At 47.5% G+C, this 72089-nt stretch overlaps 4 protein-coding genes and 2 pseudogenes across 5 annotated transcripts in view; 4 read left to right on the forward strand and 2 right to left on the reverse strand.

Moving 5' to 3' along the window:
• The first annotated feature begins 3028 nt into the window (after positions 1–3028).
• LOC147016411 (uncharacterized) lies at positions 3029–4518 on the forward strand (annotated as a pseudogene).
• A 1374-nt stretch (positions 4519–5892) lies between these two features.
• Positions 5893–12225, reverse strand: GAPDH (glyceraldehyde-3-phosphate dehydrogenase). Its single transcript, XM_085845046.1, has 11 exons — positions 12055–12225; positions 9580–9679; positions 9173–9279; positions 8874–8964; positions 8670–8785; positions 8482–8563; positions 8139–8290; positions 7963–8041; positions 7564–7647; positions 7383–7480; positions 5893–6217 (listed from the first exon to the last, which is right to left on the reverse strand). Exons 1-11 carry the CDS (start codon positions 12075–12077, stop codon positions 6148–6150), a joined length of 1002 nt encoding a protein of 333 aa, XP_085701172.1. The 5' UTR covers positions 12078–12225; the 3' UTR covers positions 5893–6147.
• Positions 12226–20779: 8554 nt separating this feature from the next.
• Positions 20780–32221, forward strand: LOC147016413 (uncharacterized). Its single transcript, XM_085845051.1, has 5 exons — positions 20780–21347; positions 25522–25611; positions 27051–27088; positions 28572–28644; positions 31296–32221. Exons 1-5 carry the CDS (start codon positions 20991–20993, stop codon positions 31428–31430), a joined length of 693 nt encoding a protein of 230 aa, XP_085701177.1. The 5' UTR covers positions 20780–20990; the 3' UTR covers positions 31431–32221.
• Positions 32222–37223: 5002 nt separating this feature from the next.
• The window catches only part of DRAXIN (dorsal inhibitory axon guidance protein), a 38704-nt gene continuing 3838 nt past the window's right edge, over positions 37224–72089 (forward strand). The window contains exons 1-2 of one of the 2 annotated variants that reach the window (XM_085845050.1): positions 37224–37452; positions 71956–72089. The exon at positions 71956–72089 is cut by the window's right edge and continues 122 nt beyond it. In XM_085845050.1, coding sequence (XP_085701176.1) covers positions 71956–72089 — 134 coding nt within the window. In that variant the 5' untranslated portion in view covers positions 37224–37452. The remainder of the gene's footprint in view (positions 37453–71955) is intronic. The other variant, XM_085845049.1, reaches the window with a different exon arrangement.
• LOC147016415 (uncharacterized) lies at positions 44920–48276 on the forward strand (annotated as a pseudogene).
• MTOR (mechanistic target of rapamycin kinase) overlaps positions 72023–72089 on the reverse strand; it is a 56205-nt gene continuing 56138 nt past the window's right edge. Inside the window, exon 62 of the transcript XR_015049038.1 lies at positions 72023–72089. This exon is cut by the window's right edge and continues 73 nt beyond it. The gene's annotated coding sequence lies outside the window, so the exon portion shown is untranslated.

The following is a 72089-nucleotide window of genomic DNA, read 5'->3' on the forward strand; positions in this document are numbered from 1 at the left end:
TGGCTGACAGACAAGATACCCAAATGGCGCACGAATGAGAGGAGTTACAAACTTGCTGAAAAGAAGAACCAAGGAAGAAGTGATGAAGACTTCAACCAGCCTGGGTGTGGCACCTCTTCCCAGCATTCAAGGTTAACCAGGAGAAACACACCAACATTTGATGCGAAGAATGCATGCCTCATCTGCAACAAACGGTAGATGCGTGGCAAAGAGTCAACATGCAGAGTATCTACAGAAAACAGTCAGCAGAGCATCATTGATAAGGTAAAGCAACTAAAAAGAAAGGACATTCTCTTCAGACTGGTTGGTAAAGGACATGACATGGTGGCCAATGATATTGTTGCGGGGTCGGACGTCGGCTGCGAGCACGACCGCTCGAGGGGGCTGCGGAGTCGGCTCGACCGATTGCCCAGATTTCAGATCGTACTTCTTTGGAAAAGTCCGAAGAGTACGAGTCCCTTTCGGACCGTGAAGCGTCAATATTTCTGCCACGTGGTCCAGGGTTATTTGCCAAATCTTCAAAATACCTCGAGACCACGTGGCGATCTACCGAGTCTTCACACCCTCGACGGCACCCGTACGGAACGAGCTGCTGAGCGCGCTCGACCCGTGTGCGATCGAAAGGTTTAATTGCCGAGATCCGTCCGTCCAAATGTCCCCTTACAGCCGTAACCGCTTTTACTATTTCTCCAACACGCAGCTCGCTCAGCCAATGAAGGAATGGACACGAACGAGCCGAAACATTTAACAAATGTGGTTTATTTATACAATAATGGGGGGAAACTAGGGAAGCACGCAAGAAGCAGAACTAAGCCGAATATGCAAGGTATATACAGCAAAAACACTTATACGATTTACTACTTGGCAGACGGGCCCACGGACACACACCCAAAGATGACCGGACCAAATGGTCTTTATTTAGGCCCATCTCGGACCTGTCCGCCTCGTATGGTCTTCAAGCTGATTCGGTCCGGCGAGAGGCGAGCCGAACACCAGCGGGCGATCCTTACGTTCCTGCGGGGACTGGCGTCGCTCGAGCTCTCGGTCGTGGTGAGGAGGACAAGGACTACGTCGACAAAGACCGGCCAGACAGGCTCCCCAAGACGAGCGCTCCAGTAAGATGAAATGTCCAGGTCGGGAGATGCCCTCCCTTGGCTGTCCAATGTCTTCCTTTCCACCTTGTCTCTCTTCTTGTCCACCGGAGATGCCCTTCTCTGACCAGCTTCTGCCTCCCCTTTTATGCGCCCCCGCCGGCTCGACCCCTCCCCCACTCGTCCCGCGGAGAATCCCGGAGCAGAGGGTTGTCCTTGTTCTCTGCAGAACTGTTGTAACGGTCATTTCTGTTGTCGTAGCTGATTTGTTTTCCAATAAAAATCCTATCGAAAAAAATAAATGACAGCGCATGAACATTTAATTACCCATTAGACAAGGGAAAGGGAGCAATCTATAAAACACATACTTACCACATAACTCATCCAAAGGAACTGTATGTTGTGTGCGATAAGTTTCCAAATTTGTAACAATATATTGTTGCGAATTCGCGCCCGCCGGCGTGCGAGCGGCCACGTAACTCGAATCGCGGCACGTCGCCCACCGGACGGACAATTCTGTCGTGACCCTCTTGGACTAACGCCGGGAACTAGTCACGGGTGGGCCTTTCGGCCTCACCACGATCGTGCCAATCGGCCCCCCGCGAGGGATAGGGTTGTTCGCCAAATTCGACCTACCTAAGTACCCACACGGAGGGTAGACCGGGCGATCGTACCTCGCCGCAGGTCGACTCCGGACACGGGCCACTTAAGCGACCCGTTCCGTACTATCGGGATAACCGAGCGGTGTTATCGTCGGCCTCGACGGTTCCGATTAATTATCGGGCGGATTAAGTCCACTACCAACCCTTTACGTGAAGCAAGATGGAGATTCAATTAAAGAAAAGACGAAGCGAAACGGGAAAAACAGTTCAACATAAGGCACATTTATTCCGCGGCAAACGGAAAGCACACATATACAATTACAACAATTATGCACCAAAAGCAGATGTAACAAAAGAAACACAACAATGCAGATCTACTACCGACTACGCGAGCACACGGCAACACTTACACAGTTTTACTTTACAGACGGCGCAGACAACACATATACTCAAAAGCAAAAGAAAAGGGCCACCCTCAACGACAAGGGGACAGACGGGCCTGTGGGCCGCGAGACCGGGTGGAGCCTACCCGTGTTGTGACGAGCCGCAAATGTGGCGGCGGTGCCCCGACTCCGCGCTCCTCCGCGGGTTTCGTTGGCACTGCTTGGAATGGGGTGGGAACGGGGCCCCCTTTCCGCACTATCTCAGCGCGGGGGGAAAAAGGGGGGGAATTGTTGATGCTCTGGGGAAAGAGGATAGCTGGCTTGCTTGGGTCCCGCGACGAGCGACTCCACTGCGACCTCGACCGCGCTCCCGGCTTCCCCTCTCTGCAGCTCCCCGACAGACTGACTCTCCTCCAGACCCGTCTTGACTGCTGCTGCCACACTTCTCCAACTCGCCTTGACTCTTCTCCAACTCCCTTGACCGAAAAACTCTGCCGCTGCCACACTTCTCCAACTCGCCCGAGCCCAAAACTCACTGAATTCGCCCCGTGCTTTATAGTGGTGTCGGAGATCCCATATGCAAATTTCTGGATCAGAACGAGCTCGGGGGTGGAGCCACGCTCGCCCATTGGATGGAGAAAAAGGGGCGTGAATCTCCCCTGATCCTCGAATTTGCATATATCGATTCTACTCCGACGCGCCTGGAGGCGGAGCCAAACCGCCCCGCGCTTGCCGATTGGACGGATCAGAAGTGGGCGTGTACCATTCCTGATCCGACCTTTCCTCGGAAAAGCCGCACTTTGTACCCGCGGTTCAGCTCGCCCTGTACGAGTCCAGGAAAGCCCGACGCTCGGCGCCCACAAGCGGCGCGGGAACGGACGCAGAAGGAGAGGCGGAGGCGGTGGAGGGTCCAGAGTGCTGGTCCATGGCCACGGTGACGCCTGGAATGGCGGTGATGCGATGTTTACGGGAGCGAGCTGTGAAGGTAAAGGTCGTGGCTGTTGGCGTTGTTGTTGTTGTTGTTGTTGTTGTTGTGAAGCGGCGTTGCGGTTGGTGGTTGTTGTGTGATGGCGGTTGAGACGTGGTTGGTTCAAAATAAAGATAGAACAGAAAAACGGCTATCTTAAAGGGTCGCAGCCCGAATGAATCACATTTATTCCCTCTAAACAACGGGTTTGGGGCTAACTACGCATGTACTTATAGAGATATCTCACCTACGGGACCTGAATGGTGGTTTGCGAATTTCCTCAACCACAACAATATCATACCACAAGTCATGCATGGCTGCATTCAAAGCACATCGTGTCCCCACTGAGAAATCAACAAAACAAAACCTGTATGATGTTGCATTCGAGCGACCTGGAGCTCCCCCTTTTCCATGACGTGTGTGGGTATTTGGTGAAGTCACTGCGGGACCAATACAGGGCCATTTCACGTGAGCTCGGAGTAAAAACAGCAGATTCATACCGATCTATCACCCTCAAATTGAATCTGCAACAGAAATATGGCAAACGAATTTCCATTCTCGACCAAAGCTGTGGATTGGGATTCATTTGCGCGTCAACCATACCCCTTGGTGATGCACTGGAGAAACTGAGGCACCTCGAAGCAGCGCAACATGAGGATGAAAAGCATCGTACACTTCGGCATGCAGAAAAGATACTCTGAGCAGATTGCAAGCAATGCAAAAGACAATGCCAAAATGAAGTCAACGGATTTCTTTTGCAGCTGCTGCCAGACTTATTTCCGATTCCCTCTTCAATTTCACAGCTTTGCTGCTCAGTGAGACATCAACAAAACTGCAGGAATCTGGGAGAGTACTTGTCAACCAGCCAACAATGGAGAAGGCCCTCATCGCATCACAGCAACAGCTGCAACATATTGCTGGTGTACCCACAACATTGGCAATAGCCACGGCCTACCATGTCTTCAACCAGACACGCAGCAAGTCTTTGGAATTGCTGAACAACAGGCTTGGACAGGGTATTAGCTACGAGCGCTTGCAGTGTCAACCGACTGCTCAGAGTGCCAACATCATGCATAAGGTAGAAGATAGGGTGTACATCCCAGAGGGCATGACACATGGAACACACGTCTTCACAATGGACAAAACCAGAGAAACGAACTATTACACATGAAAATAGATAATTGATGACGTTATGGTGATTTAAAAAAAATATGGCACCATCTTGGACACCATTTTGAATTGCAGTTACAGTAGCCTGCTGGAAAGGTTGGCCACCCGGAAGTTGTTGCCAGGGGTCTAAGGAATCCAACCATATACAACAAACTTTTATAGTAGACCGTGCCTGTTTTCGTAAAAAAGGGGTGTTTTCCCGCTGGGTACTGAAGAATAAATCTAAAAGGATTGCAAGTGATCATCCACTCAGCAATTCTTGCTTTCAGATAATAGCAAGTAGAAGCTTGGTCTTGGCTTAATGGGTAAGGTGGCTGCCTTAAGATCTTAGGGTCGAGAGTTTGTGCACCGATCAAGCCTTCAAATAACACCAGATGGGTTTAAATCAGCCTGCTGGAAACAGGGACATGGAATGAGCACCACAGCTGCACACGAAATATAGCAAGGGGGATATTTCTCCCAAAAGTAAACTGGACCACCATGACCCAGGTAGTCACATGATATTCACACCGTTTGGTGACAAGATACATAGAATGACGTTAAAAAAAAATAAAAAATAAACCAATGTCGTGCCAAAAGGTGACCACGTGTGACTCAAGGTCACACTGAGGTGAACAGAGCTATCCACCAGGAGTGACTCCTTGAGGAATATCTGCCGACGAGAGATTCCGATGAGAATCGTTCGAGTAACCATGAAAAATATGCGTTTGCCTCATAACGTCACCAAATGACGTCATGTCTCAAGCTTGACATAGAGAAAGCACTCATCGAGGTGTTCAATTTGAGGTACTACACCATATGGTCCCAAAAACTTGAAAATTTGACCTTGGGGTCAAATATGTTTGACCTGAGGCGCTAACCATGAAGGTCAAGGACAATCGCCACCAAAAATTAATCAGCTGAGCGCCAGACCATGAACTATATTCCCATGAAGTTTGAAGACGATCCGATCAAAATTACTCAAATAAGGATTTCATCTCCTCCCCTGATTGGCGACAAAGTGACCTTTGACCTTCAAAATTTTATTCGCTGAAAGGGACCTCTATAGGCCTCTGATATGCAGTTACAAAAATTTCCAATAACTGTGCTCTGCAGAATTTATACATTAGACAAAAAAAAAAATACAAGCTGACCAACATATCTTGCAAAAACTTTGTTTTGGCAAGATAATAAATCTGAACCCTCCATTGCTCGGCTCACATGGGCAAAAACCCCAGAAAAAAAGAAAGATATTGGGGCCAATTCCTGGTGGAACTTTTTACAAACTTTCACACCTTTGATTTGTGTGGGAAACAGGGAGATTTGCGATGACATTCCAGACCGCTCCAGCTGCCTCCATTTGAAATGCTCTAACCACGACAAGCCAATTACATTAACGACCGTCGTGCATGGTTTAGCATTCCTGAATTATGGTTCACAAGTCAGTTTGAATCAGATTTCATGCTCTTAATGGTAGGTTAAAAGTGCATGTTGAGCCAAACTACAAAACAGCACACAATGTAAACTAGTTGCCAGTTCTGCTTTTCCATGTCAATGCACATGCTGCTTGGATCCTCCAAAAAATAAAAGAATTTAAACAGAAACCCAAGGTGGCCTTGATTGAGCAGGAAAGATTATTTCACAGCTTATCCAATCTTATCCTGCTCTTAAAGAAGAGAAATAAAACAAACTTCCACAAATCCATTTGCCTTCAGGTTTTATTCACAAGTCATACATGGACAAGGTCAGTACATCGGGACACGACAAAATTGGCAAACGAGGAAGAGATGGACAAGGCTTCGCTCACAGCACGGACACAGAGAAAGGTGGGTTGGGGGGGGGGGGGTGGTGCGTCACCAGAGACGGTCGAACATGCAAGCCCATTACAGTAACAGTTTGAGACCACAATCATTTGGGCTGAAGGAAGAACCGGAAGAAGCGACGAGCGGTCGGGTTCACTCTTTGCTCGCCATGTAAAGAACCAAGTCGACCACACGGTTGCTGTAGCCAAATTCGTTGTCGTACCTGGGAAAGGTGAAACAGCAAATGTAAACAATTGAATTCCTTCACAAGTACAAAATTGAAGGGCGAGAATTGGATCCCGAACAAACCAATCTTGATTTTATCTAACTAATGCCTAGTGCGTTGTAACAATCATCCTGTGGTGCACATCAAGGTGCATTGGAATGTAAACCATTGTCTTGACTCGAGTAATGCGAACCCGGTTGGATGTGGTGGTGTACAGATTTAGACCAAACAAACAAACAGAGTGGAGGATTTGATGCTCCAGCGATGAAATTTCCATTTTAGAAAAGCTTTGTCTGGTTTGAGAAACGCCACCCTCACCTCCTCTCTGCAGGTAATGCTGATCACTTGCTAGGCCCGACCATATTTGTCCGAATACGGCATCACAGTTACTCTGCCCTCAGGACAGGACTGCAAATAATTTGTCCAAGTACTGCTAAATGGAAAGTTTTTGACAGGGCCAACAAGGTGACGTGTTCTTCAGTGGCCAAGTATAGAATAAAATTATAACGGTTGTTGGGGTTATTAAAAATAATAATAAAAATTCAGAAGTTGACCACCGTTGATGCAGCGTCTTAACATGTTACGTTAGTTCCTCTCCTGCCTGTCTTACAACATCCCCACAGTAGGTTTCCCATTTGGAACAATTTTCAATCGTTTCATTGCCAGACAGGTGGCTCTGCATGCATATGCACACGTGGGACGAGATTCCAGACAATTGGCCAAATTCAGAACCAAAGAACTGGTAAACTGCAGGTTCATGTTCAAAATATAAAATTTAAATCACAACCAAGTAATCCCATGATCATAGACCGAACAAATTGCCTCACCGCACTTTGCGTGCACACAAAGCAATACATTGCAGACCCACGTTTGAAGAGGTACTTGGTTGGAAGGAGGAGGGTGAAGAAAATAAATGGTAATACTGGCTACCAGTAGGTGGTGATTGTGGTGTGAGCACATCAAGCGTAGACGGACACCCAAATGGCGAGGGTAATAGCAATTCCAAACACCACCAGTCAGTTTGGAAGTCTAATAAACAACAATGAAATATTTGCAATCAAAGCTACAAACTAAATGGCCAAATGGTGTTATATTCAAGGAACTACTAAAGGGAACACAAAGTCAAACCACCCCCCTGACGTTGATCGGTGCAAATCCTCACCATGACACCAACTTCACAAAGTGATCGTTCAGGGCAATCCCTGCGCCAGCGTCGAAGATGCTCGAGTGACAGTCACCATTGAAGTCAGACGAGACCACCTGGTGGAATAGAGGGACGAGGTCAGGTCGACACAGAAGGTCCATTTGGAGATCTATAAACACGAGATCAAGAGGCCACGCACCTGTTCCTCGGTGTATCCCAGAAAGCCCTTCATGGGACCTTCAGCTGCGGCCTTGATTTTGGCTTTGATGGCATCGTACGATCCCTGAGTGGAGGAGAAATGGGTGCGTGTACTCAAGCAGCAAAATATTTATGATAATAATATTTCAATAAAAACAAATCACATGACGTGGGGACGTATCATTTAAAAAAGGAAGCAATGGAGATCAAAACCAAATTGGATTTGAATCACAAACACCTGTGTTAATCACGTGATCAGATTACAAAGCAAGGCTGAACAACCATCTCAGCAAATCACTTTAAGCTTCAAATATATTCCATGCATAAGCTCGAGTTAAGATGGTTTGTGTTTAAGGGTCAGGTGACCTGGCCGCGCTATGCGTGGTCAAGCTCCGCTCACCGGCTTTTCAAGACGGCAGGTCAAATCAACCACAGATACATTGGCAGTCGGTACACGGAACGCCATGCCAGTCAGCTTCCTGGCATTTGGACAGAGGAAGAAACGTTGGTCAAAGTCAAACACAGAGCGACATTGCCACAAAAACCCGAGGGAAGCGGTGGATTGCAGACACCAACCCGTTCAGATCCGGGATGACTTTGCCCACGGCCTTGGCGGCACCAGTCGATGCTGGAATGATGTTCTGGGCGGCACCACGCCCATCTCTCCAAAGCTTACCGCTTGGTCCATCCACGGTCTTCTGGGTGGCAGTGTACGAGTGGACCGTCGTCTGGGAGCAAACACGGATCAAAAGCGTCAGGACCGAGCCTTGTGGGGTTGGCCAGACAGTAACAAACATGTCCCAAATGCGGGCTCAAAGGTTTAGAAACCGTTATCACCAAACACTCACCTTTGACCTGCAACATCAAAAGCAAAAAAAAAAGCAAAGAAAGACAGAAAACATCTCAAAAGTTGTCTTACCATGAGTGCTTCAACAATCCCAAAGTTATCATGGACAACTTTGGCCAGAGGGGCCAGGCAGTTGGTAGTGCAGGAAGCATTGCTGGAACAGGAAAGGGGTGGGGGGGGGGGAAAACAACCAAACAAACGTTAGACTTCATTCACACAATTGAGAATCAAGCAATGCATGCCAGAGGCAGCCTTGTCACCTGACGATGGTGAGTGACGGATCGTATTTCTCATGGTTAACCCCCATCACAAACATGGGTGCGTCGGCAGAAGGAGCAGAGATGACAACACGTTTTGCACCACCCTTCAGGTGAGCCTGCACAAGATGGGCACAACAGGTGAACAATGCTTCAGGGTTCACGGATGCACAAGACACGACGACAGGTGTGTGGAGTGCTACGTACGGATGCCTTTTCCTTTGTGGTAAAAACACCAGTCGACTCGACCACGTACTGTGCACCAGCGCTGCCCCACTTGATGTTGGCAGGGTCACGCCTGCACCCCAGCACAAAAAACAAACATGGGGTCAAACAAACCAAAATAAATAAATAAATAAAACTCGTTTAAGACCAAGTACCTCTCCCATCACACAGGTGTTGAGAACACCAACAACCTCAATCCCCCCCCCCCCATCAACAGAAGACAAATTGATCCTATTTACAGCAAGACAGACAATTGATCTCTGCACACGACCAGCACTCACTCCTGGAAAACTGCGATCTTGTGTCCATCAATGACGATATGGTTTCCTTCTGCTTTCACACTCCCCTTCCATTTTCCATGGGTTGAATCATATTTGAACATGTACTCCTGACACACACAAACAAACAAATTAAGACAAGCTTCCAGGCGAGCCCATCCGAGCATGGGGTGGGGTCAGGGTAATTGGATTTTCAGTTCAAATCCCACAATTTTACGAAACACCTCCTGCATGCAATCTATGTGCAAGGTCCACCATGTACCACGTCAACCTAAAAAAGCAGGATAAACGTTTGTCACGATCAAATTTTGTTTGAGGAAGGCCAGCCAAACGGCACGGCTCCGAACAATAAAAAGGTGCAAAGACGATCAAAATTGCACGATGACGGCACGAGAAGTCAGGCTTCATACCATGTACGTGACGTCGATGAAGGGGTCATTAATGGCCACGACTTCCACCTTTCCATTCAAAATGGCAGCCCTGGTCACCAGACGGCCAATGCGACCAAACCTGCAAGGGAACACAACAGGAAACTCCAGAGCACAACCACAACATCGACCGATCATATACCATGAGAGACTATCGCTGCAAGCCACGGAGACCTTCCATGGAGGCCAGAAGCTTAAACCATCATATTGCAAAGAAGCAATTTTTAATCATTATTATTTTTCCCCCTGAGCTCGTCTTGGAAGAGAGTCACTGGAAGGACTGATCCTTCGATGAGTACAGACCACCAAATAAGGTGCACGTTCAAGGAATCGTTTTACATCAATTTAGACTGAGGACCACCCTGAGAGGTCACAAGAAATGGCAGATTGTGCTGGGAAGCATTCGCCAGAATTCAGAAAAAAAAATAAAAAATAAAAAAAAAAACAACCACAAGCTCTTGGCAAATAGGTAAACACCCTCAATGGATCAATGGAGAGGAAACCTTCACATTTGCTCAAAATTGGAGGAATCAATCCAACAATCACAAAATGTGGCGAGCAAGTCACATACTCAAAAAAAAATCAAAAAAAAAAATCAAAAAAAATCTTGGAGATCAAGTGCACAAGACACCACGATCACATGACAATCTCCATCGGGATTAAGGAACCAATGGCCAAGTCAATGCAGAGAAAGCCGAGCACCGCAGGGAGATCTTGGTCGGAAAGGTTGTGGATGATACGGAAGATAATTGCACACGAGCATGTCCGTTTTTGGGAGGGGGAGCGTCGGGTTACGTCCAACTGTTGACAAAGCAGCATTTTGCTGCAGCAGGGGGGGGGGAGGGGAGGGGTGGGTGTTTCGCAATCTCCTCACGGTGGCAAACCAAAAGGTCAGTGCTATAATGGTCTTCACCACGGCATGCCAAGCATGCACACTCCAATCCTCAGGGTGCTGGCTCGCCGGTCTCCGCTTGGCGACCCATTTAGGGAAGGCGAGTGTACGAGTGGCTCCAATGGACAAACAGCGATCCGAGCACGGTCCGGTCCTTCGTTTAAAAAAAAAAAATAAAATGTTTCGGGCAGGAAGAAATAGCTGGCGTCAAAAAGGTCAAACCTGCTCAGCAACTTCGACACCCACAAGGCATTCCACGAAGACATTCATCCCACCGGGTTGGCTTGGAGGGCAACAATCATTACCAAGGCAACGGATTGCTCCGGGAACCATTACAATGGTAATTAAGCAATCCCAACAAAGGACAATTTCGAGTAAACATTTAAAAGGAGAGTCATGGGTTGGGTGCGTCCCAATGTCAAACCCATTATTCATTCATTCATTCATTCCACAGGCTGGAACACACCACACACCACACACCACAAACACACACCCTTTCCCACATGGCAAGACGGATGCAACATCCGGTTGAAATTTTTCAGTCTTGTGCGGAACGTGAATGACGCATTTAAAATGTCGTGGGAAAGAAGACCCTGGGCAGTCAGGATGGTGGGACGGTTGGTTACACGTCAAAATGGTGGGAAATGGAAATCACGGTGGGTGTGCATACGAGCTCGAACGACAACATCTCCCGTTCGCCATGTACGGTTTCATTTAATTCTAGTACTCAAATAACTCCCCCCCCCTCCCCACCACATCGGTTCCTTACGTATATTGATGAATCTGCTATCGCCGCTACAAAAAACAAAGGGAAGATAAGATTAAAAAAAAAAAAAAAAAAAAAAAAAAAAAAAAAAAAAAAAAAAACTAACGATGGGGGCGGGCGAGAAGAGATTAAAAAAAAAAAAAGGGGACCTACAGTAATTACGTCATCGTGGTCATTACGGATCTGACCGGAAGTCACGTCCGCACGAGGAAATTAAAACTACGGAAAAAACAAAACAAAAAAACAAAAACGCTCATCGCTTTATATTCATTTCGTTAACATTGCAAACACAATATAAAAATAATCAAAAAAAAAATTAAAAAGTCCGCAGTGACGTCATCCGCCCATAACGTGGTAAGATTGCAGATTTTACCCACAACGGTACGTCATCAATTTAAAACGATGAACAGATAAATTCGGAAATGTTCGAACGTCTTCGAGGAGTATAGAATAAAGATCACGAGTGTAAAAACGTCGCATCCTTTGGACTGCAAGGTCATCGAGGTCGTTCGGCGATCAAACGCGTGGTTATGGCGCGAAAAAAAAAAAAAACAAGAACAAGGAAATCGATTGGGGATTCTAAACGTCGTTCAAACCGGGTTTATATATACATCATCTTAGTGGGGAGGGATGGGAGAATAAACAAATGACATTCAACCCAGCATCCCCGACCCTTCATCGTGACCCAATTTCGTGCGCCTCACGTCCGTCCACCCGTCGAGGTTCTGAGTAAACGTGCACCAAGAGCAGCACGTGCGGCACCAGAAAACACACGTGGGACATCGGTAGCGATGCTCACCCGTTGATGCCGATTTTCACCATGGTGAGCACAAATGGAGGACCCGGCACCGAGAAAGCAGACACACGGCTGAGAGCAGAAGCACAAGCAACGTCTTCCTGCGTTTCCGAACCTTATATGAGCACTCTTCAGATGGCCCGCCCCTTTTTCACATGCCCCGCCCCTCTGAGCCTACGTCACGGAATACCACCAGACCACGCCTTCCCACTTGTCCCCGCCCTCTCAATCTTCATGAGGTAATATTATGCTCTTATTTGCAGGACGGTTTGTCCGCCAAAAACATTCTTTAAATCACCGGAAGGAATCAGTTTTACCATTTTATGGATGAAGTCTCTCATAGAATTGTTTGAAAACAATGAGGTGATAACGAGAGCGAATTTGAACACCAGAGATCGCTGGAATGCGAACTATGCATCTACTTATTACGTACGCAACGTGAACAGGGTTGTTTCTTCAGAGAGCGCGAGAGGAGAGGAAGGAAGACAGAGATTCACGCGTTGGGGGTTTACACAAGCACTTGAGTTGTGGAGCCTCGGGTTCGAATCTCGACCGAACGAAAACTGTCATCTGCCAGCACTGGTTGTTGTTGTTGTTGGACCCCAAGATGTCTTTCACGAAGAGCGGCAAGTCATCTCTGGTACCCTGAACAGCCGGTTCGTGAAAGACTTGGTGCACAATCGTTCCCACTTGTAAAATCTCATAACATTCACAATTGTTGCAAATCGGTGACTTTTTAATCCCGAGAACCACAACAAATCGAAAATCAATTTCACCAATCAGCCTCCTGGAGTTCCAAATGGGCGTGGCCCCACCTCGGGTGTGGCGTAGCAAGCTCGGCTGGTCGTCCCCAAATCTCGTACCTTCTGCGGTGTCAGCACGTGCTCGGGTTTCATTAATAAATTTCTATTGATGGCGTTTTGCATCATTCCATGAAAACTCGGGTTACAGATACCGGATGAGTTATTGGAGAAGACTTTGTACGTTATAGAAAAGAACATTATTCAGGGGTTATTATGTGTGAGTGTTTCATTGACCTCAGGCTGAGGTGCATGTGTGGTGTGTGCAAACGAGACAGTCTTGTTGGACTGCGCACTTTGACCCCATGGGCCATGAGGTCAAAGTGCACGTTCCAAGCTGTTTAAATGTTTCCAGTTTTACCCTCGCCGGAGGAGAGGAAATTACGTTTGGGGCCATTTGTCACTTGCAAAATCGAAGATGGTTCAAGTACATTGGATATTTGTCACAGTCCATTTTGTCATTCTGTCTGTTTGTCGCCGACAGGTCACAATTTTAAACGAGTCTTCACGAAACTTCACCAAGTGGTCGAGTTTGTCATGAGGAAGAAGCCTCTTGTTTTTGAAGTCAAAGGTCATCTTGAGGTCGAATTTCTAAAATCGTCATTTTTCATCCGGTCGACTTGAAATTTAAACAACATTTGCATATTGCGTCACTGGATTGGGAAACTATTTTTGAGGTCAAAATGTCAAAGGTCAAACGTCTAAAATTGTCAAATTTTTTTATTTGAAAAATAATCAATTTTCATCCCATCGACTTGAGAGTTAAACAGTAATTTCATAGTGCATCGCTGAATTGAGAAACCAAGTGCTTGAGGTCAAAAGGTCAACTCGAGGTCAAAGTTCGAAAATCATCAATTTTTATCTGTAAAATAGTCAATTTTCATCCGATTGACTTGGGAGTTAAACAGCAATTTTGTAGTGCATCGCTGAATTGGGAAACCAAGTGCTTGAGGTCACAAAAGGTCAACTCGAGGTCAAACTTCGAAAATCATCAATTTTTATCTGTAAAATCGTCAATTTTCATCCGATTGACTTGGGAGTTAAACAGCAATTTTGTAGTGCATCGCTGAATTGGGAAACCAAGTGCTTGAGGTCAAAAGGTCAACTCGAGGTCAAACTTCGAAAATCATCAATTTTTATCTGTAAAATCATCAATTTTCATCCGATGGACTTGGGAGTTAAACAGCAATTTTGTAGTGCATCACTGAATTGGGAAAACAACTAATTTAGGTCAAAAGGTCAACTCAAGGTCAAACTAAAGTCATCAATTTCATTCTGAAAAATAATCAATTTTCATCCGATTTACCTGAGCTTTGATTAAAATTGTCAATTTTTATCTCAATGAAATGGACAATTTCATGTAACCATGGCAACCTTTGGAGTTGGGGGGGAGGGGATTTTGCAAGTGTCATGCTCTCTCTGCACGACATCTTCTTCTTGTTTATTACTTGCAAAATCGAAGATTTTTCAAGTATATTGGTTCGTCAATTTTGTTGTCTGTCGCCTACAGGCCACAATTTCAAACCGATCTTCACGAAACTTCACCACATGGTAGAGTTTGTCATAAGGAAGAAGCCTTTTGTTTTTGAGGTCATAAGGTCAACATTGCCCAAAGGTCAACAACTTTGTTAGGGTTTCTAAGATCCTCAATTTTCATCCAATTGACTTGAAATTTGAAGAGGATTTTTTTTTGTATACCTTGGTCGAGGCTCGTATGAGAGCTAACACACAACTCACAGCAAGGAGGCATGAGACAAGAGGGGCGGGAGTGGAAGGGACAAAACAGTGGGGAACAGACACATTAGGTGAACTGTGGAAGGGAGAGGGATGGGGATGGGACGGGGAACATGGCGAAGAGAAGATGGACATTTCAGGGACTTTCAGGAAGGAAAGCAGGAGAAATGAAGGAAGTGGGCTTAGGTGGATTATCGGGGGTAGAAAAGATCGAGGATTTGGATGGGGGAAGATAAGAGGTGGTGGTGAACAGCTGTTTTGAAAGCCTGGAGGGAAGAATGGGAAAGAATAGAGTGAGGAAGTTTATTCCAAAGGCGGGAAAAAAGAGGAATGAAAGAGTGAAGATGAGCAGTGATTCGTGATTTTGGTAGTTTTACCAGAAGGGGGTTGCTGGCGGACCTTGAGCGCCCTGTGGAAATGTGGTGGGGACAAATCGCAGAGAGAGCAGGGGGGGCAAGGCTGGAGAGGAGTCGGTAGAAGACAGAAAGACCACCGACCAACCTGCGGTGACTGAGTGAGAGGCCCAAAGACTCAGCTTCATTGCGGGAGATGCCGATGATCTTAAATGCCCTGGTTTCGACAGCGTGAAGCCGGGAAAGGTGGGAGGCAGGAGCACCAGCCCAGAGGGGAGAGCAGTACTCCATCAGGCTACGGACAAAAGCTTTGTAAGTGGTCAGGAGCTCAAGAGGGCCGAGGAAGGACTTAGCACGACGGAGGATTCCCAGTCGGCAACTGGATTTTGAGGCGAGGTTGGAAATGTGACTTTCCCAGGAAAGGTCATGGCAGATAGTGAGACCTAGAAGCTTGAAAGAAAAGACTTCTTTCAGAGGATTGTTGAGAAAGTGGATGGGGGGGTTTTGTAAACGGTCCTTTCGAAGAGACATAGTGAGAGTGTGAGATTTGTCTGGATTGAAAGACATGTTCCACGTGTTGGACCAGTTTGTGATTTTATCCAGATCTGCAGTGAGCGAAGAAGCTGCTGCTTGCCGGTCTGAGGGATGACAGATGGTACGGCAGAGGATGGAGTCGTCGGCAAAGAGAAACAGAGGATTTTCCAGAGAGTCCGAGAGATCATTGATGAAAACCAGAAAAAGAACAGGGCCCAGAACGCTACCTTGAGGAACTCCAGCCTGCACAGGAAGAGGGGATGAAAGAACTCCATTTAGGGCCACACGTTGACTGCGACAGGAGAGGAAGTCTGCGAGCCATGAGTGGAGATGGCCTTGAATACCATGGGAAGAGAGTTTGGTGAGTAGGGCAGGGTGCCAGACTGTGTCAAAAGCACGTGATATGTCCAGGGATACAGCTCGGATTTCCTGTCTGGCATTGAGGACCTCCATCCATTGATGGGAGAGCAGAAGCAGCATATCCAGGGTAGAGTGACCTGGTCTGAAACAAAATTGATGATTGGAAATCAAGCCATTGGAGAAGAGGAAGGATTTCATATCTGAGGCGATGATGGATTCCATCACCTTGCTGATGATTGGGAGAAGGCTGATTGGTCTATAGTTACAGGGATCTGTTTTTGCACCTTTTTTATGCAGGGCAGTGATGTTAGCAGATTTCCAAGCAGATGGCAGATGACCTTGGGCAAATGAGAGGGTGAATAGAACAGAGAGAGGGTGAGCAAGAGCAGAAGAGCAGGCTTTGAGGACACGTGGGCTGATGCCATCTGGACCGGTTGCAGAATCTGACTCGAGGTTTGAAAGCAAGCTCTCCACCTTGTCAGGAGAAAAGGATACAGAGTCCAGGGACAGTTGGGTGCGACTGGGTAAAGTGGGTAGAGATAGTGATGGGTTTGGGACACAAGATTTAGCTGCAAACACCGAGTTTAGACATTCAGCTTTATCACGTGTGGAATCAGCAGTGCGGCCATTTGAGGTAAGGGAGGGGATGGAGGGGGAACACACACCAGTAACAGATTTGATTAAACGCCACCAGGATTTTGAGGAGGGAGAGAGGTTTGAGAGTTCAGACTTGAGATGAGAAAGATGTTGTTTTCTGGCTCTCCTGAGGGTAGATACACACTTGTTCCGAGCTTTGTGGAAAGAACTGAGATTGCCCTCAGTTGGGTTTGCTTTCCATGAGGCAAAGGCAAGTTGTTTCAGGACAACTGCCTCACCACAAGCTTCAGTAAACCAAGGGCGGGAGGAAGGGTAAGACAACTGAACACGAGAGGGGATAAATCTGTGCATGAGGGAGAGCAAGTTTCTTTGAAAGAATTCCCAGGATGAGTTGATGTTTGAGAAAGTAGTGATAGGAGACCAGTCTGTAAGTTTGATGGCTGCTCGGAGACCCTGCCAGTCGGCTTGAGTGAAATGCCAGACTCGACGGCGGTGAGGTGGTTCTCTGATAACAGCCAGAGAGATGTCCACTTTGACAAGGACGTGGTCAGAAGAACCAATTGGAGCGAAGGAAGAGCAGCAGATATTGTCAGGGAAATTTGTCAAAATCAGATCCAGAAGAGATGGAGTACCATTGGTTGAGATCCGGGTCGGGAAGTTGACCGATTGAGTCAGTCCCAATGAGTCGCAGAAAGCTTTTGCTGAGGTGCCATGGCAGGTGAGAGAGGTACCCACACCTAGCCAACTGGCGTGATGACAATTGAAGTCACCACATAAGAGGAAGAGAGAGTTTGGATGAGAAGATAGAAGATGGTCCATGTTTTCGGTCCATTTATTTTTCATGTCAATGAATTCAACCAGCGAATTATTTTTGAGGTCAACATGGAGCAACAGGTCACCATAGGCCCAAGGTCAACAACGAAGGTGAGATTTCTAAAATTGTCAATTTTCATCCGATTGACTTGAAATTTGTAGAGAAGTTATACTTCAGGTCACTGAATTCAGCCAGCAAATTCTTTTTGAGGTCAACATGGACCAAAAGGTCCACACAGGCCGAATTTCTAAAATTGTCAATTTTCATCCGAATCACTTGAAATTTGTAGAGGAGTTGCATAGTTGGTCATTGATTTCAAACACCAATTATTTTTGAGGTCAAATTTATTTTTTGGAGTTTGCAAGTATCCTGCTCGGCATGACGTCTTCTTGTTTGTTTGTCTGTTTATTTGTTTGCCCACACAGAACTTTTGTGTTTTTCTCTGTAACCACTTGTTGGATTGAGACAAAACTTTCACCACAGGAGCAACTACTCATGTGGAATGTTTGAATGATAATTATGAAGTCATAGGTCACGTGATGTGACAACCATTTTGGAAAAACGGAAAAACTTTGGAGCTTTGTATCTCTGAAACCATGCCAAGGAAAAAATTGAAACTTGGTATATGGCAAGTACCCCTCATGGGGAATAAGTGATTTTTTTATGATGTCATAGGTGCCTTCGTTATGACATCATAATCTCTAATTGCATATGGAGAACACTACATCTGTTAAGTATGAAAAACTTTGAGGGTCATCTTGGGATAAAATGGTCCACAGGAAAAACAATTGATGACATCATCGGACATGTGATTCCGCAGCCATTGTTTTTTTGTTTTTTTAAACCTTCAAAAATCTTCTTCTTTGAAATGGCTGAACAGATTGAGGTGAAACTTCACATAAATGTTCCCCAAGCTTTGGGATACCATGGTATTCACAAATATTTAATTGATAGTGAAATGGTCTGGCAGCCATGTTGGATTTAGCAAAAATCTTAAATTTTTTTTATTTCTCTTGAACCGCTTCATCGATCGACGTAAAACTTCATAATTATGATCCAGTGTTGATGGTTTTAAATTTGAACCTGATCAGACATGGTCAAGCAGGCAGAATTATTTAATTTATTCATCTGGGTTCTTTTTGATGAAGGTTCACTTGGCTGTGCCTGGATGGGTTTGAGGGGAGAGGAGTAGCAGCTGAAATGTGAATCCCATCCAGGTTCCTCCTGATGACTTCATGTTTGCTTTTTGCTTGTTTGGGTTCCTTCTGATGACTCCAATGCAGGAATGTACCTATTTGATCTTCCCCTTGATTTGAATTTACGATTATCCCATTCTACATTCAATTGAGTAATAATAAACGTCATGGGTTTGGGTCAGGGTCACGGTTAGGTGTCCCATCAGAGCGGGGTTGCATCAAAGCAGGACGTCTTGGTACCAGGTCATCACTGCCAGCAGTTACAAAGTGGCAGTTCTAATTATTTCTTATTAATTACATAACACACCAGTTCACAAACAACACACAAAACTACACAAACCAAGATCTCTGATTGCTCTTTTTTCTTGTTTTTATATTCAAAACGCTCTCCTTGCAAGAGGATGAGAGGAGGGGGTTCACCATTTGAAGAAGGACTAGACCTCAAGACCGAACAATATAAATTACATTTGGATGGAATCACCGGCACCATGAACATGAAGTGACAAATTCCTGTCTGGACTGTGGGTACCAATTCTGGAGTGTGTTCAGTGACAAAGTTTCTTGTAGAGCGCTTGTCAAGCGGCTTAAGCTTTAACGTGCCACTCCATTTGAGACTGTTAGTAAGGAACGGCTGGCTTGGCAAGCGCTAACTAGCTGCTTAGTAACTGAACACACCCCTTGTTATTGGATCCTCCTTGTCAGCGGTCAGTATACCCTGCTTGCTATCCCAGAGTAGGGTTACTGTTTAGGCAGCAGGTTCTGCATTATTAACTAGAACAGCACGCGGTAGAGCGCACACCTCCGCCAGGTGAACAGTTTACATTTTGTATCCCACCGATACGCCGTTTCTGGATTCAGACCTGAACCAAAATCTAATCGGCTTCTTCCTGTCACTCAATGATGAAGAATCACTTTCAAAATAAAAAAAAAATTCTGGTATCCGCATCCAGAAATTCACCAGAATCAAAACAATTGATCCCCGTCACAGACTCAACCCGTCCACCAAGTTTTGTCTGAATCCATCCACAACTTTGTGAGATATTGTGTTCACAGAGAGACAGACAAACCTTCGGTGACGGAAGTACCAAATCGATGAGGTGGGTCACACGATTCCTGTGCTCCGTGATTGTGAATTAAAAGCTTTCTGCCTGGCGTTGGCAATTCACGGTTAAGGTGGTATTGATTTCGAGCCCTCCCACCCCCCTCTCCACGTGGGCTCGTTGAATTAACACCAGGTGGGTTGACAGTCTGTCATCCTTCCGAGGTCGGCAAAATGAGTAGACCTATCACCTTACTGGTAACAGGGAGCGCTGCATCAGAGGAATAGCTGCGCTTCCAGTGTGTGTGTGTGTGTGTGTGTGTGTGTGTGTGTGTAAAAAGTTACTGTTATTGGATCTGAGATTGAGTGCAAATTTACTCCAAAATGAGCTGCTTGCACGTAGTTCCAGCATATGGCTGGGAAACAAGTGATTCCAGGCACCAAGAATAGATATCCGAGCCGAACAGACACTTTAAAAGTCGAATTTAATGGTATTTTGCCTGCCATTTTGGATTTTATCCGCCATATTGGATTTTGACCGCCATTTTGGATTATATCCGCTATTTTGGATTTTGACCGCCATATTGGATTTTATCCGCTATTTTGGATTTTGACCGCCATATTGGATTTTATCCGCCATAATGGATTTTGACCGCCATATTGGATTTGGTCCGCCATATTGGATTTTGACCGCCATTTTGGATTTTATCCGCCATTTTGGATTTTGACCGCCATAATGGATTTTGACCGCCATTTTGGATTTTATCCGCCATTTTGGATTTTATCCGCCATAATGGATTTTGACCGCCATATTGGATTTTGTCCGCCATTTTGGATTTTATCCGCCATTTTGCATTCTGTCCGCCCTATTGGATTTGAGGCGAAATCCAAGGTGGCCCGGCCCATCTGCCAAATTGAAAGTGGATGGTATTTGGGGAACGGAACCGCTGAGATAACTTTACTGGAATACTGTACATAGGAAGAAGGGACCAGCGAAAGAAAAACTACCACATTTTTCTGTTAAAGGTGTACTGTATAAAGTCTACTTTTGTTCCTCCTTCTCCTCTACCCCCCCCCCCCCGCAACTCCGACCTTCACATCTCCACTTCCCTTTTCGTGTCCGATCCCTTCCGTTATAAGAGTAGGTTTTATTCGTTTTTTTCAAATTTTAACGATCTCCGTGACCCACCTCCCTCGTGCGTACGTAATAAGTAGACGGTCCATAAAACGAGTTTGACGACACTGGCCATCTGTTAAAATATCATATTGTTCAAAGGAAGCAAGTTTAAAACGTACAGATTTTGACGTCATCGAGATTCGTCCGTGTTTCCCGCTGGTTGACTCACTGTTGATCGGGTCGCCATGGCGACGTAACGCCGCTCCCAGGAACAGTTCGCAGAAGTGGACCCGTCCTGCACTCCTGCCGACCGGTGTTCCCAGGCTCGGTACTCCGAGTGTGACCTTGCACACTCGTGCGATGCGAACACTCAAAGGTCCACTCGCTCGTGGACCATGACCACGATGCTCCTCATGCTGCTCCTCCTGTTGCCGTTCCGGGTAAACTCGATACCTCGAGCGATCTACCAGGACGGACCTGGAAACGTCCCTCTTCCGAAAACGATGGACGCCGTCGTGGACGTCCAGGTACAAGACACGACCGGCGATGGAGTGTCCCACGATCACGTTGACGACGACCCTGTTCCTGCACACTCGGAATTGCACTCAAGCTCGAATCTCTATCATAAACTCTCCGAGCTACACAGTTTACTGCAACGTCACAGCACGGACAAGGACACGGACACGGACAAGGTCACGGACACGGAGCACAATGCCCCCCCTCATGCGGAAAGGAGAATCGGCGATGGCGAGGTAAAACGTTCGTGTTCATCATCGGTGTGTGTATTAAAAATGGCGTCTCTTTGTACATGACACGGACAGACGGAAACGTTAACTGTAATTGTTATGAGTTGTGCTTGTACCTTTCATGGTGACCATGATGTCATGACGAAGGGGACAGATGAAATGGAAACACGACACCTGGTTACCAAGATGGACAGTCACAACACACGACACCTCCTTACCAAGATGGACAGTCACAACACATGACACCTCCTTACCAAGATGGACAGTCACAACACATGACACCTCCTCTCCAAGATGGAGTCACAACACACGACACCTGGTTACCAAGATGGACAGTCACAACACACGACACCTGGTTACCAAGATGGACAGTCACAACACATGAGACCTGGTTACCAAGATGGACAGTCACAACACGCGACACCTGGTTACCAAGATGGACCATAACAACACACGACACCTCCTTACCAAGATGGACAGTCACAACACATGACACCTCCTCACCAAGATGGACAGTCACAACACACGACACCTCCCCACCAAGATGGACAGTCACAACACACGACACCTGGTTACCAAGATGGACCATAACAACACACGACACCTCCTTACCAAGATGGACAGTCACAACACATGACACCTCCTCACCAAGATGGACAGTCACAACACACGACACCTCCTTACCAAGATGGACCATAACAACACACGACACCTCCTTACCAAGATGGACCATAACAACACACGACACCTCCTTACCAATATGGACAGTCACAACACACGACACCTCCTTACCAAGATGGACAGTCACAACACACGACACCTCCTCTCCAAGATGGACCATAACAACACATGACACCTGGTTACCAAGATGGACCATAACAACACACGACACCTGGTTACCAAGATGGACCATAACAACACACGACACCTCCTTACCAAGATGGACAGTCACAACACACGACACCTCCTTACCAAGATGGACAGTCACAACACACGACACCTCCTCACCAAGATGGACAGTCACAACACACGACACCTCCTCACCAAGATGGACAGTCACAACACACGACACCTCCTCACCAAGATGGACAGTCACAACACACGACACCTGCTTACCAAGATGGACAGTCACAACACACGACACCTTAACAAGATGGACAGTCACAACACCTCCTCACCAAGATGGACAGTCACAACACATGACACCTCCTTACCAAGATGGACAGTCACAACACACACCTCCTTACCAAGATGGACAGTCACAACACACGACACCTGGTTACCAAGATGGACAGTCACAGCACACGACACCTGGTTACCAAGATGGACAGTCACAACACATGAGACCTGGTTACCAAGATGGACAGTCACAACACATGACACCTGGTTACCAAGATGGACAGTCACAACACACAACACCTGGTTACCAAGATGGAGTCACAACACATGACACCTGGTTACCAAGATGGACAGTTACAACACATGACACCTCCTTACCAAGATGGACAGTCACAACACACGACACCTGCTTACCAAGATGGACAGTCACAACACACGACCCCTCCTTACCAAGATGGACCATAACAACACACGACACCTCCTCACCAAGATGGACCATAACAACACACGACACGTCCTTACCAAGATGGACAGTCACAACACATGACACCTCCTCTCCAAGATGGACAGTCACAACACACGACACCTCCTCTCCAAGATGGACAGTCACAACACACGACACCTGGTTACCAAGATGGACAGTCACAACACATGACACCTGGTTACCAAGATGGACCATACCAACACACGACACTTGGTTACCAAGATGGACCATAACAACACACGACACTTGGTCACCAAGATGGACCATAACAACACACGACACTTGGTTACCAAGATGGACCATAACAACACACGACACTTGGTCACCAAGATGGACCATAACAACACACGACACTTGGTTACCAAGATGGACCATAACAACACACGACACCTCCTCACCAAGATGGACCATAATATAACAACACACGACACTTGGTTACCAAGATGGACCATAACAACACATGACACTTGGTTACCAAGATGGACCATAACAACACACGACACCTCCTCACCAAGATGGACCATAACAACGCACAACACTTGGTTTCCAAGATGGACCATAACAACACACGACACTTGGTTACCAAGCTGGACCATAACAACACACGACACTTGGTTACCAAGATGGACCATAACAACACACGACACTTGGTTACCAAGATGGACCATAAGAACACACGACACCTCCTCACCAAGATGGACCATAACAACACACAACACTTGGTTACCAAGATGGACCATAACAACACACGACACTTGGTTACCAAGATGGACCATAAGAACACACGACACCTCCTCACCAAGATGGACCATAACAACACACAACACTTGGTTACCAAGATGGACCATAACAACACACGACACTTGGTTACCAAGATGGACCATAACAACACACGACACTTGGTTACCAAGATGGACCATAACAACACACGACACTTGGTTACCAAGATGGACCATAACAACACACAACACTTGGTTACCAAGATGGACCATAACAACACACGACACTTGGTTACCAAGATGGACCATAACAACACACGACACTTGGTTACCAAGATGGACCATAACAACACACGACACTTGGTTACCAAGATGGACCATAACAACACACGACACTTGGTTACCAAGATGGACCATAACAACACACAACACTTGGTTACCAAGATGGACCATAACAACACGCGACACCTGGTTACCAAGATGGACCATAACAACACACAACCAGGGGTCTTGGTGAACCTTCATAGATAATCGAAAACAACTTCATGTCCATCTCCATGATACACGTACACGGGGTCAGGGGGTCACGTGCACGGTTCAAACTTTTTACCTGTACGTGAAGAACAATGCAGGTGGTTTACTGACCCCCGCTGGAGACAGGGGGATTACTTGCTACAACACATATTTGGGTAAATGTGTACCAGGTGGGGTAAATGTGTACCACGTGGGGTAAATGTGTACCGCGTGGGGTAAATGTGTACTACGTGGGGTAAATGTGTACCGCGTGGGGTAAATGTGTACCAGGTGGGGTAAATGTGTACCACGTGGGGTAAATGTGTACCGTGTGGGATAAATGTGTACCGCGTGGGGTAAATGTGTACCAGGTGGGGTAAATGTGTACCACGTGGGGTAAATGTGTACCACGTGGGGTAAATGTGTACCGCGTGGGGTAAATGTGTACCGCGTGGGGTAAATGTGTACCAGGTGGGGTAAATGTGTACTACGTGGGGTAAATGTGTACCGCATGGTGTAAATGTGTACCAGGTGGGGTAAATGTGTACCGCGTGGGGTAAATGTGTACCAGGTGGGGTAAATGTGTACAAGGTGGGGTAAATGTGTACCACGTGGGGTAAATGTGTACCGCGTGGGGTAAATGTGTACCGCGTGGGGTAAATGTGTACCAGGTGGGGTAAATCCCCCCACCCCCTCTTTTGATAGATCCTTGCAGGTTTGCAGTTTTGTCACACCATCTCATATCGCTTCTTCTTCTTATTTCAGTTGAAACACATGCCAGTGAGTATCATCAATTGTGGGGGATGCAGCTGTGCCGCTGATGCAGTGTCCCCTGTCGGTTAGAACAACTTGTGATTCGTTGAGGGTGCCGGAGATAGCTTGACTTCTCCAAGGACACCGTGGGATCTTTAACGTCCATCAAGGAATGTCGGTGGACAGGACGCCCAGTTCAACGTCCATCCGAAGGACGGCATACACATTGATAAACAACCATACCAGTGAAACACCAGGATGGCAGTTTATAGCTGGGTCTGGATTCGAACCCAGGCTACACAGCTTCGAAGCGAGTGTGAGTACCTCTAAAGCATTATACCAGTCCAAACGGTTATGAAAACCATTCCAGGTTACCATTATCGTTACACGGGTTAACCTTGTGTTATCCTTGGTGACGTCGAAATGGTTCATTTTATAACGATGTTTGTCACGACCTTGTGACCCACTCTGTGGTATTTACTGCATCAGCTGCTGGTTCATAACGATGTCTCTCACACCACTACAACCACCCTGACTTGCTGTGCACACCTGAACCTGGTTCTGACTCCACTCCGTGTTTTCCCCACAACAGAGCTGGTTGAAGGAAGTTCCAAATATCATGATCATCAGCATGATCGTGTTACAAGCGGTCTCCACCTTGGGTTTCTTCTGCTTCGTCTTGGTCAGAACATTGAGCACTCTGCACACCCTCACAAACACATGCTCACACACACCCCCAACACTCAATAAGCACGTGCTCACCCCCCCCCCCCCCATCAACACTTACCAAGCCTGTGCTCACACACACACTCACCAATCCTGGTTTGCATCAGCGGCACACCCGCACCCTCAATCAATGACGCTACCCCAGAGCAGAAAGCTGTGGGATGGCATCATTGACTGAAGTGTGGGTGTGCCACTGATGCAATGCCCTCTGCTGGTTCAGGCAGGAAGTTGTAATTTGTTTAGGGTGCAGGAGATAGCTTGCCTACTCTCTTTGTGAAGGACACCATGGAATCTTTAACGTCCATCAACGAATCCCAGCAGACGGGACTCCCGTTTAACGTCCATCCGAGGGGCGGCACACACACACATTGATTAATTAATCACCGTGCATGTGAAACACCAGGATGGCAGTTTATACCTCAGTCTGGATTTGAACCCAGACTAGATAGCTTGGAGGCGAGTGTGCGTACATCTCGGACTCCAAGCCATCCTGTCAATGTTGATTTCATACACAAAGTTTAGGAGATAGTAATAGATGACATGTTGATATTACGTCGTCATGGCAGGCACAGTAAGTGTGAGAAGGACCAGCAGGTGGTATTTTTTTATACTTTATTTGTGAACTTTGTTGGACAGTGCAATTTTCCATTTTCTGTGGATATTAAACATAATTATTTATTCATTCATTTCATATTTATTTCCAACTTTTCCCCCACCACCTGGTCCAACCACCAGCTTAGAGGAGGGCCTGACATGTGTACTCTATATGTCTGCACTCTAAACCCGATTCAAAATAACTTGGTCGTGTCCGGAGACTGATTTATGAACTAGTTCGAACAGGGACCGAGAGTCGAGCATGGCAAGAGACCATTCAAGGGAAGACGAGCGACAGGATTCGAGCAAGAGTGCACGACTTGTGTACCTTGGCACCGCTTCGGTTCTCCTGTACTTTCTGCGTGCGGAACAAACGTGCTGTGAATGCCCTCAGGTCTATCATGTCTCTTCCCCTTGCGAGCCTTTGCATGCTGTGAATGCCCTCAGGGCTCACAGCCATCACCACATCCGTGTTCTTCAGGCAGCTCTACCTGTTCCTGGTCGGTCATCTGTCGCTGAACTTGCTCTTCTCGCTTCTTGCTCCCACCATTCTCCCAACAAGTCCTGATTACTCTCATTATTGTTTCCTTTTTCATCCCTCTACCCCAATTTGATTTAGCTTCCTTCCCTTGCTGGCCCAAAAAACATTATTTGCGATTACAGTATTTATAATTGTGTCATTTAGTTTCTGTTGTTGAATGCCGAAAATAAATTAATTAGCTCTTGATAACCTAGAGTCTGACATGGTGGTACCTGGGTGTGCGTGAAAAAATATCCTCGTGTCATTACTTTTGTTTTCAGATGTTTTGCTATTTGAAGAGGAAAGAAACAAGATGCAGGTGATGTTGCTGCTGCTGCTGCTGATGATGATGATGATGATGATGATGATGATGATGATGATGATGATGATGATGAGGATGATGATGATGTTGTTGTTACTGTCTGTGGTGACAAATGAAGGTAATATCCTCGACATGCCTCACACATGACCCCACTCTTCCACTCTTAACCATTTCCTCATGAAGATGGCCCTTCGATGGACCAAAGCCCTTTGAGACTCCACCACAGTTTTGGAGGAGGCAGTGCACACAAACCGGTTGTGAAACCCACATCACGATTCTGTATTTTAAACGGACAGCGAGGATTTGGAAAACATATTCACAAAGTGCACAATATTAATAATTTGAGAGGTGGTAGATAAGAGTAATTATGATGACTAGATGCCCTGTAATTATAAATAAACTCGAGAGTTCAGAGAACACCTCACCCAGCACAGTCTTCACAAAAAGGACATGGGCGGAGGGGGTCTTTTAAACTCTTGATTTGCGTTTCCGAATACGATCTACATCAACTACATTCATGAAATTTGAATAACGGGTGCGATGGCAACCACACGAAGCCGATGGGTCAAACGGAACGTTCTGGAGCTGAACCTTCTGCCAACTCTTGTCGGAGAAACTGAAGATTTTGGAACGACCTTTGAGAAAAAGATGCACAAAACAAACAGATCTTTTTGACGAAGTTAACTCTGTGGTTGCATTGATGGGCGCCGCCACTTTGTCTGAATTTTGCTGTTGCTCCACCATCAGAGCGCGTGGCAAATTTGATTGGTTGAGACCGTGTAAGATCTTGTCCAAGTACAACAAACTGGAGGTTTTGGAAGTGCAAACAAGGCAATGTGTGTTCTACTGTGTTCACATATATAATTCACTTGAAATAAAATCCAAGTTTTAAAGGCTGGAGAAAAACAACAACAAATAAACCGCTGAATTGGATGGTTACCATCTTTTACACCACCTTATTTAACAGTGTTCAAAATATAAAACTTTAATGGAAACCAAGTCGTTCCTCGATCAGACTGATGTCTGGAGACAGATAGAGTGAACCAATTGTTTAACCCCACTCTGCACTATGCGTGCGGGGTAATGACAGACAGGACGGGGCCACGCCATTCCGTGTCCCTCAGGTGTATATCCAATAAACATGAGGTCCCAAAGAAACGGCTGCAGGTGCCACGTTCTCCGAGGACTCTGTGCCACCTGCACCCCGGTTTCAATACCGTTCGTCTCGACCAAGATTATTTATCTGACATCGCAGGTGTTGCCGAATGTACGAGCAAACTTGGCAAGGAAATTTACCGACTTTGGTGCTGCCACTGATAGGTTGTGGGACTGCGCACGATCTTTGAGAGGACAGCGCATGCTGCTTGTGTGGTTCAACGATTAAGGAAACTCTGGGTGGTAGCCTTACTGTTTGGAGAAAGCTACAAGTAGCTGTGCCTCTGCTTCATGAACCATAACGTGTTAGGTGTCTCTTTCTCAGGTGCTCCCGAACCTCCGTCGAAGTGGCTGACGACAAATGGAAGAACAGCTCCAGCTCCTCCACCGACTCACCGGTATATGGGCTGCTGTGTCTTTGCTCGGTGCTCAGTGTGTAGCGGGTGATGCAAGTTTGTTTGTTTTTTTGTGTACAGCCTTTGGACCTTCTTGTCTTGGAATAGTTTACTAATGCAACAGAAGGGATCTGGGATATTATTTTAGGTAAAATGATTGTTAATCCAGTTTGAGCAAGCACCTACAGACCGCAACAAGCTGTGGTCAGGATAATAATAAAGAATGCTGGTTCCAGCAATACAAGCAAGAGGGTTTTGCGGCACATAACGGCCGATGAACCGGAGTAACGTGGAAAGTTTTCCACCAGGAAAACAACAAAAGGCACAAAAGAGCTGACATACGTCGGGTGGCTACTCGTCGTTGCATCAAGAGAGGGAGATGTTATAATGGTTTTATCGTACAGTGCTGGTAACGACAATGATACGAGAATTCTGGCAGAATGCATAGGTCACGAAAGTAAATGCGGTGGGGTGGATGAAATAAAAGCAGAAAAAGGAACATTTAAAATCCATACTTAATCAATTGGTGGGATCGATAAGGAAGGAAAGACGAGGAAAACGATATATACAGAAAGGAAAGAGAAGGAAGAAAAAAAATCGAATGTGTGTCATGTATTCAGAAGAGGCGTTTTAAAGGAAGGAAAAATGTTCGTTCAAACGATCTGGTGCTGGAGTTCCAAGTTTGAAAATATTAACGATTCCTCTGAGCTTCCTGGAGCCGTTTGTTCTTTGAAAGAGGGAATTAACACACAACAGCCTTTTGATCTGCAGAGCGTCTGGCTTGGTTAAAATGTCGACAAACTGGTTTGTGAAGATCACTACGAACATTTCGTTACAAAAACTGGTCATCAAGCTGTCAACCTGTCACGCCAATGTAAAGCACGTTGAAGGGAGCGCACACGATCCAATAAATGACATTTGGGGAGATGCAGTCCAAATAGTCCATGATACTGATGGAGTCATTCGGTCTTGAGATTTAAGTTGTAGGGTTGTTAAAGCACGAGTAATACGACGGTTCAGTAAACACATAAAAGTTCTTGGTTGGAGGGTGGATGACAAGGTAACTTTAACTCGAAGATTTATTGAAGAAGTGGCAGGCAGAAGGAAATCCAAATCCATTGGGACCATACTCTGCACAGTGTTGGTGCTGCAAAAGCAGTCTCCAAGGCTATTGGGCACAATCCTGGATGGGTCACCACTCCGGCACAGGATACTCGAATGGCTCAATAACCCCAGCAAGCTGGTACTCATTTTGCCAACCTCAGAAAGATAACAGGCTGAGTCAACCCGACCTGGTATTAATTCAACAGACAAGTGGGATTTGAACTTAGGACCCTAGTACCCCAAGCCTGCCACCCTAACCATTAAGCCAACACCAGGTGTAGAGAAAGAAAATGGATGTTGTTTCTACATCATTCTGCAGAATGTTAAAGAGGAACCCAAATGTTCAGACCACCTCGACGCTAATCTATCCCTCGATACCCTACAAAATAGATATGGTGTCTTTTTCCGATTTATTAAGTCAGTAATTTTGCGATTGAAAGTGGAAATATGATTGTTCACGCTTGGATGTCACGTCACACCTGGGAGTCGACTGCCATATTCATACTGTTTACGGTTTACATTGTGGTATGATTGAACTCAAACGGCGAATAATTTTCGATTTTCACAAATATGCCAAGTCGATGCATCCTTAGCGATTGTAGTAGTACAAACAGAGATGGTTTCATGCTACACCAATGGCTGAAAGACCCTAAGTTTTGCCAGAAATTGGACGAGGTTTGTCGGAAATACCCAAGTGTGGATTGGGCCTAGAAAATGTTAGCTTTTGTGCTCAGAACATGTTACAGAGCACTGTTATGAAACAACAGAGATGGCTAGATCTTGTGGTTCTCTGCCACGATTGAGAGAGGATGCCATCCCCACGTTTAAGTGTAAGAAACAGCCGTCGCTCAAAACTGTAAGACCATCTCTACCCAGCTACCAGTATATGTACACGGGCGATTTGAGTGGTGAATCAAACACCTATGTTGGCCAGACGGTGACCAATCACACCTCTCCTCCATCTCGACAGTAGGGGTATGGACATGACACGACATGGACATGACATGGCATGGCTCGACCACAGACACAAGGGTGAGACACGGCACACAACACGGCACAGACATGACGGTGGGACACAGCATGACACAACATTGACACAACGGTTGGCCAAATAATTTATTGCCCATTTTGTCAGCGGTATCCAAATATGCCCCCCCCCCCCCCGTGTCGTGTCTCATCTGGAGTAATACAACTGATTTATCAATTAATACAACATCCCTTATAAATCATTTAATTGAACGAAAAACAAAAGCTACCAATCTCTAGTCACCATGCAACCAGCGTTTTCATCTTTATTAACACTTCCATTGTCGCCATCTTTGTCAACCGACAGGTATTTCTCAATTCTTTCCCATTTCCGTTGGGATCTTTTCCGGACAAGAAGCCACACTCAATCGAAAGCACAACAGGACATGGTGTTGCCTTTTTAAAAAAAATTCTGTAAAAAATAAGGAAGTTGATAACATAACGTGCAACTCCAAGACTCATTGATACCATGATGCAGCATTAGCATACGAACGAATAAACCTGCAAGTGTTTTGCCTTTTCAGGATCCATTCCCGTTGCTGAGAAAGGTCTACTTTGACCAGATGGACCGTCATGATCATCAGGAAATATTTGGAGATATGTTCAACCAGAACACCTCACAACTGCCAAAGAAATGTGACAAATCGACACAGTATTGATGTTGGACTTTCGGCCTGGACTGAACAGATGATGTTGAATTTGAACAAAGATTCTGTATCTTTCACAAAACTGTCCTCTTCCCCGCCAAGCAAAAATATTCAATATAGATGGGAGCAATCAGGACATTTCACGATGTCCCTGTGAAACGGAATCCGGAGTTGTTTCTTCTGGATAGAAATACATCAACTTTGAGCCATTCATCTGCCCAACTTCCTTCAGTACACTCACAAACTCACATCGAAGTGGAAGTCGAGTCCAAGAGCTCTGGGTATCATCCGTTGTTGTTGAGGACTCCATCCCACTCCATGAGGATTATTGAAGAGAAGCAGCACAAAGTAACTCGTTAAAACATCTGTATTTACTTTATTGGTGGTACATTTGTCGTTACCAGACTCGAGGATGTAATGTTGAACATTTGAACCAAAGTTGAGGAGCCTTGTGCGGTCTGGGAGATATAGTCACAAGTTATACCCTCATCTAGCTCAGTCATTTCAGGAAAGAAAACTTCATTTTGGACCATTGGATAAAGTCACCCATTGACTTTCCTTTTCGGAAGCAGTCGTAGATCGTATAATTTGGAGCACTTCAAGAGGAAGTCCTCAAGCGATTCCAGAACGTCAGCTCTCACACAAACATGAATTGTGCGGTAGAGCAGATTTGAAAGGTAAATCGATCAGTCGTTCAGCCTTAAATCAACCAGAAATTCCAGCTCGACTCCCTTAGATCCTTCCGGAATTGTTGTTGCATGTTCAGATGTGTTTTCCAAATAAATTTCCACAATTTGAGCCTATCATGCGTATTTGTTATTTTACAACCATTGAAGACACCAGGGGTGCCATGAATGTACAGAATTGTACAAGTTACCATTTTTAGATGCTCATGTTTAACTATTTATCCAAGATGTCTCCTTCAAGATTTCACCGTGTTTTCTCCTGGAGGCACCAATTTCAATTGGGTCTTAATGTATCATTTCCCCTACAATACTGCGTACAAGCCTTTCAAAAATCAAAAAACATAAACTGGAGAGGTCACAGAACACATTACCCAACAATGTTTGCAGAAACAAGGACATGGGTGGGGTATATGAGCGGAAAATTTGATCGGTTGTGATGACGTAAAATGACGTAATTGTCACGTAAAATGACGTGATGCTAAACGGAAAGGTTTCTAAAGTGCCAAAAAGGCGATTTGTGTTCTTCATTGTTCAAGTGTATAATTAAATTTAAATAAAATAGAAATTTTAAAGGTTGTAGAAAAAATTCCGGAAGTTTACCGCTGTTGATGCAGTATCTTATACACCAACTCATTTAACACATTACATTAGTTCTTCCTGCCTGTTGTTTGTGTCTTTTATGACGTCATTAAAAACAGTAAGTTACCCGTTTGGAATCATTTCCAATTTTGTTTCACTGCAAGACAGGCAGACAGAGTAAAATTATGGCACTCCTCTCTGCACATGTGCAATCAGGACAAATTCAGAGCCAAAGTACTGTTAAACTACACGTTCGTTTTCCAATTTATATTCCGATTCGTGTTCAAAATATAAAATTAAATTGAAATCAAGTTGTTTCTCGATCATAAACAGACGTTTGTGGACAGGACAGACAGACAGACAGATGTGAACCAACTGCTTAACCCTGCTTTTTGCATTGTGTGTTGTGTGATAAGCTGATAATGAATATGGAGGACAACTCACCAGCTACAGTGCCTTCAGCAAGTATTCACACCCCTCGACTTTTTCACATTTTCTTGTGTTCCAGCCTGAATTTAAAATGGATTAAATTTAATTTTTTTGTCACCAATCTACACAAAATATGCCACAATGACAAAGTGAAAACATGTTTTTAGAAATTGTTACATATTAATTAAAAATGAAAAGCTGAAATGTCTTGCGTCAATAAGTATTCAAACCCCTGAGTGAATACTTCGTAGAAACACCTTTGGCAGCGATTACAGCTTTGAGTTTTCTCGGGTATGTCTGTATCCGCTTTGTACATCTGGATTTGCGGATTTTCTCCCATTCTTCCTTGCAGATTTGCTCAAGCTCTGTCAAGTTATTTGGAGTAGCATCGGCGAACATCAATCTTCAAGTGTTTCCACAGAATATCAATGGGATTCAAGTCGAGACTTTGGATAGGCCCACTCAAGGACTTTCACGTTCTTGTTCTGAAGCCATTTCAGTGTTTCTTTGGCCTGTATGCTTGGGATCATTGTCCTGTTAGAATATAAATCCTCACCGCAGTCTAAGGTCTTTTTCACTCTGAAGCAGGTGCTCCTCAAGGATTTCCCTGTATTTGGCTTCATTAATTGTTCCCTCTATCCTTACAAGTCTCCCAGTCCCTGCCATTGAAAAACATCCCCATAGCCTGATTCTGCCACCACCATGCTTCATGGTAGGGATGGTGTTAGATTGGTGATAAACCGTGCTCGGTTTCCGTCAGAAGTAGCGCTTTGCATTCAGGCCAAAGAGTTCCATTGTCATCTCATTAGACCCCAACATATTTTGCCTCATGCTCTTGGAGCCTTTCATGTGCCTTTTTCTCAGGAGAGGTTTCCGTCTGGCCACTCTCCCATAAAGCCTGATTTGTGAAGTGCTGCAGAGATTGTCGTCCTTCCGGCAGGTTCTCCCATCTCAGCCAAGGAACTCTGTCGTTCTGTCAGAGTTGTCATTGGGTTCTCGGTCACCTCCCTGGCCAAGGTCCTTTGTTCGGCCTGGTTGTTCAGTTTAGTCAGACGGCCAGCTCTTGGAAGAGTCTGGGTAGTTCCATATTCTTTCCATTCCCCAATGATGGAGCTTACTGTGCTCTTGGGAACTTTCAACACTCTAGAAACTGTTTTATACCTTTCCCCTGATCTATTCCTCACAATTCCATCTCAGAGTTCTACGGACAGTTCCTTTTTAAAAAAAATTGTATACCTTGTCGAGGCTCGTATGAGAGCTAACACACAACGCACAGCAAGGGGGGCATGAGACAAGAGGGGCGGGAGTGGGAAGGACAAAACAGTGGGGAACAGACATTAGGAGATCTGTGGAAGGGAGAGGGATGGGGCGGTGAACATGGGGAATACAAGATGGACATTACAGGGACTTTCAAGAAGGAAAGCAGGGAATTTGAAGCAGGTGAATTAACGGGGGTAGAAAAGATCAAGGATTTGGATGGGGGACGATAAGAGGTGGTGGTGAACAGCTGTTTTGAAGGCCTGGAGGGAAGAATGGGATTGAATAGAGTGAGGGAGTTTATTCCAAAGGTGGGAAAAAAAGAGGAATGAAAGAGTGAAGGTGAGCAGTGAATCGTGATTTTGGTCGTTTTACCAGAAGGGGGTTGTTGGCGGACCTTGAGCGCCCTGCGGAAATATGGTGGGGACAAATCGCAGACACAGCAGGGGGGGGGACGAGACCGGAGAGGAGACGGTAGAAGACAGAAAGACCACCGACCTCCCTGTGGTGAGAGAGTGAGAGGCCCAAAGACAGCCTCATTGCGGGAGATGCCAATGATACCAAATGCCTTTGTTTCCACAGTGTTTTCAGATTTGTCCAGATTGGAAGACATGTTCCACGTGTTGGGCCAGTTTGTGATTTTACCCAAACTTGCAGAGAGCGAAGAAGCTGCAGCTTGCCGGTCTGAAGGATGACAGATAGTACGGCAGAGGGTGGAGTCATCAGCAAAGAGATATAGAGGATTTTCCAGAGAGTCAGAGAGATCGTTGATGAAAACCAGAAAAAGAACAGGGCCCAGAACGCTGCCTTGAGGAACTCCAGCCTGGACAGGAAGAGGGGATGAAAGAACTCCATTTAGGGCCACATGTTGACTGTGACAGGAGAGGAAGTCTGCGAGCCATGAGTGGAGATGGCCTCGGATACCATAGGAAGAGAGTTTGGTGAGCAGGGCAGGGTGCCAGACCATGTCAAAAGCACGATATATGTCTTGGGATACGGCTCTGATCTCATGTCAGGCATTGATAACCTCCATCTATTGTTGGGAGAGCAGAAGCAACATATCCAGGGTAGAGTGACCTGCTCTGAAACCAAATTGATGAGCGGAAATCAGGCCATTGGAGAAGAGGAAGGATTTAATGTCTGAAGTGATGATAGATTCCATAACCTTACTGATGATTGGGAGAAGGCTGATTGGTCTGTAGTTGCAGGGATCTGTTTTTGCACCTTTGTTATGCAGGGCAGTAATATTTGCTGATTTCCAAGGAGATGGCAGATGAACTTGAGCAAATGAGAGGGTGAATAGAACAGAGAGAGGGTGAGTAGAACAGAGAGTGTGAGCAAGAGCAGAGGAGCAGGTTTTTTGGACACGTGGGCTGATGCCGTCTGGACTGGTTGCAGAATCTGAGTCGAGGTTTGACAGCAAACTCTCCATCTTGTCAGGAAAAACAGGACACAGAGTCCAGGGACAGTTGGGTGCGACTGGGAAAGGTGGGTACAGAAAGTGATGGGTGGTCCTTGGACTTCATGGTGGAGTTTCTGCTCTGACCTGCACTGTCAACTGTGGGACCTCATATCTGTCACTGTCAACCGCGATGTACAAACATGTGTTTCTTTCTAAATCATGTCCAATCAATTGAATTGGCCACAGGTGGATTCCAATCAAGTTGTAGAGACATCCCAAGGATGATCAAAGGAAATTGGATGCACTTGAGCTCAATTTGGAGTGTCTTAGCAAATGGGTTAAATACTTATTGATACAAGACATTTCAAATTTTCATCTGCACTCGAAGAGAGTGGTTTGTTTGTCTGTCTGTCTGTTTGTGTGTGTTGCCATTTTTTCTGAGAGATGGCTGAACGGATCTTCATCAAACTTTCAGAGATTCCTCAGTGAGAGCTTGGGAGTGTTTTTGGGCAAAAAAAAATTTTCAAACTCTGCTGCACTGTCGTATTTCTCCAACTACCACCATTGAGATTTGGACTTTCACAAAGAGGTGGTCAGATAAGATGAGCATTCCAATAAGCCAGGGAGTGTGGAGGAGGAAGAGGAGACATTCGATGGAAAGTTGCTTACTATCAGATCGAGGAGGAAGGACGCACCATGAGCAGATATCCACTTTGGGAAGTTCACAGATGTGGTCAGTCCAATGGAATCGCAGGTCTTCGCCACAGTGACAAAGCTGGTTGTTGCAATGCCAACTCTTCGTCAAATGGCACGGTGGCAGGTGAAATCGTCGTATATCATAAATGGAGAGTTGAGATTGGCTGCTATTCCTCGTAGTTGGCCCATGCTGCGTCTCCATGGAGAGACGTGTGTACACGGTGTTTTCATAGTGGTGGGTAGTACATCGCACAAACATGAAATGGTTGTGAAGATGAATGCACAGGCACAGGTAGATTCCAGGGGTTCAGAGAGGTTAGACCACAGAACATAGGAAGCGGGGCATGGAGCTCTTGACATCAGCAGCAATCTGACCACCTTTGCGGAAGAGGAAGAAGATGTGAGAAAAGGTAAAAGAAGGTCCGGAAGGTTGCAGTGAAGGGAATGAGGGTGTGGAGGAGAAAGGTTAAACGATCTCGCATTTTTGCATTTGTACTATGGAGATGGGAACAAACCTACATCATGGAAACGGGTGGGTCAGGAAACGCTTCTTTAATGTTACAATTGGGTGATTGCACCAGGTTCGAGTACACGTCCATTGTGTGTTGGTGCTCACTTTACAGGGTTTAGAGAGCGAACCCGTTTCCATGACCGTTATGAGCGGAGAGTGCCTGGGAGGGTAAAAAGGCGAGACAAAGGGGGAGAGTGGGGTGGGGAGATGGAGAGGGGTATCGAACAAAGAGATGAATGAGGGGTGAATGACGAGGTAAATGTTATAGCCGAAGTCAAAAACCAAGGAATCAGAATTCGAAGAGGGTGTAGGAGGATCGAATGGTGAGGATAAAGGATTGAGGATTAAGAGGGGGGAAAAGGAGGAGGGGGAGAGGGGCAACCCCAGATAACAAAGGGATCTCGTTAGAGGGAGGGGCTGCTTTTGGCGAATCTCCCCCCTTGTTCGTCCCACGGTTTCTCGCTAAACCCGAAGGTAAGCGCGTCCTTAATTTGCTCATCCGACAACCGGTTACGTTAACCTATTAACCGTGACATCACGCTAATCTGATGTAACGTGTTCGTTAGCGAGTGTCGAGCGATTTAACGGTTTTTGTACTTTAAACTCCGCACACTGATCGAGGTTTATTCTCCATTAAAGTTCAAACCGGCAATTACATGACACATCCTTTTGTTCCTCTTGTGTGCAGTTCATAACGTACACGTCATTTTATAATGACGTATCAGGATACATATTTTGTTCAATCGCCACTCTTTTGTTTGACGTCAGGTCGATTGTCATTGCCATGGTGTTTTAACAAACGGGATTAAGAAATGAATCATTGTGATGATCTCGGGCGAAAAAATCCCCTCTTTTCAGGCCAAATCGCAATCAAATAATTAGATAAAAGTGAAACATTTCGACGTCAGAAACATTTCGACGACGTTATTTATTTAATTTGTATAAAATGCGACCAATGTGTTTATTTATATAATACGTTTGCAGTTGGTGTTCATATTTGAAATTGTAATTTATTTTTTAAATCTCGACAATACGGTGTCAACATCTCGAAAACGATTTTTAAAAAAAAAAGAACAAACAAAGGATTGGACGATCGCAAAACATATATTATGGAAAACGAATGATTGATTAATTATTATGCATCATTTGGAAATGTCAATTGGTCGGTGTGAAACCCTCAGCTGTCCTCCAAGGAGTGGCTTGGTTGGTCGGTCTTCCTTTTCAATGTCCAACAAAGCATTCTCAGCAAAGTGTATCGACTATGTACGTGTCTGTAATTGTAACCCGTGGTTTGTCTGCACAATTGCTTTGTTCTCTTTGTCAAAGTTAAGTGTCCACCGTTCATACTCTCGCAGCTCTGGGGTGTGTTCAGTTTGCAGGTTTCTTGTTGAGTGCTCGTCAGTTGGCTTAAGCACTCAAGCAAGCACTTGGTAACTGAACACATCCCTGCTCTCCTGTTTGAGTGGTAATTTTTAATCGTCATTGTGACCGTGCGTGTCATTGTTGGCATTTGTCATTTCCAACCACGACTTCGTATTCCACTTCTTGGCACCTGCTTTTGACCTGATTCCGAGAGGTGCATAGCAAGACATTACTGGCTCCGCTCGCAAATTGTGTGTGTGTGTGTGTGTGTGTGTGTTACATATGCACATCTATCAAAACTAATAAATGTCAGTGTGTGTATATGTGTCCTCCATAACTCCAAAACCATGAAACCGAGCAGCCTGAAACTTTGCATGCACACCAAGGGAACTCCAAGGAAGTGCATGAGTGAAAATTGGGTGTTTGGGTTAATTAAAACACCCCTTTTGAAGATAATTAACGGCCTTATTTAATTACATCCTTCATCAGGCGATCCTCAGCCACCTCGCTTTCGATTGGGATATTAAGGTGGATCCTCGGTTACTTTGCTGGGAGGCATGAATGGTGCATAAAAGAGGTCGTCAAAAAGGTTTTTTTGGGGGGGATTTTTTTTTTCGATTTTCTCAGGGGTCTAAATTGTCTTCATCGTTTTAGGTCTAAAAAAAAGCGAAGGGTCTAAAAAGGGTCCAAGGATGTAAAAAGGGCTAAAGGGTATTATAGTCGACGTTAAATATCAACAAATCTACATTTATTATAAATTGCTTCTTCTTCCATTCAAAACACTTAAAAAAAAAAACACTTAAAATTTTTAAAATGCAATTCAGAAAACCCTTGTATCTCCTTCAGAAATGCTACATGTGATTTCCTTCCCCACCGCGATATGTCGCTTTTTATTCAAAAGGATTATTTTTCAGAGCTGTTTGTTGGTCCACCAACCCTCCACCCCCCCTCACCCCCCACACACCCCCTCCACGCACATACAGCTCTGAGATTCTCCTTGTGTTCAACAAGCTATCTTATCTCCTATCCTATGATCTTTATCTCTTTTTGTCAAAGGTGGGAATTTGGAATCAGAAAAAGCATCCACCCCCACCCCACCACTCAAATCTTCATCTCCCCCCTTTCTGCATCTCTCCTCACCCCACTCTCTCAATACTTCACCCTGACCCCACCCCTAAATGCTACCCCCTCACTTCACCCGATTAAACCTTCCCCTGCAACCCACACACACAAACTCTCCCCCACACCCGACACACTCAAACCTTCCACCTCACCCCACCTCCCAAAGACTAACCTTGCCCTGCAAAGCATCCCCCCTCCCAAACCTGAACCCTGCAAAAAGCCTCCTTCCTCCCCCTATCTCTAACTGTGTGGACCTGAAACATGTGAGATCTCCGCTTTACCTGTGTTCTGGCCCAAGTCCTATTCCTGATGTTCATAAATGATCTCTCTGACCCTCTGGAAAATCCTCTTTATCTATTTGCTGATGACTCCACCCTCTGCCGTGACAGCCCTCATCCTTCAGACAGGCAGGCTGCAGCCTCTTCCTTCTTTTCAGACCTTCACAAAATCACAAGCTGATCAAACACTTCTAACATGTCTTTCAATCCCATCAAATCAATATATATATATATATATATATATATATATATATATATATATATATATATATATATATATATATATATATATATATATATATATATCTCTCTCTCCTCTCTCTCCTCTCTCCTCTCTCTCTCTCTCTCTCTCTCTCTCTCTCTCTCTCTCTCTCTCTCTCTCTCTCTCTCTCTCTCTCTCTCTCTCTCTCTCTCTCTCTCTCTCTCCTCTCTCTCTCTCTCTCTCTCTCTCTCTCTCTCTCTCTCTCTCTCTCTCTCTCTCTCTCTCTCTCTCTCTCTCTCTCTCTCTCTCTCTCTCTCTCCTCTCTCCTCTCTCCTCTCTCCTCTCTCCTCTCTCCTCTCTCCTCTCTCTTTCTCTTTCTCTTTCTCTCTCTCTCTCTCTCTCTCCAAAAAGACCGTCCAGCAAACCCTCCCATCTACTTTCTTCACAATTCTCTTGAGGAAGTTCAGCCACTCAAATCATTCAAACTCTTGGGTCTCACTATCGGTCATGATCTTTCGAGGGCAAACCACATTTCAAAGTTGGCCTCCAAAGCCAGCCGCTGACTGGGAATCCTCTGTCGTACAAAGTTCTTCCTTGGCACACCTGAACTCCTATCCACCGACAAGGCTTTCATCCACAGCTTTATGGAGTACTGCTCTCCCCTCAGGGGCTGGCTCCCCTGCCTCACATCTTGCTCAGCTTGACGCTGTGGAAACCAAGGCCTTCAAGATTATTGGAATCTGCCATGATGAAGCTAAGTCTATGGGCCTATCACTTCACCATTGCAGACAGGTCGGTGATCTCTGTCTTCTACCACCTCCTTTCTGGCATTTAGCCTCTGCTCTTTCTGTGCTCCTCTCCTCCAGGTTTCTGCAGGGCATACATGGTCCATCAACCCTCTTCTGGTGAAACAACCAAAATCCAGGATCACTGCTCACATCCACTCATTTATTCCTCTTTATTCCCACCTGTGGAATAAACTTCCACATCCTCTTAAATCTCATTATTTTTCTCCAGGTCTTCAAGACAGCTGTTCACCACCATCTCAGATCATCTCCAATCCAAAACCAGGATGTTTTCTACCTTCGTTAAGCCCTTCTCCACCCCAATACAAATTCTCCACTCCTCCTTCCAAATTTCCTTCCTGAATCCATCTTGTCCACCCCATGCATCCCTCTCCTGCTCCTCATTCCTTCCCACATCCATTGTTTGTCCAAGTCTGCCTCTATCCTGGCCTTCAAATCTGCTGGTGGTGGTTCAGTGATCAAATCCCCCCCCCCGCCAAACCCCCCTTCAACCGTTCCTTTTGTCCTGTTGTGTCGTGATTCGTTCAGTGTACCAATTCTATCTCTTCCACGAGCCTCAACTATGCATACAAAAAATGTCGGAACTGATATTTGTTGTCAGTGCTTATCCACTAAAAAAAAACAACACATACTTAACGGTGCACATGGCACATTGTGGAATAAGTGAGGGCATTGAGGGGAACTGTATAACCGATTAAATATTTTCTAATATAAACAATGACACCTGGATCGAAACCGAAGGTGCCAGCAAGGAGTGCAGCATTGCAAAGCCTCTGTATAGTGCAAGCTCACGGACTAGTCCATGAGCCTTCGTGCAATGACATTTGAGTGGCATTACATGGGATTAAAGGTGATATTTATGGAGTTCTGAAATGCAATCATGGCAAGTCTCCAACATTCCAATTATGTGCAGTCTTCGAAACAGTTGAGTGTGGTGAAGGGTTTTGTTCCCACACAAGCACTGCAAACCCTCAGGTGTTTCATCTTTCTGTGTGTTCTCTTTTTATTGTAATGCAATGTTTGTACCACACCACAGTAACCACCGATGCTTCCACTAACCACGCACTCCTCCGACTAACGACTCTCCCTGCACTAACCACTTATTCTTCACAGTAACCACGAACCACTTATTCCCCACAGTAACCACGAACCACTCATTCCCCACAGTAACCACTGACCCTTCCATTAACCACTCATTCCCCAAAATTATCACTGACCCTTGAACTAACCACTGACCTTTCCACAAACCACTCACTCTACACCATTCACTGATCACTTACTCCCCACAGTAACCAATGACCCTTCAACAAACCACTCACTCTGCACATTAATCACTGACCTTTCCAGTAGGAGCTCCTTGTGAGCTTCGCAAGGCAGCTCACTGGATGACGGGATTGGGGTAAAGCCTTTGGGACCCCCACTCTTTGATGAAAGGAGGAAAACTACGGGGTAACCTTCCAGGGTCAGATTGCGGTAGTATGTGTCGGGGTGGTGCTCAGGTGTCGTCCACGAGACTGAGGTCTCCTTGGGTTAACCTGAGGCAGTCCCTTCGTGGTGAGTGCCTGGAATGTCCTGTCCCGAAGAGTGGATGATCACCTGTCTCTGTTATCATCTGAGCTCAAGCGTTTGAACGTCGGTATTGCAACACTCTCTGAGGTTCGGGGACCGGATAGTGGCGAGATCATGTCGGGTTGTTACACCTACGGATTGGTCTGGTCACTCTGATGGTTACCACGCCCAAGGAGTTGCTGTAGCTGTGTCCAATAAGCTGACTCCAATGATAATTGAGATAACACCGGTCAACGAGCATATTATGAGACTAAGGATTCGTCACTCCTTGGGTGTCGTTTCCCTGGTCTCTGTTTATGCTCCGACTGAGGCGAGTGATCTCACCGTGAAGGATGCATTCTATGTCACACTCAAGTCTGTGGTTGATCACTGCCCCAGGTGAGATACTCTTCTCATCTTGGAGGATTTCAATGCATCGACTGGAACTAAGAGGGATGGTTATGAGACGTGTGTTGGTCCCCATGGGTCTGGAACTATGAACCAGAATAGCACCAAGTTCCTTGACTTTGCAAGAAGTCATGGACTTAGGGTGGCTGATTCATGGCTTCAGCGCCAACAGGCTCATCGCTGGACTTGGTATTACAACACTGGTGGTGTGGCAAAGGATATTGACCACGTCCTCGATGGTCGCTGGAGAATGATCCAGAACTGCAGGGTCCACCAGAATGCTGAGTTCCTCAAGACTGACCACAAGCTTATGGGAGCAACTCTGAAGTTGCAGCTTAAATCTAGGAGAATGGTACCTTCTCAGCCCCAGCTGGATGTTGGCAAGCTCAAGGATGAGAGGGTAGCTGAGGAGTTTGTGAACAGGCTGAGTGTGGATTTGGGGGGGTTTGGGTGCTTTGTAGAATCCTGAATAGTTGTGGAATGTCTTCAAGACCACCATCCTTGATGTTGCCGGTGGATGCTTTGAACTCACCATAGGGTGAAGAAGAATTTTGTCTCTCAAGGGACACTGGATACCATTGACCAGAGTCGCAGGGCCAGGCTTATTGGCAGACAGAGCTGAGCTGTTCAGGGAGTTGAGGCGTAAAACTGTACATGCGTTGAGGGTGGACACAAGGAGGCCAATGTGTGAGGAATCTGTGAGGGGGTAGAGCATCACCTATGGTCAAGTGATTTTCATCCTGCTTTCAGGGAAATTCACGCATTGCGTTCCTCCAAGCCCGTCCCTCGGTGTCCTGCAGTTAGCACAGAGGGTGATGGGCCCTTGACAGAGGAGTTTGAAGTGAATGCCCGCTGGGCTGGTTACTTTGAGTGGCTGTACCAGGCTGAACCACCAGCTGTTGAGTTGGATGTCAGGGGTGTTACTATCCGGATTGCTGACCCTCCAATCAACTGTGGTCCACCTTTGTTTGTTGAAACAGAGTTTGTGGTGAACCCAATGAAATGGGGATAAAGCTTCTGGGATTTGCAGCATCCATGCTGAAGTCATGCCATTGCATGCAGTTCTGTGCTCTGCCCAGAACAAAAGCATCATCCCAACTGACTGGAAGAGGGGCCTTGTTCTCCCTCTCTGTAAAGAGAAGGGTGATTGCCAGGACTGCAACAACTACCAACGGTTGACGCTGCTCTCAGTGCTGGGCAAGGTCTTTGCTTGGATAATTCTTGATAGGATTCGCCACCATCTGCTTGAGCACCAGTGCCCAGAGCAGTCAGGCTTTATACCAAAGAGGTCAACGATTGACCCTATCCTTGCTCCTCGGGTCATCACCGAACACAGACGAGAGTTTCGGCAGGGGCTGCTTGCAGCCTTTGTTGATTTCTGCAAAGTGTTTGATTCAGTGAATCGGGATGCCCTTCGCAGGATTCTTGGTCTTCGTGGGGTGCCACCAAAACTGATTGATCTGATGTCTGAACTATATTTTGGTGCTGAGAGTGCTGTGGAATGTGGTGGTGCCATCTCTGACTTATTTCCAGTTGTTACTGGAGTTTGTCAGGGGTGTGTGCTGCCCCCCCCCACACTTTTCAGCACTTGTATGGACAGGATTCTCGGGAGGATGTCAGAGAGATCAAGCTGCAGTGCATCGTTTGGGAATGTCAAGACCTCTGACTTTGATTTCGCAGATGATGCAGTCATCTTTGTGGAGACTGGATATCTTTTTGGAAGCCTTCGAGGTGCTGAATGAGGAGTTGGAGCCACTGGGATTACAGGTTTCCTTGGTCAAAACTACGATCCAGGCTTTCAATGACATCTTGGATGCTGCTATCAGCTATCTTGCCGAAACCTGTTTGTGGTGAGGATATTGAGGTCACAGAGACTCACTTACCTTGGCAGTGATATTCATGTCTCTGCTGGCTGTAAGCCAGAGGTCAATAGACGTCTGGGTCGGGCCTGGGAGTCATGGATTCACTGGATCATGGGGCGTGACGCTGTGTCGGAGGATGAAAGTCGAGTCCCCAGGTCCTTGGTGCTTCCAATCTTGCGCTACAGATGTGAGAGTTGGACTCTGACCAGGGATCTGAGACGGAGACCTAATTCCTTTGGTACCAGGTCGCTTCAGAGAATCCTTGGCTCTAGCTGGTCGGACTTTGTGTCCAATGAGTGGTTGCTGAGAGAGACTCAAATGAGATTTGTTCTCTGCATAGTCCGTGAGCGTCAGCATGGTCACGTGGCTCGTTTTCCTGATGCTGATCCTGCTCACCAGATTCTCTCAGCAAGGGAGCCTCGTGAGTGGAGGAGGCCAATGGGCCGACCACATGCCTCATGGCTGCAGCAGGTTGATCAGCATCTCAAGAAGATGGGGATGGGCCAGTCATCTGCCTGGGGGATGGCCAGATAGAGGCCCCTGGATTACCGGAGAAAAGTGGACGCAGCAATGTGCTGCTCTGGTGCATACTCTTATACCTGACCTGACCTTCCACTGACCTTTGAACTAACCACGAACTGCCCAGAGTAACCACTGACCCTTCAACTAACCAATCACTCCACATTAATCACTCACTCCCCACAGTACACATTAATCGCTATCCTTCCACGAACCACTCATTCCCCACAGTAACCACTGACCCTTCCACGAACCAAAACATCCAAAATAATACACCCGAGCGGGTTTGACGATCAGCTCGGATACAAAACTTGATGCAACCAAGCGTTAATAAACCTTAGCGACTATGAAAAGTGAAAACAGAATTTAAATTGAACTTAAAATAGCCGCGCAAAGCTGTGTTGAAGTCAGTGGACCTCGTGTTGCCAAATAAACAGGGCCAGACGACAGAGGTAACAAGAAACTAGTTGGTCGAATTAAATCTTCTTAATAATGCCTATGAAACCCATGATGCATTATAGCCGTCCGATGCTTCCTTATAGGCCATTCGACCAATCGGTCATTTTGCACTTGATGACCCTGTAACCTTGACCCTGAGGCGAAAATGCGAAAAAGGGCTCAGACGATCTATAGAGAGCAACTAGTATTATCATCGTGTCAAGTTAGAACTCAACTGGCCGAGACGTCGAGGAGGAGATAGAAAAATTGTTGACGGACAGACGGATCTGAGGACATCGAACGGTTATATTAGGTCAGGGAGCTGACCTAACTAGAAGGGCAATAAGTGGAGCTCATATCTCTGCCGCGCAATGCCTGATCCAGTGGAATATAGAGCCCAATAACTTTTGAGATACTGTATTGTGTTACATATCATTTTTAGCCCCATCTCTAATGTGCATCAGACGCCCTGATGTCAAAATTCTGCATCGGCGGGGTGTTTTCTATGTTCCTATGAATGACACAAATGACACATAAAAATATCAGAACTTTGCGAGGTCATCTACCGGGTCCACGATAAAGTTGATTTTGACGTTGAACCATCCTACATTGCTTTCAACTTATAACATCTTATGACCCCAAAATACTCAGTTGAAAGTTTTTTTTATCCCCCTTTTTAAAAAAATCTTTTTTAAAGATGAAAGAAAGTTTTTATATATTAGAAGGGAATCGGTCGAGCTTCCAGCAAACATTTCCGTTGCGGACACCTAATGCTGAAACATCGATGAAAAACAATGAAGATATAGAATTCCTGAAATCGATGAAAACAGATCGTGTGGCTTCATTTGGTTGTCATGACAAGAAGTTGGCTCATCAGATCCAAAGAAGTGAAGAGCGGAAGCAGAAAGAAGCCAATCGAAAATGCCGTTCTGATGTGGAAATGGAGGATTTTCACTCACGACTTCAGCTGGAGGATAGTGCTAGTGAGGAAGCAGAAGACAATAGCACTGAGCCCACCACATCTGATTCACTCACGCCCAAACGGAGCCACCATAGAACATCCCGCCCTGGGACATCGGCATTCATTCCACACGACATTCTCAAATCTCCGCGTTTGGTATCATTAGCTATGCGAATGAACATGACTCCGACACAGCAAGCATCTTTCACAGCAGCTGTGATTGAGGAATGTGGAGGATACTTGTCCAAAGTTTGTATGTCGTATTCTCGTGCAGATAGGGCCAGAAGATCAATTGGAGGGAAGATTGCTAAATCGGTGAAGGAGTTGTGGATGCCACCCAAGGTAGCATCGCTTCACTGGGACTCAAAGAAAATGAAGTCACTGACAAATCAATACATGACTGAGGAACGAATGGCAGTTCTTGTTGGTGATTCCACAGATGTGAAATTACTGGGCACTCCCCATTATCCAACGGGAAGTGACCGACGTGCTGGTGAGATTATCAGTGAGCATACTATGGAATTGGTGAGTTCCTGGAACTGCACTGAAAATATTGTGAACATGGTGTTTGACACCACATCAAGTAACACTGGTCATGTTAGCGCTGCATGCATCGCCATCCAGAACGACTGAGAAAGAACGCTGTTGTGATCCGCCTATCGACACCATGTAGGCGAGCTCATAAATCGGACACGTTTTTTCTGATCTCAACATTGAGTCATCCAAATCCCCTGATGTAACTGTATTTCAGAGATTTCCCATGACTTTTGACTCTGTACCACATACTAACGATGTGTTATTGTGTACGTTCGATATGGATTCCAATGATGATGAAGCACAAGTCTTCTTCCAGGACTGGAGAGCTGAAACTCTGATCATCGCAGCCTCCAGTATAGAGTATCAGAGGGAGGACTATGAAGAGTTCGCCAAGCTTGTACACGCATATCTGGGCCAGAATGAAGACTATTTCAATTTCCGTCGGCCAGGAGCGATTCACAAGGCCAGATGGATGACAAAAGTCATCTATTCGCTGAAAATGGCGTAACTGGCACAGCAAATAGAGACATTACCGCTTGGTACTGTTATGACATCCTCAAAACGAGTTGAGGATCCCCAAGATACGAGAATTCGTAACGTTCGTGGCGCCGATTTATTTCAAGTGGTGGGCGACCTGTTCTCGCGCTACAGACTCCCCATGGAACGATTTGACCTTTTACAAGGACATACTACGGTATGCTAAAATCAGTGAGCCAATCTCAGACAGCGCTAGAGAAGCCTTCAAATGACATTCATGGTATCTCACTGCAGAAATGGTGCCGTTGGCCTTATTCAGCGAACTTGTCCCTGAGAGTGAACGACGCGGGCTTGCTGACAAGCTAATTGAATTGAAACCAGACGACGATCTGATGCAGAACTTGCCCAAGGAGTGTTTTGGCACTGGATTTGGAAAAACCTACCTTTCCAGCCGATATAAAGATCCAATCAAAACTTGCTGACCTTGTAACCGAGGACTCGTGGTTCATGTTCAGATTACTCGATCTTGACAGCGATTTTCTGTTGGAGGACGTGGATAAGTGGGATGATCTCTTCTCATTCATGACATCTAAATGTAAAGCGAGATCACTCAACGTGACAAATGATGCTGCTGAAAGGGCGGTGAAACTGAGCACGGACTTCCTGCAATCTGCCAGAACGGAAGAGAAATATCAGTGTCCTGCAAGTCATGGAACAAGACAAAAAATGGCTCCCAAATCTTGATAACTGTAGGCATCTGTTTGGCCTGAACATGTGAATTAAACTCGCTTCGGTTTGTCCAATAAGTAGTTTCTTATTGTTTTTTTTGTCTTTGAGGACTTGGTGTTTATGGATATGAATCGATAGGGTTTTTAGTGGGGCCAAGTGGGAGTTTCTCATTTTGTCTCGGAAGTCGATTTAGCACAAAATTCCAGGCCGATGTGGACACAGTAGATGATTTCGGAATTTCGTGAAATTTTACAAAAAAACTTATTCGGCAAATGGAATGAAAAAAATCATACCGCCGATTTCGAGTTCTCATATTTTCGAAAAAGTTGGGCGCCTGATGCGTGCTACTGAACAAGGTTTGTGAAACGACTCCTTTGCTAATACGATAATCAATTTTGGAAATGACAACAATTTAAGGTTTCATTTTTATTAAGTATAAGCAAATATTGTTGTGGAGCCGGGTCTCGGTGGCGAGCACGACCGCGAGGGGGAGCAGTAGAGTCGGCTCCACCGAACACACCGGAATTTAGGTCGTGACCCTCAGATAAGTCCGAAGGTACGGGTCCCTTACAGGACCATGAATTGCCAATAATTAGATCGCGTGGAGTAGGGTTAATTGCCAACTTCAATATACCTAAGTATCCATGCGGCAAAGCTACCGGGGAATTCACACCCTTGACAGGCCTCGAGCGGAACGAGCCGTTACCGTGCTCGAACCGTGTGTAAGGCCGGCAACGGCCGACTCTACTGCTCCATCTAGCGGTCGTGCTCGCAGCCGATACCCAGCCTAATATCACTCGTCATTTCACTGATGGGACAACAAAGATAAGTGAGGGGGGAGAGGGAGAGAGACGGAGGGAGACGGAGGGAGACAGAGGGAGACGGAGAGGGAGAGGGAGAAGGAGAGGGAGACGGAGAGGGAGAGGGAGAGGGAGACGGAGAGACAGAGAGAGACAGAGAGAGACAGAGAGAGACAGAGAGAGACAGAGAGAGAGAGACAGAGAGAGACAGAGAGAGACAGAGAGAGACAGAGAGAGACATAGAGAGACATAGAGAGACATAGAGAGACATAGAGAGAGAGGGAGAAGGAGAGAGAGACAGAGAGAGACAGACAGAGAGAGACAGAGAGAGAGACATAGAGAGAGACAGAGACAGAGACAGAGAGTAGGGAGGGGGAGAGGAAGGAGGGGAGATCAGGAAGAGGGGCTGTTGGGGGGGCGGGGGGCGTTCCCCCACCCACCATCCCAGGTCCCTCCTCCCACCCTTTATCCCCTCTCTTCCACTCCACCCATTCCTCTCCCCCATCCGCCCTTTCCCACAAAGGTACTCGAGGTTGCCCAGGATCTAACGCACATCTATTGGACTGCCACAATTAAGCACATGTTTAGAGACAAACATTTTATTAATCATGCTGCAAAATATTGAACAGAAATATCAACAAAATTGAACATATTATTGTAATGCTTTTGTGTCGACAATATTGAATGTGTTTTCATCAAGGGCCAGATCATGTGAATTGTTTGGTGTTCTAACTCTCAAGTAGCCAACATATAGTTGACCATGTGAAAAAGATATTTAAAATCTGTTTTGTTGTCAGACAGTAAGAATGCATTCTCGAAACAACTATATAGGTATACTGATCAAAATCGCTTGTTAGCTCACCTGGAACATAGTTCCAGGGAGCTTATGGGATGGGGTGTCGTCCGTCCATCAGTCCGTCTGTCAGTCTGTCCGTCCACAAATACTTGCAAATTCTTCTCTGAAACTACTGACACACACAATTTCACTCTGAAACTGAAACTACGCAACTTCTTCTCTGAAACCTTACCACAACGTTCATCACCGTGTATGTATCAATGTTTGTTCATGGCATTAAAACTATAAAATATATTTATAAAAAATAAAAATCAGGCACCAAAGGGGTATGCAGGGGTTACCCCCCCCCACAAAATAGGTATTTGCTTTCTTCTCAGAAACTATACATGCAATTCTGATGAAACTTGACTACAACCTTCATCACCCATGATGTACCAAAGTTTGTTCACAGCTTTTGAAGAAAAAAAAATATATATATATTGTTGTGGTTACCAAATTCGCAAACCACCATTCAGGTCCCTTAGGTGAGATATCTCGGTAAGTACATGTGTAGTTAGGCCCAAACCCGTTGTCTAGTGGGAATACATGTCATTTATGCGTGCTGCGACTCTTCAGGATAGCCGTTTTTCTTTTACTATCTTTAATTTGGACCAACCGCCATTGTTACCACCACCAACCACCGCTTCACCACAACCGCCACGACCTTCACGTCACACCTCGCAACCGTCGCATCGCCACCGTTCTTGCGCCGCCTGTGGGTACCGGTGTTGGACTCGTGCAGGGCGCGCGCCGAACAGCGTGTACAAAATCACGGATTTTGTGCTTCAAAAACGGATCAAAAACGACACACGCCCACTTTTTGCCGTCCAATCGGTGAGCGAGGGGCGAATTGGCCCCGCCCCCAGGGCGTTGGAGGGCGATCGATATATGCAAATTTATGGATCAAAAAGCATTCACGCCCACTTTTTCTCGGGCCAATGGGGAGCGAGGTGAAAGGTCGAAGGGAGGGGGTCATAGATGAGAGGGCGAAGCTACGGGGCTGATAAAAAGCGACCGTGTTCGTCAGAGTAGGGAGGAGGAGAGTCGAGAGGGAACAGAGAGTCAAGACTTCGCGGGCGGTGGAGTTGGCAAGAAGGAGCTGGTCGTCGTGTGCGTTGGAGTCGGAACGGAGGGGACGGAGCTGTGGAGAGGCGGCGAGGGCAGACGAGGGGGTGCTCGCGTCGTGCAGGGAGCTGCACCCCAGGGAGGCCGACAGCGCGACCTGGCCGAGGTGGAGACGCTCGTTGCGGGGCAATAAAAATCCTCTATACCCCGAGCATCAGCAACCCCCTCCTGTTTCCCCCCGCGCTGAGATAGTGCGACCAAGGGGGCCCCTTTCCCACCCCCTACCAGACACTGCCCGCGAGGCCCGCGGAGTTGAGGCACCATCGCCGCTCCGCGTCTCATCACCAGACGGGTAGGCCCGACCCGGTCTCGGCCTCAGGCCCGCCTCATCCTTGAGGGTATTTTTTCCTTGGTTTTGGGTATGTGTTGTCGGCGCCGTCTGTGAAGTAAAATTGTATAAGTGTTGCCGTGTGCTCGGTAGTCGGTATTAGCTCTGCATTGTGTCTTCGCTTTTACATTTGCTTTTTGTGTAAATTGCATTGTGTTTTTCTTTTCTGTGTGCATTTGGTGGAATTGTATATGTGTGCTTCCCGTGTGTCGCGAATAAATGTGCTTTGTGTTGAACTGTTTCCCGCTTCGCTTCGTCATTTCCTTCATTGAATCCTCATCTTGCTTCACGTAAAGGGTTGGTAGTGGGCTGAATACGCCCGATAATTAATCGAACCGTCGAGGTCGACGATAACACCGCTCGGTTATCCCGATAGTACGGAACGGGTCGCTTAAGTGGCCCGTGTCCGAAGTCGACCTGCGGCGAGGTGCGATCGCCCGGTCTACCCTCCGCGTGGGTACTTAGGTAGGTCGAATTTGGCGAGCAACCCTATCCCACGCGGGGGCTGATTGGCTCGATCGCGGTGAGACCGAAAGGTCCACCCGTGACTGGTTCCCGGCGTTAGTCCGAGAGGGTCACGACTGGATTGTCCGTCCGGTGGGCGACGTGCCGCGATTCGAGTTACGTGGCCGTCAGCACGCCGGCGGGCGCGAATCCGCAACACTGGTGTCAGAAGTGGGATACAAATCCATCGCCCTCCTCGCGGCACTGGTATTGGAGAGCGGGACAACAGGCTCTCCTGTCTCCGGCTAAATTCACGGGAATCGGTCCAGGGGTGAGAGAAGCGACCCCCGATTCCCTCCAAATTACGAGCGAGCGAAATTAACACTTCACGAGAAGCAAGATGGCGTCTCAAGGCGAGCGGGAGCCGGGGGTATTAGAAATGTAGATGTGTAGTAGTGTAGAATCCATGGTCCAGGATGGAATCCCCGAGCAGGAAATGTTGATTGTGCAGGAACACGGACTCGCCCAACTGAACCCAGAGCCCGAAATGGGTGCGGCAGCGGCCGCGGTGTATGACACCTCCCCCCCCCTCCACCAAAACCCTTCCCCGATCCCTGCCGAAACGGCTCACCCAAGCGCACCCGACATGGCCCAGCTATTCACCATGCTGGCAAAGATGAATGCGGAAATGATCGAAAAGATGGAAGCGAATATGAAAAACGAAATGAAAGGCATGAACAAACAAATGAACGAAAAGATGGATACAAATACAAATGAAGTGAAAACGACGATGGATGCGAATACACAACAAATGAACAAAAAGATGGATGCAAACGCAAATGAATTTATAAACGAAATGAAAAGCATGGGCAAGCAAATAAAAAAAGAAATGAAAGAACTACGGGGTGAGACGCAGAACATGGGCCAATGCCTGCAGGCGGGCATGAAGGCCGTGACCAGGGAGCTGGGAATGGCGACTCCACGTGTGGGAGCAAACGAGCTGGAAGGGGGTGCAACGGCTGACAGGCCCGCGGTGGAGGCGGGTAAAAAAATAATTCGGGGGGCGTGTTGGGCGAGGGTCGTGACAGAGGAATCGACGGTGACCAAAAGGGAAAAATTAAATGGGGAGACCAAAACGTGTGAGACGAGACACGAGGTGACGACGACAGAAACTTATAAATGTATAGAGACACGGGAGACAGAAAAAATAGAGGAGAGACAACACGATGAAGACGGGGTAAGTGACGCGCACACACACACACACACACACACAGGTAGTGGAGGACGATGGGGTTGAGCTCGCGGAGCGTGTAGAGACCCAATGCGAGCACCTGGATGGCCTCCTCCAGGAACGAGGGGAGGGAGTATGCCCCCTTGAGGCGAGTCACGACCAGGTGAGTTCGGTTGTGCTTTGCGAGGTCGAGGGGAGGAGTGCTGTGGACAGGTGCACTGAGAGCTTGGGGGGTATAGAGGCCCCGGAGACCCTTGTGGGGACACCAATCCCCAGTGTAGTTGTCCCTGTGTGTGTGGTGCAAGGTGTGAGTGCGTCCCCGTGTGTGGAAGCGACCCCGTGTGTGAGTGGTGTGGTGGCGATGGAGCCAGAGTACGTACTTCCCAGCACGGCCAGTGTGGATGAGGCACCGTGGGTGAGTGCCCCCGCGTGTGTGGATGAGGCACCGCGGGTGAGTGCCCCCGCGTGTGTGGATGAGGCACGGAGTGTGAGTGAGGCACCGCGGTTGAGTGCCCCCGCGTGTATGAGTGGGGCACGGTGTGTGGATGAGGCACCGCGGGTGAGTGCCCCCGCGTGTGTGGATGAGGCACGGAGTGTGAGTGAGGCACCGCGGTTGAGTGCCCCCGCGTGTATGAGTGGGGCACGGTGTGTGGATGAGGCACAGCGGTTGAGTGCCCCCGCGTGTGTGAGTAGTATGGTTTGTGTGAGTAGTGAGGCACGCGTGAGTGAACGGCCGTATGCAAGGGAGACCGTGTGTGTGAGAGAGCGGTATGTGAGGGAGATGTCGGTTGGCATGCGGGAGCACGCAGCCGCATCTCCCGGTGTGAATGTGATGGAGTGGACTGTGTGCGTCGAAACACGCAGGTATGCGTGTGTGGAATGGAGACGGAGACGGCGACAGAGGAGAGAAAGCCGAGTAGCGGCTGTAGCTATTTCGGGGACCGTGCCGGGTTCACCCAGCAGTGAGCACGAGGTTCGTGCTGTGCAACGCACGAGACCGCCACGTGCTCGCTTGCGAGAGTGAAGTCCCGGTCCGGAAACGCCAGCGGTGGATTTGCCGATCCCGCGGACGGACAAAGTTTAGGCAGGTAAATGGATTTGGACCGGACGGGTTCTCCACGCGATCGTGTGTGTTAAGCTACAACGGGCAAAGCACATGTGTTCGCGTGGGGAACCCCTCGAGACGTGGGGCTTGTGTTTTTTTTTATGCGCACGGTGACGTCATGGCTGCACGTGTGGTTGGAATCCGGCAGGAGGGGTATCTCTGCCGGATGGTACCGTCCAAGGAGGGACGAGGAACACGTGCAGCTGCATGACGTCACGGGCAGGTGCAAAGTGCGAGAGCTCTGAGTTGCCGCGCAGGTGCTGCGCATGGGAAAAAAAAAAAAAGAAAGAAAAACAAGCCTCACTTTCGGGTGCAAAGGATTCCTGGGCAAGGGGTGGAAGACCCCCTTGGCCTGGGCACAGGATGGAAACTAGTTGGGGGAAGGGTTAGCTTAGTTAGACCGACTTCATGGGGCAGGGGTAAGTCCTCATGGAGTCCGTGGAATGGATTAGTTAGAGGGATTGTAGCCAGATTTAGGTTGGGAAATAAAATGAATTTTTTTTGATTTAGAAGACCGTGACAGACTTGTGGATGTGTAGTGGGGACGTAGCTTAGCTACGTAGGTTAAAAGGAACGTGCTATAGTTTAAGGGACGACGTGGGAGCACGAGTTAGTTAGGGGAGGTAGTTAGGAGGATGGCAGAGTTCAGTGGTGTGTGTGTGTTGAAGAGTTGGTGAGTGAAGTGGAAGCATGTGCTTGGTGAGTGAGTGAGGCCAGCGGGTCTGTGTGTATGGAGTGAATGGGGAATGCATGGTGCGATGAGTGATTGGGGGGAGGAGTGACTCCCGCCCAAGGGACCCCGGGGTCAGTATAAAGTGAGTTAGGGGGTTAGTCAAATTGAAAAATGGAGGTCGTTTTGTTGTTGGTGGGAAAGTAGGCTCGAGACCCATTTGGAGGGGTGCAGGAGCCCTGTTGACGGGCTTGGGAGCGTGGCTGCGAAAGGTGAGTATCGCTGAGTGGGTACCCCGGGCACCAGGCTAGTCGGCCGCGGTAGGCCATGGGCCCATGGGGGGCCGGGATAGAGTAGTGGGCACGGGTGCGCCTGCTTGGTGCGGGGGCCCGGGGCGCCATTAGCCGCGTGGGCAGTGTTGTGGGCACGGGTGACCCTCGGAAAGGGGCCCGGGAGGCCGGCCTGCCACGTGTGCGTTTCAGGGGAGGTGCCATGGGGGGCACTCCCCGGTGTTAGGGAGCTGGTAGGCTCGGAGGCAGTGTAGTGCCCGGGGGTGCCATAGCGGGAGATTCGGCAGAGGGTCGTGCCTGCCAAAGGGAGCCACGTGTCCTAGCCAGGAGACCGTGTGAGGGCACGGAGAGAAAACTGGGGGGGCGAGGCCCGAAATTGTGAGGACACCAACACAGGCGACGGGAATCTGGGTTTATAGAACCAATAGTTTAAGCGAGAGGCGCTTGTTGAAAGCCCCGGGGTAGTTTAACAGTTAAATGGTTAGGGTAGATTAGGAAGTGTACCCCTCCGCACCATCCATCCCCTCGCTCTCGTTGTGGGCCGCTGGACCCACTTTGGTTATAGATCGCCGAACTCTGGAGAGGCCATTCTGAGGCTTCGTTGGGCCTCGACACAGGACGTTAGCTCTCCCTTGTTCCCCTCCGGGAAGGGAACGTAGGGGTTGGGAGTAGGCTAGGTGACAGAATAGGTTAGCCGAACAAGGACGATAAAGGGGGTTAGGGGACGATTTATAGTGGGGAAGTAAAAATAAAAACAACAAAAAATGAGTTGGGGCTAAATTGGGGTTTGACAAATTAAGGGAGTGGGTATGTACAGTGACAGGCAAAGGCGATAGTTGGGAGGGAGACAGGTAGGTAGGTCCGAGCCCGCCTTCCAAGTGGCCAGCACCACCGCACTCCCTCCACCAACCTCCATTGAACGGCAAAGGCTGGCCAACTTCATCGGCTGGCCGTGTTTTGCTTCAAGGCGGAGGCCGGCCAACTTCATCGGCAGCTGTGTTGCTGCAAGGCCTGTGCCGGCCGGATCGGCTGCAGCTGTGGTACTTCAAGGCCTGTGCCGGCCCACTTCATCTGCCGGCTGGCTGTTTTTTTTCAAGGCCTGTGCCGGCCAGTTCATCTGCCGGCTGTGTTTGCCTGCAGCGGCCTTCTTCTGCGGGCTGTGTTTGCCTGCTACCTTTGCCATGCCATGCCCACAGCCCCTGTCCACCAGCCCCGTTCAATTTTGCTTTGCCCCCCCCTGTTCATTTCCATGTGCGCCAGGATCCGCAAGGCAACAGTTTGCAAGCTGCGAGAACTGCCCTGTTGGCAGCTACAACACGGGCCTGTAGTGGCGGCCCGTGCACCGTGTTTGTGTTCATGCATCCATTCGTTGTGTTCATTGCGTGTGCCACTTGAGCTGGCACGGAGACTGCGTTTGTGCAGCCCAAGCACCGTTGTGGTTCACTGAGTTCAGTTCAAAAGGGAAGGCCTTGGACTGCGTGTGAGCAGCCAGCCACGTTCCCTGTCACCTGCATTGTTTGAGCCAGAGACTGCATGCGGGCAGCCTGGCTCCCTGCTAACTGCTTTCTTTTTGCAGAGTTCAATGATCCTGGGCCATGGTTTAGTGTAAAATTTGTAAGTTCAGGTTAAGATGTACTGTAAATATGAGTGCGCCCCCGGCATGTCTGTCTAGCGCCGGCAATTTTATTTAAGTCGTCCGTGTGAGTGAGTTTGTTTAGATAGTTACGCAGCCCTTAGGTTATTTATTTTGGGGACACGAATACCATGAATGTCGCACTCAGGGATCCGTAGGTAAAATGTACTAGGGGAAAACTACACATGATGGCACACGAAAATTTGACGACTCGGGACGAGTCTGTAAAAAGGGGAGGGGGTAGTGTTGTGGTTACCAAATTCGCAAACCACCATTCAGGTCCCTTAGGTGAGATATCTCGGTAAGTACATGTGTAGTTAGGCCCAAACCCGTTGTCTAGTGGGAATACATGTCATTTATGCGTGCTGCGACACTTCAGGATAGCCGTTTTTCTTTTACTATCTTTAATTTGGACCAACCGCCATTGTTACCACCACCAACCACCGCTTCACCACAACCGCCACGACCTTCACGTCACACCTCGCAACCGTCGCATCGCCACCGTTCTTGCGCCGCCTGTGGGTACCGGTGTTGGACTCGTGCAGGGCGCGCGCCGAACAGCGTGTACAAAATCACGGATTTTGTGCTTCAAAAACGGATCAAAAACGACACACGCCCACTTTTTGCCGTCCAATCGGTGAGCGAGGGGCGGGTGGCCTCGCCCCAGGGCGTTGGAGGGCGATCGATATATGCAAATTTATGGATCAAAAAGCATTCACGCCCACTTTTTCTCGGGCCAATGGGGAGCGAGGTGAAAGGTCGAAGGGAGGGGGTCAAAGATGAGAGGGCGAAGCTACGGGGCTGATAAAAAGCGACCGTGTTCGTCAGAGTAGGGAGGAGGAGAGTCGAGAGGGAACAGAGAGTCAAGACTTCGCGGGCGGTGGAGTTGGCAAGAAGGAGCTGGTCGTCGTGTGCGTTGGAGTCGGAACGGAGGGGACGGAGCTGTGGAGAGGCGGCGAGGGCAGACGAGGGGGTGCTCGCGTCGTGCAGGGAGCTGCACCCCAGGGAGGCCGACAGCGCGACCTGGCCGAGGTGGAGACGCTCGTTGCGGGGCAATAAAAATCCTCTATACCCCGAGCATCAGCAACCCCCTCCTGTTTCCCCCCGCGCTGAGATAGTGCGACCAAGGGGGCCCCTTTCCCACCCCCTATCAGACACTGCCCGCGAGGCCCGCGGAGTTGAGGCACCATCACCGCTCCGCGTCTCATCACCAGACGGGTAGGCCCGACCCGGTCTCGGCCTCAGGCCCGCCTCATCCTTGAGGGTATTTTTTCCTTGGTTTTGGGTATGTGTTGTCGGCGCCGTCTGTGAAGTAAAATTGTATAAGTGTTGCCGTGTGCTCGGTAGTCGGTATTAGCTCTGCATTGTGTCTTCGCTTTTACATTTGCTTTTTGTGTAAATTGCATTGTGTTTTTCTTTTCTGTGTGCATTTGGTGGAATTGTATATGTGTGCTTCCCGTGTGTCGCGAATAAATGTGCTTTGTGTTGAACTGTTTCCCGCTTCGCTTCGTCATTTCCTTCATTGAATCCTCATCTTGCTTCACGTAAAGGGTTGGTAGTGGGCTGAATACGCCCGATAATTAATCGAACCGTCGAGGTCGACGATAACACCGCTCGGTTATCCCGATAGTACGGAACGGGTCGCTTAAGTGGCCCGTGTCCGAAGTCGACCTGCGGCGAGGTGCGATCGCCCGGTCTACCCTCCGCGTGGGTACTTAGGTAGGTCGAATTTGGCGAGCAACCCTATCCCACGCGGGGGCTGATTGGCTCGATCGCGGTGAGACCGAAAGGTCCACCCGTGACTGGTTCCCGGCGTTAGTCCGAGAGGGTCACGACTGGATTGTCCGTCCGGTGGGCGACGTGCCGCGATTCGAGTTACGTGGCCGTCAGCACGCCGGCGGGCGCGAATCCGTAACAATATATATATATATATATATATATATATATGTATATATGTATATATTTCAGGCTCTGAGGGGTTCTATGGAGGGAGGGGGTTGCCTCCAACATCAGTATTTGCTTTCTTCTCCAAAACTCACACAATTCTGATGAAACTTGACTCCAACCTTCATCACCCTTGATTTACCAAGGATTACTCATGGCATTAAAAAAGTTGGGGTCTAACGGGGCATACGGGGGGGGGGGTCGCCCCCCTAAATATGTATAGTAATATCCTGATTTACAAACTTTCAATCTTACGATCGAAATTTTTTGATTCCAAAAATTCGATTTACGACCTCAAATCACGACATTACGAACATTTGCCCAAATTCAATCAACTAAGTTTTCAACGACGAATTCAAAACACGACCTTGTGATCTTTTGATCAAAAAATTCGATTGTGTAATTTAAAATAACCACGTATCGCGCTACAAAACGCCACAGGAGCACTCGCTTTCATGCGGGATGATGACGTTAGAGCGTCACTTCCCTCATGCTCTGCTACGTCATCACGTTTGTGCTGAAGTGCAGTGTTATTTAAAGTGCATTTTATTTACTCAAACATTCTTGTGCATTAGATTACTGTATTCATCCATAACTATGGCTCATAAAAAGAAGATAAGTGCTCAAGGAAGTGATACGAGTGGAAATAAAGATAGGAAAGCAGGTATCGTTAGAAAGTAAACGAGAAATTCTTCGGTTTGACGCTAGTTCCTGCCTTACGGATATTGCATGCTACTTTTGCTTTGCGAACACAATGGTGATTACGAAACGCAATGACAAAGAAAAGATCATGGTATGTGCTTAATGTGTGAAACCTTACAGTGCAGTGAAATCCACCAAAACACGTAGCTCTGTCATGGAAAACATGGAGTGCTTGCTCAGTGTTTGGATTGAATGAAAGCCAAACTCAAAAACAATGTTCAAGTTAACCTGATGTTCATTATTAAAGAAAAGGTCAAGAGCCTTTTCAAAGACTTAAAGTGCAGTGATGGTGAAAGTTCCGCCATGGCACTTTTGGCACACATGGCACACTTTTGGTGTTAGTAAAAGGTAGTTTTCACGTTTTAAGAGGCACCATAGCTTGCATTGCTTGAAAGTGACATTAGTGTTACTTATTATTATTACTGTATATTTTAAAATATTTTCTCTATGAATATTGTATTTTGGGGTGGAATTCTTTTTTTGAGGAACACATCCCCCCACTATATCATTATATCTATGGGACAATCACTCCTGATTTACAAGCTTTCGATTGAAGAACTCGTTTTCAGGAACGCATGTTGTTCGTAAACCGAGATATTACTGTATTTGCTTTCTTCTCAGAAACTACACACACAATTTCGATGAAACTTGACCACAACCTTCATCACCCGTGATGTACCAGAGATTGTTCACGGCATAAATTTTTTAAAAAAAATTGGGGTCTAAGGGGTTACTGGTGGGGGGAGGGGAGGTGGCCCCCAAAAATACATATTTGCTTTCTTCTGTGAAACTACATACACAATTTCAATGAAAGTTGACCACAAACTTCATCACCCGTGATGTACCAAAGATTGTTCACATCATTAAAAAAAAAAAAAATATATATATATATACATATATATATATACATATATATATATATATACATATATATATATATATATACATATATATATATATATACATATATATATATATATATATACATATATATATATACATATATATATATATATACATATATATATATATCTCTATATATTACTAAAACTCATCTTGTATGTATGTATGTATGTATATTGCTGAAATACAGCCAAAACGGTACATGATAGCACAAAAATTTTAGGGCCACCTTACTCACTATTCTCCTGTGGTGTGCAGTATCAAGTTTTGTTAAAATCGGACAACGAAATAATCCCCAAAAAATCAATTCCCGATTCAGTCAAGTACTCTTCAGGAAAATTTGATCAATGCAAACAACCTCAGCGGTATAGTTTGCTGAAGCTATCTTATTATTATTTTTTTAAAATTATTTATTTAAAAATCTCAAGCATTTAGTATAGACAAAGAACAATTTATTTTCAAGCATAAAATAAACTGCCATTTTGATGTAATACTTCTGTGTTCATTAATAAATAAAATTGTGTTTACAAGATTACGCACAATAATTTCTTTGACTTTCTTTTCTCCGTTTTTTTTCTCAGTGACTAGCAACATCAAGTTTCATTCAAATCGGGCAACGAAAAAAATTCTTAAAAAAATCAATTCCCGATTCAGTCAAGTACTCTTCGGGATTATTTGATCAATGCAAACAACCTCAGCGGTATAGTACGCTGGACGTATCTTTTTTTTTTTTGAAATGATTTTTTTTATCAACCGCTGTAACAAGGGGAACCTAACGGGTTCATGGGTCATCTAGTATCTATATGTATGTATGTATATATATATATATATACATATATACATATATATATATATATATATATATATATATATATATATATATATATATTGTTGCGGTCTTCGCGCCCGCCGGCGTGCGACGGCCACGTAACTCGAATCGCGGCACGTCGCCCACCGGACGGACAATCCAGTCGTGACCCTCTCGGACTAACGCCGGGAACCAGTCACGGGTGGACCTTTCGGTCTCACCGCGATCGAGCCAATCAGCGCCCGCGTGGGATAGGGTTGCTCGCCAAATTCGAACTACCTAAGTACCCACGCGGAGGGTAGACCGGGCGATCGCACCTCGCCGCAGGTCGACTTCGGACACGGGCCACTTAAGCGACCCGTTCCGTACTATCAGAATAAGTGTTATCGTCGACCTCGACGGTTCGATTAATTATCGGGCGTATTCAGCCCACTACCAACCCTTTACGTGAAGCAAGATGGGGATTCAATGGAGGAAAAGACGAAGCGAAGCGGGAAACAGTTCAACAATAAAGCACATTTATTCTCGGCACACGGGAAGCACACAAATACAATTCCACCAAATGCACACAAAAAAGAAAACACAATTCCATTTACACAAAAAGCAAACATAAAAGTGAAAACACAGTGCAGAGCTAATTCCGACTACCGAGCACACGGCAACACTTATACAATTCTACTTCACAGACGGCGCCGACAACACATACCCAAAACCAAGGAAAAGAAATACCCTCAAGAATGAGGTAGGCCTGGGGCCGAGACCTGGTCGGGCCTACTCGTCTGGTGATGAGACGCGGAGAGGCGATGGCCCCCGCAACCCGCGGGCCTCGTGGACAGTGCCTGGCAGGGGGGTGGGAACGGGCCCCCTTGGTCGCACTATCTCAGCGTGGGGGAAACAGGAGGGGGTTGCTGATGCTCGGGGTATAGAGGATCTTTATTATGTGCGACGAGCGTCTCCACCTCGGCCAGGTCGTGCTGCCGGCCTCCCTCGGGCGCGCAGCTCCTGCACGACGCGAGCACCCTTCGTCCGACTCGCCTTCTCTCCACAGCTCGTCCCCTCCGTTCCGACTCCAACGCACACGACGAGCAGCTCCACCGCCCGCGAAGTCTTGACTCTCTGTTCCGACTCCCTTCGCCTCGTTCCGACTCCTTCGCCTCCGTTCTGCTGACTCTTTCGCTCCGACTTTTCACGACTCCTTTGACTGACGAACACCGTTCTTTATCCCCCCGTAACTTCGCCTTTGACCCCCTCCCTTTGACCTTTCACCTCGCTCCCCATTGGCCCGAGAAAAAGTGGGCGTGAAGGCTTTTGATCCACAAATTTGCATATATCGATAGCCCTGGGGCGGGGCCATCGCCCTCGCTCACCGATTGGACGGCAAAAAGTGGGCGTGTGTCGTTTTGGATCCGTTTTTGAAGCAGAAAATCCGTGATTTTGTACACGCTGTTCAACGTGCGCCCTACACGAGTCCAGCATCGGTGCCCATGAGTGGCGCGAGATGACGGTGATGCGATGGTGGCGAGTTGTGACGGTAAAGGTCATGGCGGTTGTGGTGAAGCGGCGTTGTGGTTGGTGGTTGTTGTTGTGGTTGTGATGGTGGCGATTGGTCCAAAATAAAGATAGTAAAGAAGAAACGGCTATCCTGAAGAGTCGCAGCACGTATAAATGACATGTATTCCCACTAGACAACGGGTTTGGGCCTAACTACACATGCACTTACCGAGATACCTCACCTAAGGGACCTGAATGGTGGTTTGCGAATCTGGTAACCACAACACTACCCCCTCCCCTTTTTACAGACTCGTCCCGAGTCGTCAAATTTTCGTGTGCCATCATGTGTAGTTTTCCCCTAGTACATTTTACCTACGGATCCCTGAGTGCGACATTCATGGTATTCGTGTCCCCAAAATAAATAACCTGAGGGCTGCGTAACTACCTAAACAAACTCACTCACACGGACGACTTAAATAAAATTGCCGGCGCTAGACAGACATGCCGAGGCGCACTCATATTTACAGTACATCTTAACCTTAACTTACAAATTTTACACTAAACCATGGCCCAGTCTCACTGAACTCTGCAAAGAAAAGCAGTTAGCAGGGAGCCAGGCTGCCCGCATGCAGTCTCTGGCTCAAACAATGCAGGTGACAGGGAACGTGGCTGGCTCCTCACACGCAGTCCAAGGCCTTCCCTTGAACTGAACGCAGGTGAACCACAACGGTGCTTGGGCTGCGCAACGCAGTCTCCGTGCCAGCTCAAGTGGCACACGCAATGAGCACAACGAATGAATGCATGAACACAAACACGGTGCACGGGCCGCCACTGCAGGCCCGTGTTGTAGCAACAGCGCAGTTCTCGCAGCTTGCAAACTGTTGCTTTTACGATCCTGGCGCACATGGAAATGAACAGGGGGGGGCAAAGCAAAAATTGAACGGGGCTGGTGAACAGGGGCAGTGGGCATGGCATGGCAAAGGTGAGCAGGCAAACACAGCCCGCAGAAGAAGGCCGCTGCAGGCAAACACAGCCCGCAGATGAACTGGCCGGCACAGGCCTCGCAGAAAAACAGCCAGCAGATGAACTGGCCGGCACAGGCCTTGCAGCACACAGCTGCCGATGAACTTGGCCGGCCTCCGCCCTGAAGCAAAACACGGCCAGCCGATGAAGTTGGCCAGCCTTTGCCGTTCAGTGGAGGTTGGTGGAGGGAGTGCGGTGGTGCTGGCCACTTGGAAGGCGGGCTCGGACCTACATACCTGTCTCCCTCCCAACCTATCGCCTTTGCCTGTCACTGTACATACCCACTCCCTTAATTTGTCAAACCCCAATTTAGCCCCAACTTAATTTTTTCTGTTGTTTTTATGTTTACTCCCCCACTATAAATCGTCCCCTAACCCCTTTATCGTCCTTGTTCGGCTAACCTATCCTGTCACCTAGCCTACTCCCAACCCGGCGTTCCCTTCCCGGAGGGGAATAAGGAGAGCTAGGCGTCCTGTGTCGAGGCCCAACGAAGCCTCAGAATGGCCTCCCCAGAGTTCGGCGATCTAACCCAAAGTGGGTCCAGCGGCCCACAACGAGAGCGAGGGGATGGATGGTGCGGAGGGGTACATCTCTAATCTACCCTATTCATTTAACTGTTAAACTACCCCGGGGCTTTCAACAAGCGCCTCTCGCTTAAACTATTGGTTCTAACAACCCAGATTCCCGTCGCCTGTGTTGGTGTCCTCACAATTTCGGGCCTCACCCCCCCAATTTTCTCTCCGTGCCCTCACACGGTCTCCTGGCTGGGACACGTGGCTCCCTTTGGCAGGCACGACCCTCTGCCGAATCTCCCGCTATGGCACCCCCGGGCACTACACTGCCTCCGAGCCTACCAGCTCCCTAACACCGGGGAGTGCCCCCCATGGCACCTCCCCTGAAACGCACACGTGGCAGGCCGGCCTCCCGGGCCCCTTTCCGAGGGTCACCCGTGCCCACTGCACTGCCCACGCGGCTAATGGCGCCCGGGCCCCCGCACCAAGCAGGCGCACCCGTGTCCACTACTCTATCCCGGCCCCCCCATGGCCCTTGGCCTACCGCGGCCGACTAGCCTGGTGCCCGGGTACCCACTCAGCGATACTCACCTTTCGCAGCCACGCTCCCAAGCCCGTCAACAGGGCTCCTGCACCCTCCAAATGGGTCTCGAGCCTACTTTCCCACTAACAACAAACCACCTCCATTTTTCAATTTGACTAACCCAGCTAACTCACTTTACTCTGACCCCGGGGTCCCTTGGGTGGGAGTCACTCCTCCCCCCAATCACTCATCGCACCATGCATTCCCCATTCACTCCACACACACAGACCCGCTGGCCTCACTCACTCAACAAGTACTCACCTCACAACTCACCAACAACTCTTCAACACACACACCGCTGAACTCTGCCATCCTCCTAACTGCATCCCCTAACTAACTCGTGCTCCCACGTCGTCCCTTAAACTAGTAGCACGTTTCTTTTAACACTACGTAGCTAAGCTACGTCCCCTCTACACATCCAAAGTCTGTCCATGTCTCCAAATAAATCATTTTATTTCCCAACCTAAATCTGGCTACAATCCCTCTAACTAATCCATTCCACGGACTCCATGAGGACTTACCCCTGCCCCATGGAGTCGGTCTAGCTAAGCTAACCCTTCCCCCTAACTAGTTTCCATCCTGTGCCCAGGTAAGGGGGTCTTTCACCCCTTGCCCAGGAATCCTGTACACCCGAAAGTGAGGCTTGCTTCTTTTTTTTTTTCTCTTTACATGCGCAGCACCTGCGCGGCAACTCAGAGCTCGCGCACTTTACACCTGCCCGTGACGTCATGCAGCTGCACGTGTTCCTCGTCCCTCCTTGGACGGTACCATCGGCCGGGATACCCCTCCTGCCGGATTCCAACCACACGTGCAGCCATGACGTCACCGTGCGCATATAAAAAAAAAAACACAAGCCACACGTCTCGAGGGGTTCCCCACGCGAACACATGTGCTTTGCCCGTTGGAGCTTAACACACACGATCGCGTGGAGAACCCGTCCGGTCCAAATCCGATTACCTGCCTAAACTTTGTCCGTCCGCGGGATCGGCAAATCCACCGCGTGCGTTTCCGGACCGGGACTTCACTCTCGCAAGCGAGCACGTGGCGGTCTCGTGCGTTGCACAGCACGAACCGCGTGCTCACTGCTGGGTGAACCCGGCACGGTCCTCGAAACAACTACAGCCGCTACTCGGCTTTCGTTTCTCCCATGTCGCCGTCTCCGTCTCCATTCAACCCACGCACACCTGCGTGTCACGACGCACACAGTCCACTCAATCACATTCACACGGGGAGACGCGGCTGCGTGCTCTCGCATGCCAACCGACATCTCCCTCTCATACCGCTCTCTCACACACACGGTCTCCCTGGCACACAGCGACCTTGCACACGGCCGTTCACTCACGCGTGCCTCACTACTCACACAAACCATACTACTCACACGTGGTGCTCTATTCACTCGCGCGGGGGCACTCACCCGCGGTGCCTCACCCACACACGCGAGGGCACTCAACCGCTGTGCCTCATCCACACACCGTGCCTCACTCATACACGCGGGGGCACTCACCCGCGGTACCTCACTCATACACACGGCGACACTCACACACGCGGTCTCTTCCACACAACGTCCCTCACTCATACACGCGGGGGCACTCACCCGCGGTTCCTCACTCATACACGCGGGGGCACTCACCCGCGGTTCCTCACTCATACTGGCCGTTTCACTCACACACACGGCCTCACTCACACACGGTGCCTCACCCACGCACGGCGTGCTGGGAAGCACGTACTCTGGCTCCATCGCCACCACACCACTCACACACGGGGTCGCTTCCACACACGGGGACGCACTCACACCTTGCACCACACACACAGGGACAACCACACTGGGGATTTGTGTCCCCACAAGGGTCTCCGGGGCCTCTATACCCCCCAAGCTCGCCGTGCACCCGTCCACAGCACCCGTCCTCTCAACCTCGCAAAGCACGACCGAACTCACCTGGTCGTGACTCACCTCAAGGGGGCATACTCCCTCTCCTCGTTCCTGGAGGAGGCCATCCAGGTGCTCGCACCGGGTCCCTACACGCTCCGCGAGCTCACCCCCATTGTCCTCCACTACCTCCGTGTGTGCGTGCGCGTCACTTACCCCGTCTTCCTCGTGTAGTCTCTCCTCTATGGTTCCCTTCCCGGCTACCGTCACTGCCAACTCTTCACCCTTTACCTCCCTTGTCTCCACTATTATTATTTCCTTTGTCACGGCCTTCATGCCCGCCTGCAGGCTTCGGCCCATGTTCTGCGTCTCACCCCGCAGCTCTTTCATTTCTTCTTTCATGTTTGTTTCCATTCCGTTCATTTTTGTATCCATCTTTTCGTTTATTTGTTGTGTATTCGCATCCATCGTCGTTTTCACTTCATTTGTATCCATCTTTTCGTTCATGCCTTTCATTTCGTTCTTCATATTCGCATCCATTTTTTCGATCATTTTCGCATTCATCTTTTCGTTCATTGCCGCCAGCATGGTGAATAGCTGGGCCATGTTGGATGCACTCAGCTGAGCCGTTTCGGCAAGGGTTGGGGAAGGGTCTTGGTGGAGAGGGGGGGGGGAGGTGTCATACACCGCGGCCGCTGCCGCACCCACCTCGGGCCCTGGGTTCAGTTGGGCGAGTCCGTGTTCCTGCACAATCAACATTTCCTGCTCGGGGATTCCATCCTGGACCATGGATTCTACACATTCTACATCCATTTCTAATACCCCCGGCTCCCGCTCGCCTTGAGACGCCATCTTGCTTCTCGTGAAGGGTTAATTTGTTCGCTCGTAATTTGGAGGGAATCGGGGTCGCTTCTCTCACCCCTGGACCGATTCCCGTGAATTTCGCTGGAGACAGGAGAGCCTGTTGTCCCGCTCTCCAATACCAGTGCCGCGAGGAGGGCGATGAATTTGCATCCCACTCCTGACACCAGTGTTGCGGTCTTCGCGCCCGCCGGCGTGCGACGGCCACGTAACTCGAATCGCGGCACGTCGCCCACCGGACGGACAATCCAGTCGTGACCCTCTCGGACTAACGCCGGGAACCAGTCACGGGTGGCGTGGGATAGGGTTGCTCGCCAAATTCGAACTACCTAAGTACCCACGCGGAGGGTAGACCGGGCGATCGCACCTCGCCGCAGGTCGATTCGGACACGGGCCACTTAAGCGACCCGTTCCGTACTATCAGAATAACCGAGCGGTGTTATCGTCGACCTCGACGGTTCGATTAATTATCGGGCGTATTCAGCCCACTACCAACCCTTTACGTGAAGCAAGATGGGGATTCAATGGAGGAAAAGACGAAGCGAAGCGGAAACAGTTCAACAATAAAGCACATTTATTCTCGGCACACGGGAAGCACACAAATACAATTCCACCAAATGCACACAAAAAAGAAAACACAATTCCATTTACACAAAAAAGCAAACATAAAGTGAAAACACAGTGCAGAACTAATTCCGACTACGGAGCACACGGCAACACTTATACAATTCTACTTCACAGACAGCGCCGACAACACATACCCAAAACCAAGGAAAAGAAATACCCTCAAGAATGAGGTAGGCCTGGGGCCGAGACCTGGTCGGGCCTACCCGTCTGGTGATGAGACGCGGAGCGGCGATGGCCCGCAACCCGCGGGCCTCGTGGACAGTGCCTGGCAGGGGTAACGGGGCCCTTGGTCGCACTATCTCAGCGCGGGGGGAAACAGGAGGGGGTTGCTGATGCTCGGGGTATAGAGGATCTTTATTATGTGCGACGAGCGTCTCCACCTCGGCCAGGTCGCGCTGCCGGCCTCCCTCGGGCGCGCGCAGCTCCTTGCACGACGCGAGCACCCTTCGTCCGACTCGCCGCCTCTCCACAGCTCGTCCCTCCGTTCCGACTCCAACGCACACGACGAGCAGCTCCACCGCCCGCGAAGTCTTGACTCTCTGTTCCGACTCCTTCGCCTCGTTCCGACTCCTTCGCCTCCGTTCTGCTGACTCTTTCGCTCCGACTTTTACGACTCCTTTGACTGACGAACACCGTTCTTTTATCCCCCGTAACTTCGCCTTTGACCCCTCCCTTTGACCTTCACCTCGCTCCCCATTGGCCCGAGAAAAAGTGGGCGTGAAGGCTTTTGATCCACAAATTTGCATATATCGATCGCCCTGGGGCGGGGGACCAGGTCGCCCCTCGCTCACCGATTGGACGGCAAAAAGTGGGCGTGTGTCGTTTTGGATCCGTTTTGAAGCAGAAAAATCCGCGATTTTGTACACGCTGTTCAACGAGCGCCCTACACGAGTCCAGCATCGGTGCCCATGAGTGGCGCGAGATGACGGTGATGCGATGGTGGCGAGTTGTGACGGTAAAGGTCATGGCGGTTGTGGTGAAGCGGCGTTGTGGTTGGTGGTTGTTGTTGTGGTTGTGATGGTGGCGATTGGTCCAAAATAAAGATAGTAAAAGAAAAACGGCTATCCTGAAGAGTCGCAGCACGTATAAATGACATGTATTCCCACTAGACAACGGGTTTGGGCCTAACTACACATGCACTTACCGAGATACCTCACCTAAGGGACCTGAATGGTGGTTTGCGAATCTGGTAACCACAACAATATATATATATATATATATATATATATATATATATATATATATATATATATATATATATATATATATATATATATATATATATATATATATATATATACACACACACACAGTAATACCTTGACATACGAATGCACTAACTTACGAGTATTCCGAGTTACGAGCCGTTGCTCGGACGATTTTTTGCTTTGTGTTACGAGTCTAGATCCGAGTTACGAGTGGAGCGAGCTGTTTTTTTATTTTTTTATTTTCCTCCCGCCTTTTCACGCATCTCCCGCCACTCACTCGTTCAGTTCTCTTGATTATCTCGTTGAGTAGGGTCGTACAGTAGTAATCTGCGTTGTGTTTCGCTCTTGTTTTCTCATTGGTGCAGTTATTTTGCCAATTTTTTTGTTGTAACTCAACCATGAGTCCTAAAAAAGTAACTGCAAAGGACAGTGCTAAGAAGAAACGAATGATGTCGCTTGAAATGAAGCGTGAATTCATTGCAAAACATGAACGTGGAGTGCGTGTTGTCAAGTTGGCGAGGGAGTTTGAGCGTAGTACTTCAACGATATGTACTATTCTCAAGCAGAAGGATTCGTTGAAGGGTATCACGCCAGCCAAGGGCGTTACGATTATTTGGAAGCTGCAGTAACAGCTAATTGTAGCAATTAAGTGTAACGCCAAAGGGAATAAAAAAAAAGTTAAAAAAAAAATTGCAGCAATTAAGTTTAGCGATAAAGTGAATTAAAAAAAAAAAAATTTGGGGGGGGGGGCTGGAACTGATTCATGGTATTTTAATTAATTTCAATTGGGAAAATTGTTTTGATATACGAGCAAACCAAGTTACGAGCTCGGTCACAGAACGAATTAAACTCGTATGTCAAGGTATTACTGTATATTCTGTATATCCACAACACCATTTTTATAGCCTTTTCCCTGAGTATGAGTCAGCTTTTTGTGGGTTCCAATCATGGTACCCTTTCTTGTGGAAATGTTTTTTTATGGCCGGGTGCCCTTCCTGACACCAACTCTTTAGTTGCCTTTGACACGCAGAGATAATTACCAGTATAATGGTGCTCATTTCGCCAACCTTTGGAAGGATGACAGGCTGAGTCAACCCCCCTGATATTAATTCAGTGGCCAGCGGGGCTCGAACTCAGGACCCCGAGACACCACTCTAACCACGAAGCCAACACCAGGCTCTGTATATCTATAATGTATCCATCTATCTCAGGGTCGAAGGGATTTACCGGGCTGGGCGGGGGGTGGGGGGGAGTGGTTGCCCCCCAAAAGGTATTTGCGAGAACACTCGTTCATTGGTACATTTTGCTGATTCCGTCCCACGTTGACTTCCTCCTCAGTATCATTATTCTACCAGGTGAGCGCCCAGGGGTATCACCCCCATGCTTATTTTTAAATTGTCGCATGGTGGCTATTTCACCAAGTTAGCTCAGGCGATAACCTTTTTTCTCGAGTTCTTTCATCTTTCTCTACAAACTCTTCTTTCACCCTTGAGAGTTATGCTGTTCAATGAACAGTAAAATTACCTTTAAAAGCTATGTATAGGTTGTGTTTGTACTATTTTCAGTTTTGAATAAGAGGTCACAAGACTGCTTCACCTGTCTTATCGATTGTTATAAGTTATTTTTCACATCTGATACCATATTTGATGATCAGAGCTCACCATCTCACCAATTATATTAAATAAGTATCCGTCATGATTAACTTTGGGAGCTCAGAGGAGTTATGTCACAAACACAGGAGGAAATCCCACCCATTGCAACGCTGAATATGGAGAAGGTGGGAGCATAGCATTCCTTAAATAAATATGCTTAGTTATATGAATTGATCATTTAACTTTTTCAGATTTCACTCCAGATTTCGACACTTATTCAGTCCATGAGATCCAATCCTGAAATCCGAAATCGTATTTTGATTATCTATCTCTATATTACTAAAACTCTCATCTTGTATGTATGTATGTTCCCAAAATACAGCCAAAACAGTACACGATAGCGCAAAAAATTTACGGCCACCTTACTCACCATTCTCCTGTGGTGTGCAGTATCAAGTTTCATTCAAATCGGACAATGAAAAAAATTATTAAAAAATCAATTCCCGATTCAGTCAAGTACTCTTAAGGAGAATTTCATCAATGCAAACAACTTCAGCGGAATAGTTCACTGGAGCTATCTTTTTATTTTTTGAAATGATTTTTTATCAACAGCTGTCACAACGGGAACGGGCAACTGTTCACGGGTCGTCTAGTATACTTTATTTAGTCCGCGTTTCCAAGGCAACGCTTTTTGAATAGGCCGAATCAAAATGGCGGCTAAGACCCATGCAAGGTGAAATTGGGTTGACCAACAATAAGCCTTTCTTGAAGGTGAGCCATTAATTATCTTCAAAAGGGGTGTTTAAATTTACCCAAATATCCAGTTTTCATTAATGCACTCCCGTGGAGTTCCTTTAGTATGCATGCAAAGTTTTGGGCCGCTAGTTTTCATGGTTTTGGTGTTATGGAGGAGGCACACACACACTGACTGACTGACGAACTCACACTGGCATTTATTATGTCTATAGATATAGATAGATAGACAGATTACAGACTAAGGAATTTGTTGAAGTATCAGAAGAAATAGTCAAAATAAATGAGTTTTGAAATTTAAAATGCGGCATCAAGAACGATTCCTCAACAGAAAGGCTTCATAGACATCACCATTCTCTATCGTTGTGACCCTCACCTCATTTCCTTTCACAGATGGTTCCACAGGTCCTGCTGGCAATCACCATTGTGACGCTGTGGTTGCTCGTGGCAATGGGCCATTGTGACCATCGGCCGACGACGCACCCGCTCGCCACCGATAGCCCTCTCGCCCCTCAGGCACCTCGAGT

This window comes from Eptatretus burgeri, chromosome 11 (assembly GCF_056783735.1).
Source record: "Eptatretus burgeri isolate ZD-2024b chromosome 11, Ebu_testis_v1, whole genome shotgun sequence".
NCBI classification, from domain to species: Eukaryota; Metazoa; Chordata; class Myxini; order Myxiniformes; family Myxinidae; genus Eptatretus; species Eptatretus burgeri.

What these genes read in the sequence shown, in the direction of transcription:
- GAPDH (XM_085845046.1), bottom strand. Translation starts at nt 12,077, where the DNA reads ATGGTGAAAATCGGCATCAACGG. An exon ending in CCACAAAGGAAAAGGCATCC is followed by an intron (nt 8,786 to 8,873) that starts GTACGTAGCACT and finishes CATCTTGTGCAG; the next exon opens with GCTCACCTGAAGGGTGGTGC. An exon ending in TGGGATACACCGAGGAACAG is followed by an intron (nt 7,481 to 7,563) that starts GTGCGTGGCCTC and finishes CTATTCCACCAG; the next exon opens with GTGGTCTCGTCTGACTTCAA.
- LOC147016413 (XM_085845051.1), top strand. Translation starts at nt 20,991, where the DNA reads ATGACCACGATGCTCCTCATGCTGCTCCTCCTGTTGCCGTTCCGGGTA. An exon ending in GTTTCTTCTGCTTCGTCTTG is followed by an intron (nt 25,612 to 27,050) that starts GTCAGAACATTG and finishes TTTTGTTTTCAG; the next exon opens with ATGTTTTGCTATTTGAAGAG. An exon ending in GCTCCTCCACCGACTCACCG is followed by an intron (nt 28,645 to 31,295) that starts GTATATGGGCTG and finishes TTGCCTTTTCAG; the next exon opens with GATCCATTCCCGTTGCTGAG.